The 72,089-nt window shown below is 44.2% G+C and overlaps 2 long non-coding RNA genes across 3 annotated transcripts; both read right to left on the bottom strand.

Annotated features, from left to right (window-relative positions):
- Positions 1 to 21,215: 21,215 nt before the first annotated feature.
- On the bottom strand, positions 21,216 to 31,775 carry LOC147092249 (uncharacterized). Its single transcript, XR_015075035.1, has 2 exons — positions 26,543 to 31,775; positions 21,216 to 22,618 (listed from the first exon to the last, which is right to left on the bottom strand). It is a non-coding gene; the product is annotated as an uncharacterized LOC147092249 (long non-coding RNA).
- A 971-nt stretch (positions 31,776 to 32,746) lies between these two features.
- LOC147092248 (uncharacterized) lies at positions 32,747 to 53,921 on the bottom strand. Of its 2 annotated transcripts, XR_015075034.1 has the most exons (4): positions 49,402 to 53,921; positions 43,686 to 45,475; positions 37,971 to 39,758; positions 32,747 to 34,045 (listed from the first exon to the last, which is right to left on the bottom strand). It is a non-coding gene; the product is annotated as an uncharacterized LOC147092248 (long non-coding RNA). The 2 variants fall into 2 exon arrangements; XR_015075033.1 differs by lacking the exon at positions 32,747 to 34,045 and having other exon boundaries at positions 35,071 to 39,758.
- Positions 53,922 to 72,089: the final 18,168 nt, after the last annotated feature.

Here is a 72,089-nt window from a genome sequence, read left to right as displayed (position 1 = left end):
GGTGGAGCGCTAAAAGAGGCGTTCCACTACTCTCTTTAGGCGCTAAGCCGGCGGTCCAGAGGGATAGCGCCCAGGCGGGGCGCAGCACGGGTGCGGTCATTTTTGCACTGACAGCAGACCCCGTGGTGCCGACCAGCTCTTAAAGGGGGAAGGGACGAATTGGTCTGCTGCCACGCCCTGCACACTGCAGCCTTGCAAAGAGGCCTCAACACTACTGCTCAGCCCCAGGGAGTCATGGCAACGCCAGAGAAGGCCCGTCAGCGTGCCCTGCGCTTCTCAGAGGGTGATCTGGACATAATGGTCACAGCTCTGGAGGTGAGGCGCAAGATCTTGTTTCCAGAGAGTGGGAGGAATCCAACCCACCACGACTACACCAAAGCCTGGAAGCAGATCGCCCAGAGGGTGACGTTCACCGGCGAGGCCCCCAGGACCCACAAACAATGCCGTAAGAAATACAACGATCTGACCAGGATTGTGAGGGTGAGTAGCCTTTCCAGTCTCCTCCTCATTCTTGCATGTACACCTGACATGATGGGCAAAGGGACCTGAAAGTCCTATTGGCCAGCCCTCAGCCAGCAGCATTGGGACAGTCATGAGCATCAAATGGCCATTCGGCACTCTACACTTTGGCCAAGCTATTCCACCATGGGAGGCAGTGGACAGTACATCAGGGCTTCACTCTGTCCAAGCTATTCCACCATGGGAGGCAGTGCACACTACATCAGGGCTTCACTCTGTCCAAGCTATTCCACCATGGGAGGCAGTGCACACTACATCAGGGCTTCACTCTGTCCAAGCTATTCCACCATGGGAGGCAGTGCACACTACATCAGGGCTTCACTCTGTCCAAGCTATTCCACCATGGGAGGCAGTGCGCACTACATCAGGGCTTCACTCTGTCCAAGCTATTCCACCATGGGAGGCAGTGCACACTACATCAGGGCTTCACTGCGCACTTACAGCCCGTCCTTTCTCTTGCAGGCTAAAGTAGCGTTTAATCGCCAGGCCCGTGCCAGGGGTGGCCGCGCCAAGCTGCAGAAGCTCACTCGGCTGGAGGAGCGCGTGTGTGTGCTCATGGGAGCCCGTGTGATTGTCCCCACAGCGTGCGGTGCATCCGACCCTCCACTGCCCGGCAATGGTAAGGACCTCGCCTTTTGGCCCTCTCGCGTCGCACTGGCCCATCCGAGCTACCTCCTTTGCCACTGTCCCACCAATGCGCTGAATCCCACCAGTCCTAACTCCCTCGCTGACGCCGTCTCCTCACTCTGAAGCTACTCTTGTGCATTCCTGCTTTCAGCTGGTGACGACCAGGACCCTGAGGCTGCCAGTGACAGCACCTCCAACCAGGAGGAGGAGGAGGAGCAAGCCGGACCTTCGGGGGAACAGTCACGTCCCGCAGGAGAGGAGGAAATGCTTGACACCTCCTCACTGGACGAGTGCCTGGAGGAACTGTCGCAGGGCAATGCAGCTTCTGGGACCAGTGGCGTCCAGCCACCCAGCAGCCGTGCGCGTGGCCCGCGGCCTTCCCCCCAAAGGGGGGAAGGATCAGAGGGGAGTGCTGCTGCTCGGCACACTCGCCGTCACCAACGCGGCAAGGGTCCCCTAGTTCGGCCCCCTCCTCCCCAGCGGGAGAGTCGCGACTCCAGTCCGGACACCTTCACTTCGGAGGAGGTGCGGAAGCTCGATCAGATGGCCGACGACTCGGACCGGTGCCACACGGAGCTCATGAGCGTGGTGGGGCGCATGCCTGAGGCCATCGAGTCGCTGGCGACCAGTGTGCGCGAGTTCGGGGCAGCAACTGCCGCGACTGGCCGCATGCTAACTGATGCCGTCAAGACCCTGGCGGATGTGATGCGCGTGCACACCAGGACCACAGAGCCACTCACTGCTGCCACACGCGCTGTCTCAGGCAGGCATCGCCAGGGCAGGCGCCGCGCTGGACCATCCCAGCAAGCCGGCCGTCGGCTGATTGCTGCGGATCCTGCAGTGCGGGCCCGGCCGAGTGCCACCGCGCCACAGCACCAGCCAGCGCATCCCAGACGCCAGCTGGCCCACATTGCGCCATCCGTCGCCGCCATTCCCCCTCTGGGGCGTCGACGGCAAGCGGCTGCAGCTGATGGTGGCCAGGCTCAGGTGCGCCACTCAGCAGACGGCCCCTCGAGGCCCAAACGCCGTGTAGGCCGCCCCCCAGCGGCATCTGGCGGAAGGGCATCTGAGCCTCAGGCGCCTTCCCCCAGCCTCGCAGCAGCCACTGGGCAGAGCTTGCGAAGGAGCAGCAGGCAGGGCAGGGGAGGCAAAATGCTGGCCAAGGTCTCGCCCTCGCGGGCCACTCAGTAGAGGGTGTGGCCAGCTTTCCTTTAATATGGCGGTGGCCATCTTTATTTTGCCCATGGTTGTGCTTTTGGAGGGCTTTTTTTTTGCGTTAGGCCGACGTTGAGGCCCGGTTTCAATAAAGGTGGAGTGGCTCCTCCCCAGTTTGTGGGAGTGAGTCGTTTGTTGGGCTTTTTGTGGGGCCCGTTTATTGTTTTTGGGGATTCATGTGGGAAGGGCTTTTCATTTTTGTGTAATAAAAAATTATCTTTATTCATGCAGTCTCCATGGTTGTTCTTCTTAGTGTTTGTTGGCTTCGCCGGCTGAGGGCTTGCGGAGCGGCTGCATTCATCTTCCCTCATGGCCCCTGGCCATTCCCTGACAGGGGGCTTAGAAGTACCGTGTAATAAGGTGGCGTCGTGCGGCCCTTGGCCCTGGTCGCTCCCTCCTGGGAACGTACTCCTGCTCCTCCTCCTCCTCCTCCTCCTCCTCCTCATGCTCCTCCTGCTCCTCCTCCTGAGGTGCTGGTCCAACGTCAGGTGGCAGTGCCTGAGTCCTGCGGATAGCCAGGTTGTGTAGCATGCAGCAAACCACCACAAATTGGGAGACCCGGTCCGGCGAATACTGGAGAGCTCCTCCGGAGCGATCAAGGCAGCGGAACCGCTGCTTGAGGACCCCAATAGTTAGCTCGATGATGTTGCGGGTGGTTTGATGGCTCTCGTTGTAGGCCTCTTCAGCAGCGGTCCTGGGCGCGCGGAGCGGGGTCATGAGCCAGGTGCACAAAGGATAGCCTTTGTCCCCGAGTAGCCATCCTCTTGGGGGAGGCTGTGCCTGGAACATGTCATGCACAGTACTCTGCCGCAGGATAAAGGCATCGTGGCTGCTGCCTGGGAAGCTGGCATTGACTGCCATGATGCGCTGCTTGTGGTCACAGACCAGCTGCACATTCAGAGAATGGTAGCCCTTCCTGTTGCGATACTGCTCGCCATGCTCCAGAGGGGCCCGCAAAGCCACATGCGTACAGTCAATGGCGCCCTGCACCAAGGGGAATTCCCCGAGTCTGGAAAATCCCAATGCGCGCTGATGCTGGCTCTCCAGGGCCATGGGGAAGGAGATGAATTGGCTTCTCCTTCTGAACAGTGCTTCGGTCACCTGGCGGATGCAGCGATGCGCGCCGTACTGGGAGATGTTTGCTATGTCCCCAGCAGCGTATTGGAAGGAGCCGGTGGCATAGAAGTTCAATGCCACTGTCACCTTCACTTCCACCGAAAGAGACGTCCTGCACCTGAGCTTTGGCCGCAGATCTCGGCGAAGCAGGTGGCAGATCTCTGCAATCACCCCCTTTCGGAATCGGAGCCTTTTAACACATCGCGCGGCACTCATGTTTAGGTAGGAGCGCTGCTGGCGGTATAGCCTGACTGGGTAAGGCCTACGTGGCCGACGCCTGTAGCCCCCTCTGCCTCTAGCCAGGGCTGCCCCTCTCACAATGCGTCTGCGAGCCCTACGGACATGGAGCTGCAGCTCCGCGTTGGCACCCCATGCAACCCCCATCAAATCCTGGCAAACACTCTAATTTCCAAATGGCCACTTGCAGCGCTGTTGCCTGAGTCCAAAAATACCTGGCTCTTGCTGCTTGAAACCAGTTAGCTATCCTCCTTGTTGTGTCTCCAGAAATGCGTTGCACAAGACTGTTTTCTGAAAAAAGGATGGCCTTTATACTGGAGAGGACGTTCCCTTTAATTAGCGCCCCCCGGGGCCCGCGCTGGTTGTGTTGCGTTCCTTTTTCCAAACGCTCCGGCCGCCCGCCGCACAATGGGGCGGTCCGACTGAAGTTTGCAATCGGGGCGGCCAAAGGGCGTTGCACGAGGATGTGACGTCATTTTCTGCGCGCGCATCCGGGCGGGCGCTAAACTTTGCGCCGGCGCTAACGGGCAACTTAATTTGGGGCGGAGCGCAAACTGCGCTGCGCCCGGGCGCTACACGCATAGCGCCCGGAAATCACTTCTCTTAAGGCGCTAACTGCTGGCGCAAGCTACTGAAAATCTAGCCCTGTGTCCCTCACACACTCACTCTCCATGTTCTAGTAATTGTACACATCGTGTCCCTCACACTCTCACTGTCCGTGTTCCAGTAATTGTACACACCATGTCCCTCACACTCTCACTCTACATGTTCCAGTAATTGTACACTCCGTGTCCCTCGCACTCTCACTCTCCGTGTTCCAGTAATTGTAATCACCGTGACCCTCACACTCTCACTCTCCGTGTTCCAGTAATTGTACACACCGTGTCCCTCACACTCTCTCTCTCCGTCTTCCAGTAATTGTACACACCGTGTCCCTCGCACTCTCACTCTCCGTGTTCCAGTAATTGTACACACTGTGTCCCTCACACTCTCACTCTCCGTGTTCCAGTAATTGTGCACACCGTGTCCCTCGCACTCTCACTCTCAGTGTTCCAGTAATTGTAATCACCGTGTCCCTCACACTCTCACTCTCCGTGTTCCAGTAATTGTACACACCGTGTCCCTTGCACTCTCACTCTCCGTGTTCCAGTAATTGTACACACCGTGTCCCTCACACTCTCACTCTCCGTGTTCCAGTAATTGTACACAACGTGTCCCTCACACTCTCACTCTCCGTATTCCACTATTTGTACACACCGTGTCCCTCGCAATCTCACTCTCCGTGTTCCAGTAATTGTACACACTGTGCCCCACACACTCTCACTCTCCGTGTTCCAGTAATTGTACACACCGTGTCCCTCGCACTCTCACTCTCCGTGTTCCAGTAATTGTACACACCGTGTCCCTCGTACTCTCACTCTCCGTGTTCCAGTAATTGTACACACCTTGTCCCTCACACTCTCACTCTCCGTGTTCCAGTAATTGTACACACCGTGTACCTCGCACTCTCATTCTCAGTGTTCCAGTAATTGTACACACTGTGTCCCTCACACACCCACTCTCCATGTTCTAGTAATTGTACACACCGTGTCCCTCACACTCTCACTGTCCGTGTTCCAGTAATTGTACACACCATGTCCCTCACACTCTCACTCTACATGTTCCAGTAATTGTACACTCCGTGTCCCTCGCACTCTCACTCTCCGTGTTCCAGTAATTGTACACACCGTGTCCCTCACACTCTCACTCTCCGTGTTCCAGTAATTGTACACAGCGTGTCCCTCACACTCTCGCTCTCCGTGTTCCAGTAATTGTACACACCGTGTCCCTCACAATCTCACTCTCCGTGTTCCAGTAATGGTACACTCCATGTCCCTTGCACTCTCAGTCTCCGTGTTCCAGTAATTGTACACACCGTGTCCCTCACACTCTCACTTTCCGTATTCCAGTAATTGTACACACTGTGTCCCTCACACTCTCGCTCTCCGTGTTCCAGTAATTGTACACAGCGTTTCCCTCACACCCTCACTCTCCGTGTTCCAGTAATTTTACACACCGTGTCTCTCACTCTCTCACTCTCCGTGTTCCTGTAATTGTACACACCGTGTACCTCACACTCTCACTCTCCGTGTTCCAGTAATTGTACACACTGTGTCCCTCACACTCTCACTCTCCGTGTTCCAGTAATTGTACACACCGTGTCCCTCACACTCTCACTCTCCGTGTTCCTGTAATTGTACACACCGTGTCCCTCGCACTCTCACTCTCCGTGTTCCAGTAATTGTACACACCGTGTCCCTCACACTCTCACTCTCCGTGTTCCTGTAATTGTACACACCGTGTCCCTCGCACTCTCACTCTCCGTGTTCCAGTAATTGTAATCACCGTGTCCCTCACACTCTCACTCTCCGTGTTCCTGTAATTGTACACACCATGTCCCTCGCACTCTCACTCTCCATGTTCCAGTAATTGTACACGCCGTGTCCCTCACACTCTCACTCTCCGTGTTCCAGTAATTGTACACACCGTGTCCCTCACACTCTCACTCTCTGTGTTCCAGTAATTGTACACACCGTGTCCCTCGCACTCTCATTCTCCGTGTTCCAGCAATTGTACACACCGTGTCCCACACACTCTCACTCTCCGTGTTCCAGTAATTGTACACACCGTGTCCCTCACACTCTCACTCTCCGTGTTCCAGTAATTGTTCACACCGTGTCCCTCACACTCTCACTCTCCGTGTTCCAGTAATTGTACACACCGTTTCCCTCACACTCTCACTCTCCGTGTTCCAGTAATTGTACACACTGGGCTATAAATTCAGATGGTTGCGCCAGCCGTTAGCGCCTTAGGAGGAGTAGATGTCGAGCGCTGGGCGCTTAGCGCCCGGGCGCGGCGCAATCTGCGCCTCTCCCCAACTTCAGTAGACATTTAGCGCCGGCGCAAAGTCTTTGCGCACACGGCTCATGACGTCATATCCTCGTGCAAAGCCCTTTGTGCGCCCCAAACGGAATCTTCAGTCGCACCGGCCCATTGTGCGCCGGGCGGCCCTAACGACTGTTGAGTGGAACGTTGCTCAGCCGATGCGGGCCACGGGGAGCGCAAATTAAAGGGCACTTCCCTTGCACTAGAAACGGCAGCCGTGTTGCAACACTCCTTTTTGTGAGAGACGGATCTTCTGGTTTGGCTCAACACAGGAGGAGGTGGAGGAGGAAGAGGAGGAGGAGGAGAAGGAGGAGGAGGGGGACCACATAACAAACTAATGTCGGACTCGCAGAAACACAAATGCACCCTACCCCTTTAAGAGCTCACCGGTGCCAGAGTGTCTGCCGTCAATCAGCAGCTCGCCGCACCTGCCCTGCGCCCGACTTCCGGGGTTTCATCCCGGGCCGCCGGCTTAGCGCCTAATGATAGTCGTGCATCACCTGCTTTAGCGCAGCAGCAACCTCTTAGGGCGATGCGACTGAATATCGGCGAAGGGGGCTCGACTTTGCGCCGGGCGCAAACTTTAACGGCCGCCCGACTTTACCGCCCCAAAAGTGGCTATACTGAATTTCTAGGCCACTGTCTCCCTCGCACTCTCAGGGAGCCATTTATTTCCTTCACGTCTGGGCATTAGAGGAGCTCGAGCACCAGCCGCGGCAGCAGCAAAACCAGGAACAACAGCAGCACCAGCAACAGCAGCAGCAGCAGGAGCGCCAGGCTGCTGCTCACCCACCTGAGGCAGCACAGGCCAGAACGGGCCAGCGCCTGGAAGCCCGTCGGCACAGGAGTTACCCCCCAAACAGGGTCTACAGACAGAAGATGAGCTACCTCAACATATCTGAGCAGCATTGCCAAAGGCGGCTCCGACTTTCGCGAGAGGTAGTGACTGACATCTGCGCAATGCTACAGCAAGACCTGCTGCCCAGAGGACCAGCTGGACAACCATTACCAGTGGCCATCAAAGTCACCACTGCACTCAACTTTTTTGCCTCAGGCTCATTCCAGGGATCAGCAGCAGACATCAGCGGCATCTCCCAGGCGGCCGCACACACTTGCATCATGCAGGTAACCGATGCCCTCTTTGCCCTCGCGCACAATCACATCCATTTCACCAAGGATCGAGCAAGTGTCACGGCGCGAGCGGTTGGATTAGCTCATCTGGCAGACTTTCCAAGGGTGCAGGGCATCGTTGACTGCACACATGTGGCCCTTAGGGCACCCCATCACAATCCAGGTATTTTTGTCAACCGCAAGGGCTTCCACTCCCTTAACGTTCAGCTGGTGTGTGACCACAAGAAGGAGATTTTGCATGTTTGTGCCATGTACCCTGGCAGTTGCCATGACTCCTTCATACTGCGCCAGTCTAGTGTGCCTCCGCTATTCTGTCCGCCAGACCAACTTAACGGATGGCTACTTGGAGACAAGGGCTATCCCCTGAGGACTTGGCTGATGACGCCATTGAGGAGGCCAGCCAACGAAGCTGAGGAGCGCTACAACTCCAGCCACATTTCCACCAGATCCATTATCGAACAAACCATCGGTTTGCTGAAGATGTGCTTCAGATGCCTGGATAGATCAGGTGGAGCCCTGCAGTACTCAGCAGCAGGGTCTCCAGAATCGTCGTGGTTTGCTGTGCACTTCACAACATGGCACAGCGTCGTGGCTTGCAGATTCCTGAGGACCAAGTGGCTCCTCACATATCCTCCTCAGGTGAGGAGGAGGAGGAGGAGGAGGAGGAGGAGGAGGAGGGCGAAAATGACCATCCTGCAGAGGCTCATCAACCAGCGGCAGCATTACGCGAGAACATTGCTGCCCGGGATGCAAGGAACACACTCATCCTGGACAGATTTGCTTAGCCTAGCCAATCAAGCACTTTTGCCTCGCAGCTTCTTACCTGAGCATCGACAATGGCCAAGACCCTGCAGATTCCTAGCTATTTGACCAGCATACTGACAATTGCAAGTAATCCTAAGCCCTCAATGTGAAAGTCCCATTCACAAAATGACACATGCCACAAATACAGCAGTAGCCATCAGATTTTTATTAACATTATTAATCTGATGTCTTTTTCTAACAATACATGAAATTTCACCCAAGTGACTACCCTTGTGACTACTTGTGCTTTATCTTCCTCTTACGCGTGCTCCTATGTAATGGTTCCCCTGTGGCTTCAGCAGATGTGGAGGCCCCTTGCTCACTTTCCTGCTGCTCCTGTCTCGACACCTTTGGCGGGTGTCCTCCGGGGTGGCGAGCCTGTGAGGGCTCATCAACAGTCTGCTGCTCCTGCAGCTGTGCAGGGGTTGAGATATCGATCTCACTTGGGTGTGTACTCCGGTGGGGCTCTGACTGAGGGCTCTGCAGTGGCATGGAAGTGTGAGCGCTTGGAGAGGAACCCCCACTTCCTTCAGATCTGCCACCAACCTCCCTCTCATGGGTCAGCTCCCCCTCCGTGCCTGCAAGTGGCTGGAGAGCACCTTGCTACACATCAGGGGGCCATGGGGACCCGTCACTGCAATGGCAGTCCTACTCAGAAGGACTTCCATGAAGGTTTGGTTTCTCTGTTCAATAGATGCCCATCGCTCCTCAAGAGATGTCATTCTATTCTGAACAATGTCCATGTTTTCCATACCCTGGAGACTAAGCTCCTCCATGGCCATAGCCATCCTCTCCTCTACCATAGTGTGGAGATGCCGGAGTTGGACTGGGGTGGATAAATGTAAGAAATCACACAACACCAGGTTATAGTCCAACAGCTTTATTTGAAATCACAAGCTTTCGGAGCGCTGCTCCTTCTTCAGGTGAAGTGGAGAAATGCATAAAGACACAGCTTATATAGTCAGAGAATCATGTCAGATGTTTACAGGTAACCTTTCCAACTGCCATTTATCACACCTCGGCAGAGAGATAATCACAGCAGTCAAAGGTGTGAATGGTGTCCAAACAGGTCAGTCAGGGAAACATTACATCAAAGAACAATGAGGTGGGGTCACAAGGGGTCAAATATTGCAGATGCTGGGGTCTGTATGAAAAACAAAAAAACAGACAAAAAACATTTTTTTTGGCTGGAAATCACAGCAGGTCCGGCCGCATCTGTGTAGAGAGAACAAGCCAATGTCGACTCGAGTCTGGATGACCCTGCATCAGGTGGGGTTACATGTAGCGTGACATGAACCCAAGATCTCGGTTAAGGCCGTCCTCATGGGTGCGGAACTTGGCTATCAGTTTCTGCTCGACGATTTTGCGTTGTCGTGTGTCTCGAAGGCCACCTTGGAGAATGCTTACCCGAAGATCGGAGGCTGAATGTCCTTGACTGCTGAAGTGTTCCCCGACTGGGAGGGAACACTCCTGCCTGGTGATTGTTGCGCGGTGTCCGTTCATCCGTTGTCGCAGTGTCTGCATGGTCTCGCCGATGTACCATGCTCCGGGGCATCCTTTCCTGCAACGTATGAGGTAGACAACGTTGGCCGAGTCACATGAGTATGTACCATGTACCTGGTGGGTGGTGTCCTCACGTGTGATGATGGTATCTGTGTTGATGATCTGGCATGTCTTGCAGAGGTTGCTGTGGCAGGGTTGTGTGGTGTCGTGGTCGCTGTTCTCCTGGAAGCTGGGTAATTTGCTGCGAACGATGGTCTGTTTGAGGTTAGGCGGCTGTTTGAAAGCGAGTAGTGGCGGCGTGGGGATGGCCTTAGCGAGGTGTTCATCATCATCGATGACATGTTGAAGGCTGCGAAGAACATGGCGTAGTTTCTCCGCTCCGGGGAAGTACTGGATGACGAAGGGTACTCTGTTGGTTGTGTCCCGTGTTTGTCTTCTGAGGAGGTCTATGCGATTTTTCGCTGTGGCCCGTCGGAACTGTCGATCGACGAGTCGAGCGTCATATCCCGTTCTTACAAGGGCGTCTTTCAGTGTCTGCAGGTGTCCATCGCGTTCCTCCTTGTCTGAGCAGATCCTATGTATTCGCAGGGCTTGTCCATAGGGGATGGCTTCTTTAACGTGGTTAGGGTGGAAGCTGGAGAAGTGAAGCATCGTGAGGTTGTCCGTGGGCTTGCGGTAGAGTGAAGTACTGAGGTGTCCGTCTTTGATGGAGATTCGTGTGTCCAGGAATGAGACTGATTCTGAGGAGTAGTCCATGGTGAGTTTGATGGTGGGATGGAACTTGTTGATGTTATCGTGTAGTCTTTTCAGTGATTCTTCGCCGTGGGTCCATAGGAAGAAAATGTCGTTGATGTATCTGGTGTATAGCGTTGGTTGGAGATCCTGTGCAGCGAAGAAGTCTTGCTCGAACTTGTGCATGAAGATGTTTGCGTATTGGGGTGCGAATTTGGTCCCCATGGCTGTTCCGTGTGTTTGGGTAAAGAACTGGTTGTCGAAGGTGAAGACATTGTGGTCAAGGATGAAGCAGATGAGTTGTAGGATGGCGTCTGGAGATTGGCTGTTGTTGGTGTTGAGTACTGAGGCTGTCGCAGTGATGCCGTCATCGTGGGGGATACTGGTGTAGAGTGCCGAGACGTCCATCGTGGCGAGGAGTGTTCCTGGTTCAACTGGTCCGTGGGTGCTGAGCTTCTGTAAGAAGTCTGTAGTGTCGCGACAGAAGCTGAGGGTTCCCTGTACGATGGGTTTCAGGATGCCCTCGACATATCCAGAGAGGTTCTCACACAGGGTTCCGTTGCCTGATGCGATAGGACGTCCAGGTGTGTTGGCTTTGTGTATCTTTGGGAGGCAGTAGAAGTCACCCACGCGGGGAGTACGTGGGATGAGAGCATGTAGGATGCTTTGAAGGTCTGGATCGAAGGTTTTGATCAGTCTGTTGAGTTGGCGGGTGTGTTCTTTGGTCGGATCTGCGGGTAACTGTCTGTAGTGTTCCTGGTTGTCCAGTTGTCGGTATACTTCTTTGCAATAGTCCGTTCTGTTCTGTATGACGATGGCACCTCCTTTGTCTGCTGGTTTGATGACGATGTTGCGGTTGGTCTTGAGAGCATGGATGGCGTTGCGTTGTGCTCGGGTGACATTCTGGACTGTCTTGTGAGTGCGGCTGATGAATCTGGCATTGATGCATCTCCTGACAGCTTGAGCATACATGTCAAGCTTAGGGCAGCGACCCTCCGGAGGGGTCCAATTTGACTCTTTCTTCTTCGGTCGCTGCACTGTGGATCCCTCTGTCTGCTGTTCCGGATCATTGATTGTCTCATTGGGTTCGCTGCTGACATCTTGGGATTTGTGGAAGAATTCCCGGAGCCTCATTCTCCTGATGAATTCCTCTGTGTCTGCCGCGAGACCGATGGGGTCCATTTTGGTGGTGGGGCAGAAATTGAGCCCTCGGCTGAGAACTTCAATTTCGTCTGGTTGAAGGGTGTGGTCGGACAGGTTGACGATGGATTTCCCTGTGGTTTCAACCGTGGTACCGGGGGAGGCTTGGTTGCTGCTGCTGGTGATGCCAAGTTTCTCAAGCTTCCTGTTCTTGGTGTGCATGTAGGTAGCGTAGTTCCGTTGCCTTGTTTGTTTGGCGGTGTCTCGTAGCTGGTCTGCTGCGTCCTGAGCACAGGCTGAGAACATGGACTCCATCTCGGTTTCGAGGTTGCGGCGTCTGCTGTAGAGCTGGTGTACGAGATGGTTGAGGAGTGTGCGAGAGGTACGACGGCAGAGTCTCTCAGCGTAGTCTGTGTTGTAGGTCGACTTGAGTGGGTTAGTGATCTGTAGTCCTTTCGGGATCTTGTCTGCTTTCTTGCATCTCTGTAGAAACTTGATGTCTGTGTCGATATGCGCGATCTTCTTGGAGATCCTCTCCACTTTGAGCCGGCAGTTTGTGGTGTCGATAGTAGCCATGGTGTGGCGATGCCGGAGTTGGACTGGGGTGGACAAATGTAAGAAATCACACAACACCAGGTTATAGTCCAACAGCTTTATTTGAAATCACAAGCTTTCGGAGCGCTGCTCCTTCTTCAGGTGAAGTGGAGAAATGCATAAAGACACAGCTTATATAGTCAGAGAATCATGTCAGATGTTTACAGGTAACCTTTCTAACTGCCATTTATTGCACCTCGGCAGAGAGATAATCACAGCAATCAAAGGTGTGAATGGTGTCCAAACAGGTCAGTCAGGGAAACATTACATCAAAGAACAATGAGGTGGGGTCACAAGGGGTCAAATATTGCAGATGCTGGTGTCTGTATGAAAAACAAAAAAACAGACAAAAAACATTTTTTTTGGCTGGAAATCACAGCAGGTCCGGCCGCATCTGTGTTGAGAGAACAAGCCAATGTCGACTCGAGCCTGGATGACCCTGCATCAGGTGGGGTTACATGTAGCGTGACATGAACCCAAGATCTCGGTTAAGGCCATCCTCATGGGTGCGGAACTTGGCTATCAGTTTCTGCTCGACGATTTTGCGTTGTCGTGTGTCTCGAAGGCCACCTTGGAGAATGCTTACCCGAAGATCGGAGGCTGAATGTCCTTGACTGCTGAAGTGTTCCCCGACTGGGAGGGAACACTCCTGCCTGGTGATTGTTGCGCGGTGTCCGTTCATCCGTTGTCGCAGTGTCTGCATGGTCTCGCCGATGTACCATGCTCCGGGGCATCCTTTCCTGCAACGTATGAGGTAGACAACATTGGCCGAGTCCTCTACCATAGCCATCCTCTCCTGTACGGTAGCCAGCCTTAACATGGAGGTAGCAATCATTTCCACGGAGGTAGCCATCCTTTCTGTGTTGATGCGCTCATGCGCCAATGACTCCAACAAAGGCTCTGCTCATGTTCGCTATGGACTCCTCCATTCGCTCCACACTCGCAGTGACCCTAGAGACAACACGTGCCAGAGACTCCTGCATCTGTGCCTGGAGTTCCATCACCGCTGATCTTCGGGATGGACCCAGAGGCAGAGGTTCAACATGCAGCTGAGCAAAGCTGGCAGAGTCCTGCGCCCTCCGACTAGGACTCTCCACTGCTGTCCCTGTCTCCACAATCTGCTGATGCTCACTTGTGAGCTGTGATACACCAGGTGACAACACTAGTCTATGTCCCGAGGGTCCCACCGAGGTGTGAGTGTCTGCGCTGGTGCTGGGTGCACTGAATTCTGCTGACGCTGCGCCCTGAGAAGTTGCAGCTTCCTCTGAGGAGTCTGGCTGCTCAGCCTCTTCTTCCTGGCTGGCGGGGATGGATGCTTGTGATGGTCCTGTGGGGGAGTAAAGGAAAGAGTCAGAGATGTGATGCAAAGGCTACATGCACATAGCCTTTTGCAGATGCTCATAAGTCCATCTGTTGCAGCTTCACAATCATTATCAGCGACTTATGCAATGCCAAAGAGAGGGGAAACGTTTCTGTCACCAGCTTGCTGTGTTGCACCTGTCTGTCCATCCCCCATGCACGAATCATCCTCTATTCCAATAATTTCCAGGACGGCCTCCTCCCAGGGGGTCAGGTGGGCTATTGAGGCTGTCCCTCCTCCTGTCCTGGCTCGCTCTCTCTTGTTGTGAGCTCTGTTTTCCATCAATGAGGGAGACAAGTGGAGGTTGAGTGAGAATGAAGCAGCGAGTGTAGAGAATCCATAGCATAGATACTTAGAAGGAGACAAAGATGGAGTGAGGTTGCAAGACCAAGGGCCCTCAATTAGAAAAAATGGATGAAGTAAGACGTAAACCAATCAAGGAGATGAGACAGGATGTGGAATAGGGTAAACTAATCATTAGGGCGCAGGAATAAAGGAACACATGTGTAACCAAAGAGATGGGACAGATTATAGGATAGTATAAACCAGGAGGGAAATCCCAGATAGAGAGTGACACCCTGAGAGCAACACCCTGAGAGTGACACCCTGAGAGTGACTCCCTGAGAGTGACACCCTGAGAGTGACTCCCTGAGAGTGACACTCTGAGAGTGACACCTCGAGAGTGACACCCTGAGAGTGACACCCTGAGAGTGACACCCTGAGAGCGACACCCTGAGAGTGACACCCTGAGAGTGACACCCTGAGAGTGGCACCCTGAGAGTGACTCCTTGAGAGTGACACCCTGAGAGTGACACCCTGAGAGTGACTCCCTGAGAGCGACAACCTGAGAGTGTCTCCCTGAGAGTGACACCCTGAGAGTGACACCCTGAGAGTGACACCCTGAGAGTGACACCCTGAGAGCGACACCCTGAGAGCGACACCCTGAGAGCGACACCCTGGGAGCGAGAATCTGGCAGCAAGAGACCTGGGAGCAACACTCGACAGCAGGGACTTGGGGACAAACCCTCCGTAGAGGTTTGGGCAGAGATTGATCACCTCGGACCACATCAGGGAAATATCGATATAAGTTGTGTAAAGTCTGTGGGTTGTGCAGTTAATTACGACACAGACTTCAGGAGTAACATACAACAGGACTTTACTATTCGAAGGTCAGGGCGAATCTGCCCTATAAATCATGCCACAGCACTTATATACCGGTGTGGTCACTGTTGGTATTACCGTATACAGAAGCCAAACAAGTAGTGCCACACCTAAAATAGTTCTCTTAAAGGTGAACGGTTACATACAATAGTCTCTTAAAGGTAGACGGTTACATACACTACAATCCTCCCTTTTTAACTTACAACATACTATTTCTCATTAACATACATATATTCAACTTCAGGTAAACAATTTACAGATATAGTCTCTGTGGGAAACAGTTCACAGGTTCAGTCTCTGTGGGAACAGTGTATAGATTCAGTCTCTAGTCTTGACTCGGTCCAAACAACATCGCTGTGGTGTAGCTGGTTCACATTGCTAGCGTGACTCCTCCACTAGTCTTCCCCTTGACGTAACAGCTTGAACTCCCGTCCTGCTGAACCAGCAATGCTGACTTTTACAAACAGCTGTATTGCCTTGGTAATTTTCCTTACTTTCCAACTGATTTATCTCCCTTTGTAGGGCCCACGTGCATGATCTGGTAGGAGTGATAATGATTTTGATGGTTATCATCTTCTGCTTCTTCTTTTTCTTTTCTGCTTCTTGGAGACTCTCGGGGCTCCCTTATCAGCTGCCAGCTGTAGTGCCACCATCTCTCTATGTTCCTTAGACTTTAAGTGCTTCATCCTCATTTCTGCACTTTGGGAGTTTTCATCACAAGCTGGGCAGACCAGATCCTCGTAATATTCAGTGTCACTCAACAGGTCATGGTAATATTCGGTGTCGTCCTGAGCTAGTCTAGCGAGAGGGCCTGCTACTTCTTCCGTACCCAACTGGACGTTAGCCGACTGTTGTTCCCTCCCTAGCCATCTTTCCTGAAGAGACTTCTTCATGCGTTCATATTCATCCTGCTCTTCCTGGGTTTCCTGCAAATCCTTCACTAATGACCTCGTTTGTGATTTCAACACTTCCCCTTCCCTCGGGGATTGATTGATCAGGCTATTCAATCCTTCTACTGGAGCAGCTGTTTCAACATTCTGCTGTTCACATTGACGTGATTCAGCGTACTTTTGGCATCCCTGTAATATCTGTGTTGCAACCTTAGCTATTTCCATAACTTTTGAGAGCTCCGAACTCCTTCCCTTTGAAGATTGAAGCTCGTGTTCAGATTGTTCCCATTGTAGAGTCTTGTCCTTCAGCATATGAAGGAGTTGGCTGACCGTTAACTCTTCCACGGGAACACTGTGGGTCAGAGTCTTCTCCATTTCATCCACCTTTTCCTCCAATGCTTTCACCTTCTTTTCCTCTTGTACTTTGGCTTCCAGCGCTCGGAGAAGTTGCGCCTTGATGCTCTCTAGCTCATGTTCAGAGGCCATTCTTACAGTCTCTGTGTTTCTTACAGTTCCCTTTTCTTCCACTGAACGGATTCCCAGTTGAATCTGTTCTTCAAGTTGTTGAATCTCGGTTATTGCCGCCCCATATTTGTCTTGGGTTTCCTTTAATATTTTTATGAGTTCTTGTACATCTTGTCTTTCAGGTTCTGCCATGTCTTTCACCTCTAATTTCTCATCTATGGATGGAACTTCTACCGATGAGTCTGTCTTGGCCTTGAGCTCATCAAGAATTTCCTGCAGCCTTTGGACTTCTTGCTCATGTTCAACCTTCAGTTGCTCATATGCTTCCACTGAAACTAGCTTTTCGGAGGTTGCCAAGTTAACCCCTTCCAGAATTGTAGCCTGGGCCTGTTCATACTGTTCTTTCAACTTCTCACACTCTGCTTGTAAGGAGTCGTAGAGAAGAACTGGAATAAAATCCTGGCTTCCTGAAGATTCCTCTTCATTTGCTTCTTCCTGCAAATATTCTAACTCCTGAACAGCATAAGGGAGATGTGATCGGTAATTGGTCACGATGGCTCTATGGTCACTCTCTGCTTGAGCTAGCTGCTTCTGTTGTCTTTCCAGATTCTCCCATTCGGTGTCATAGAACTTTTTCATTGTTTTCATCTCTTGTACGAGACGGTAACTCAATTGTTCTAATTGTTGTCGTAATTTGAAATAAGTTTGAGTCCGAGCTCGGTGTTCTTCCGTCATGGATATGTCCGTAACTTGAACAGGCTCAGAATTTTCTGTCGAACTAGGTTGTCGTTGTTCGGTGGAGTTCTGTTCTGAAACTTTGTTCTTCTCTGGAGCATAAGCCTTTATGCATGTCTTCGTTTTTCCAACCTTCGTCGGCAAGTCCATTTCAGCCTTGTCTTTCATATTTGGGTTGGTCTTATCGTCATCCGTTTCAGAATCTGAGCTGATTGTCTGCACCGAGTCCTCACTCGTTATGGCTTTTAGATAGTGCCATTCCATGTCTATTTTCTTGATCCACTCCCATCCTAGAAGTGGTGGTCCTCCCTCATGTAGTACGTATAAGTTCATTCTTGGGTGTTCGTTACCCCTATCTCTCACTTTGACTCTTATCTTTCCCATGGGGTGTACTTTATGCCCCGTGTATGTCTGCAATATGAACTTGGTATCTCTTAAGGGTGTATGTGAGAATAGCCGGTGGTAATCCCTTCGATTTATGACTGATAGAGCTGATCCAGTGTCCAACTCCATTTTCACTTGGATTCCAGCTATTTTTAGTATGACCCAGATAGTTTGTAGGTCAGCTTCCTTACTCACATTGTGAATTCTCAGACTACCCAGCTCCTGGCCGTTTGGGTCTGAGTCTGAATTCTGTTCGTCTGAACTCTTCTCAGCCACCTTGTGTACCTTGTTGTACTTTTCCTGTGATGGCTTCCTTTGGTTGTTGGTCCTTTGGTTGTTGGTCTTCTTCCCTGACTGGCATACCTTAGCTATGTGACCCAGTTTGCCACATTTCCTACATTCCTGGTTCTTAAACCAGCATTGGTTCTGGTCGTGTGTTGTCTTCCCACAACGATAGCATTTTGTTGTTGTCGAGGTAATTTGATCCACACTTAGTGCTGCTGTCTTAAGCTGCATTTCTGCAGTTCCCTTCGCTGCGGCTTCGTGCGATGCTGCAATAAGGACAGCCCTGTCAAGTGTAAGGTCGTTCTCTTCGAGTAGTCGCTTTTGCGTTCCTTCCTTTGCCAACCCGCACACGAACTTGTCTCGCAATGCCTCTGTCAGATTCCCTCCAAACTGGCAGTATTTCGCTAGTCTACGCAGTTCGACCAAGTATTCTGCGTTGCTTTCGTCTTTCCGTTGCGTTCTCGCATAGAATTTGAATCGTTCCGCCAACATCAATGGTGTAGGGTTCAAGTGGTCCTTCAGGACAGCCACAATATCATCGAAAGTCTGATCCGTCGGTTTAGCTGGTGCTAGTAGATGCTTCAAGAGCCCGTATGTCTTTGCGCCCATCGAGTTCAGCAAGGTTATAGCTTTGTCATCTTCTTCTATTTTATTGGCCTCACAATAGATCTCAATGCGTTCCACATACGTGGCCCAGTCTTCTACCTCGGAATTAAAATCGTTGATGTTACCATGCTTAGGCATCTTCCTCTCTTTGGGAACAACACAAGTATTTCTTTAAATTATTATTTCTTTTTTTTTCTAAGATGGCGGTTTTCCCGCGAAAATGGCGGTTTCCCGCTCTTATCTTCTCTCCCAGCCCACTTCAATGGCGGTTTCCCGCTTCTGTCTTCTTCCCCGCCTAATGGCGGCTTCCCGCGTTTCTTCCCTGGCGGGAGGGGTACACTTTCCCCACGGGCGACGGCCGCTGGCTTTCAGGTTCACAGCCTGCGCGTCGGCTTCAAGGCTTTCCCTTTTTTTTAATTTTATGGCAGGGCGACCGGTTCTGGGCACCCCGTTGATGGCGAACAGGTTCAGCCGCTGGGCTGGCTCTCGCACAGTTCCCCTTGCTCGGCTCTGTCTCTCTCCCGCTCGCTCGGCTCTACCGGCGCTGGGTACACCCCGTTGACGGAGGACAGTTCAGCCGCTGGACTGGCTCTCGCGCAGTCTCTCTTGGTCGGCTCTGCCTCTCCCGCTCGCTCGGACCCCAATCGCGCCTCCCAGCCCTCTCGCAGTCCGGTGCTTCTCTCCCCGGCTGCAGCTGAGTTTCTCTCTTCCCGCGCCTACGCTCCCGGTCGCAGCGCTTCGTGGCTTCGGTCACCGCCCGGCTTTGCCCGCCGGCCGCGGTCTCTCACGACGCCGTTGGACCCGACTTTTTGTCCGGCTCCTTTTCCCCCTCGACCGTGGTCGAGTGCCCAGCCCTTATCCTCCGGCTATTCTTTTCACTTTCCCTTACTCACAGTCACCGTGGCAGAAGGGACAGTCAGTGCCTGTTGCTGATGGAAGTTTTTGTCGCTAAAGTCTTCCTCCTTTCTATTGCTGCAGCCTTGAGTTTTCTCCCAGCCGAATGACGAGGGCGGTTGCCTCTTTTCGACTCTCTTTCGTTACTTGAAAATATTGTTGCCGCAGGGTACGATCGGATTCGTCGCCACTGTAAAGTCTGTGGGTTGTGCAGTTAATTACGACACAGACTTCAGGAGTAACATACAACAGGACTTTACTATTCGAAGGTCAGGGCGAATCTGCCCTATAAATCATGCCACAGCACTTATATACCGGTGTGGTCACCGTCGGTATTACCGTATACAGAAGCCAAACAAGTAGTGCCACACCTAAAATAGTTCTCTTAAAGGTGAACGGTTACATACAATAGTCTCTTAAAGGTAGACGGTTACATACACTACAAGTTGTGAGTCTTATATTTTGGAATTGTACTTCTAACTGCGAACGGTGTTTGTTAATCATTTATTAAAGATAAATCTTTGTACGTGAAATCTGTTGCCTGTGTTTGTTCAGACCAAACTTACATTTGAACACTAAAAGGAAAATTGTGACCCTATTTGTTCGATCTTTCGAACATCCAGCGAAATCTGAGAAACAATTGGCGAATCCAGATGGGACTTTAGAACTTTGTTTTGGACATAACACCACAGTGAGGGGCTGAACAAGCAACAGACAATGGCCCAGGAATTGGTGTCAGGGGCTTCCCGCGGGTGCAAGCCCCCAACCTACACTTACCTAGCGCGCCGGCCGTTGAGGCCTGGGCCTGCGTGGATTTCCGGTCTGTGGCCCGGTCCAGATCCCGGCGCGCTGTGCTTGCGTGACCCAGCGGCGTACTTAGTGGAAAAAAAAGGAAGTTCGACGCGCCCGCGCAGACTCCTGCACGCACGCGTTCGACCTCTGAACCCCTTGGTTCAGAGGATCGGGAATGCTGGTTTCCCGCGCATGCGCTGTGCGTGCAGAAAACCGGCAATTCCATCGGTCCCACACGTGAGTACACGGTGCGCACTCGCGCGTTGGGACACTAATTTCTGGGCCAATATCTGTTAGGGTCGGATAAGGAATATCTGTTCAAGTCAGATAAGAAATATCTGTTAGAGTCAGCTAAGAAATATCTGTTAAAGTCGGATAAGAAATATCTGATAGAGTCGGGTAAGAAATACCTGTTAGAGTCGGATAAGAAATATCTGTGAGAGTCAGATAAGGTTTTAAAGCAGTAACTATGGTGGAACATGATGTGTCTAACGGGGACACCTCCCAGGATTGGGAAGAACAGATTAACCAGTTAATAATAGGAAAATATAAGGACTGGGCAGTGACGATCGCTGGTCCAAGTTTCAAAGGAGAACTTCTTTGAGCAAATTAATAAAAAGGGAAAAATGAATCTAAAAAAATTTAAATATTTTCTGATGACAGCCTGTTACTCCGAACTAATGAGCGAGCGAACATTAACACACAGTCAGGTTCAGACCCAAAACCAATTGCAGTCTGATTTAGACCAGCTCCGGAATCAGGTTAAAAATTTGTAAAAGGAAAATGAGGAATTACACAGTGATAAAAGATTGCACACTCTCCATATGACCTCTAGCATGACTGCAGTCGAAGCAAGTAATCAAAAATTACACCGAATGCAGGAACAACTAGACGAGTCCACAAGGGACCACTGTGCCCTAGAGGAAAAGAGTCAGGATTTAAAATCAGCCCTCAAGGTCATACAACAGTCACACCAGCGGGAAAAATACGATAGAGTCACAATTATCCTCACACAGAGGGATAATATGCGCTTTCTCTGATGGAGGCAGAGAGGGTATTGTCGAAGTTTCGACTGTTCAATAAGACTCTGTGAAACAAAGTGATCGTCAAAGGCAGACTTTATTTAACTACTTGCTAGCAAGGGGAGCAATCACGTAGGCAAAGGCTATCGTGACTTCTCCGAATACATGGACAAAAACACCTCTTTTTATACACAAAGATCAAAACCTTTTATCACATGGTATAGTATTGAGAGACACAATTAATAACATTAAAAAGAGATGAGTAAGGAATGTTTAAGGTCAACAAGAAGATGACTAAAGGGTCAGCAGAGCCTCGGTGTCTTAAGATAAGGTTAGCCAATAGATAATCAAAAATCATGATGCAGGAATACCTTTAGATAAAGTTAATTAATTTTATACAATGGAGACGGTTTGTCTCTCACTTTGGTTCTGGACATTCATATGAATGTTTACAGTACATGTCCTTCGGTTATCATGCTTTTTGTTCTGCTAAGCTTATCTTGTTTACTGGAACTGCTTAGCCTGCAAGCTACAAAGGAGTCACACCCTCTTCCTTAAACCGCTTCCTAATATGGGCCTGCCCATTTCCCCTTATGTTATACTGTGTGAAGCCATTTTGGCCTGTTGAAACAGTTCCAGACTCCATTTTAATATAAGAGAGTATGTGTGCTTATTTTATACTAATATGTGTGGATATATATTTCTATGCTGATGCACTTCTACATTCCCCCATTTTGTCCTACCTAGGACAATATAGCCCACATTAATTCTTTCAGTCCCTTTTGTCGGTCCTCGTGCCAAATTTAAATTTTGGCCTAAGGATACCGACTTCATTTCCGTTTTGACCATCCCCGGGATAATACCTGTATGGTTATAATTGGGTTGATACCATCCCTGGAAGGTGGTCAGATTATAACCTGCTGATCTCCACTGAATCATATCCATGGTTCTGTCTGGGTTGCCTGAACTATTTTGCCTTATGATCCATTCTGCTGTTTCGGAAATATTAAAGGGAATAGATCTTAGTGGGATTCCTCCTGTGGTGTGAATGGGTATATGGACACAGACCCAGCAACTAGATCTACCACTATCCTTAGCATGCTCATAAGCCATATACAGAAAAGTGTTAACATGTAATTCTCGTTTCTTTCGGGGTTCTTCAATATATCTCTGACAGTTTACGTATACCATCTCAATGAGCACATACAGCGTGAACAATAATTTCATCGTCTCAAGTCTTTTTTTTTTAAATGTCCCCGTCTGGTGCTTTCTTGCAATGGGATGCGTGTATCCAGGTCGGTCTTTCCTTGATTTTAACAGCTGTGTTCGTTGTCAGGAGTACTTGGTATGGCCCTTCAAAGCGTGGTTGTAGTCCGTTCTTTCTTTTGAAGACCTTTACGTATACGTTATCTCCTGGCTCCAAGTTATGGCACCTTCCTTCCGCTGGTTCCGTTTGCGCCTCTTTTACCTGCTGGTGAAAGCTGGAAATACATCTAGTTAATGCAATACAATAGTTTAACATGTTCTCATCCATTTTATGGATGTCCATTTGCTTAACCGTAAGTGACGCTGAAAATGGCAGTCTTAGGGGTCGTCCCATAACAATCTCATGTGGCGATAGTCGGTTGTCCTGTTAGTTGCTGCTCGCATTATCATCAATGCTAGGGGTAATAGTTCGACCCATTTAAGTCCAGTTTCATTGCAAAGTTTAGAAAGTTTATTCTTCAGCATACCATTATATTTTTCTACCAGTCCCGCTGACTCTGGATGATAGCTGCAGTAGAAGTCCATTGTCACTTGAAAGTTGTGCAGGTATACCAAATCGTGGTACAATTTCTTTTAACAAACATTTTGCAACAGTAACTGCATCATTTTTTTTTTACATGGAAAGGCTTCAATCCATCGTGAAAACACATCTACAATAACTAATACATACTTAAATCCTAAACATACCGGTAATTCAATAAAATCCATCTGTAAATGTACAAAGGGTCTTGTTGGATTTGGGTGGGAGGCAGCCTGTACCTTTTCCGTTTTACCTGGGTTCATTGTTTGGCAGGTAATGCATTGTTCACTAATTTGTTTTGTAATTGTCATAATTCCTGGTGCATACTATGTTTGATTAATACAGTCTGCCATCCCCCCTTTGCCCGCATGCGTGAACATGTTAACGCATCGGGCAATCCATGGACTTAAAGATTTAGGAGCCACCATACGGCCATCCTGGTGAACCCATACCCCTTCGGGTGTTTTAAAACAAGAATCATTCACCCAAGCTAACACTTCGTCCGGACTGGCCTGTAATTGATAGGCCAAAACGTCATCAATTGTGGGTGGGGGATTGTCTGGATCTTGATTTCTAAGAACATATGCAGACACTTGTGACCCTGTATCAGAAAGAGCAGCAGCCTTAGCTGCTCGATCCGCCCTATCATTGCCCAAAGAAGCCTGGTCTTGATTGCCTGTATGTGCTTTGCATTTAATAACAGCAATTTTTTTTTTTTTGGACACTGGAGAGCCTTTAAAAGGTTATCAATTTGTTCAGCATTTTTAACTGTAGATCCTGATGAAGTCAGGAATCCTCTAAGTTTCCAAATTTGACCATAATTATGAGTGACTCCAAATGCATACCGAGAGTCAATATAAATATTCACTGATTTTCCTGTAGCTAAAATACATGCTCTTGTAACGGCAAACAGTTCTGCTTGTTGTGCTGAAAAGAAAGATGGTAGTCAGCATACTTGGATAATTGAATGATCATTGGAAATGGCATATTCACTTTTTTTGCGAGCCCTTTTCGTCTCTGAGGGCTGATCCATCCACACAAAATATAAAATCACTATTGTCCAGAGGAGTTTCTACCATGCCTATACGAGGCTTAGTGATAAGCTGAGTCACTGATTCACAATGCCTCTTGGGTAGGTGATACAGTAAGTAGACGACCTGCTAATTGCATGAGGGTTAACCCATCGGTTAAGACAATGTTCTGTAAATCATGTTTGAGGCACTGCGGAAAGAGAGTTTAGCTTCCTGTATAGCCTTGTGGCAGCCTGGTCCATGTGTATTGGGTTCCTTTGAACGTGAAGGCAAACAGGAACTGGGAATCTTGGTGAATAGGAATGCTGAAGAAGGCTGAGCAGAGATCAATGACCGTATAATACCTTGCATTAGGAGGTATACTGGTCAGGATGGTGGCTGGGTTTGGGACCACCGGGTAGGCAGGGAGAACAGACTCGTTAACTGCTCTTAGGTCTTGAACCAACCCTGACTTATTCTCCACTCCTGTTGAACTGCAGCTTTTGATAGGCGTAGGACCATCTGTCCTAGATCAGAAGGTTTGAATTCATGCGCCACTGCTAGTGTACAGTGTGGCTTAGAGTCTTTTACCCTGAATGATTCCCATGCTGTTTGGGTCAACAAGATCGGTGACGCTATTCCTTCTTGCCCAATTAAAATTCTTCGGATTTTAAGTGAATATTTCTGATGCAGAAAGGGCTTGTAATTAATTGCCACTTCTAGATCTTCTCCCGTTTTGTCATAATAGGCTATACAATGCAATTTATCATGCCAATGTCCAAAATGAAACTGCTTCTGGTATTCTGATACTGATCTTGTGGCATACTGCAATGCTCCCACAGCCATCAGTAATTGTTTACTGAGGTTGTCATCATGATTAGTTCAACAATACAAAATAGGAGAATTGTGGACCTGCAATGGGTACATCCCACATCTGTCAGTTGGAACATATACCTTCAGTCCTTTTTCCATACATGATATCACTGCTTTCATTTTACACAGCAAATCTCTTCCTAATAAGTTGATGGGAACGTCTTCAGATAATAAGAATGCATGCTGTTCATGAAAGTCTTTCATCTGTACATCCAATGGAGTGGGCCATACCATAGTCTGGGTTGTTCCTGAAAGTCCTACACACTTGACACTCTGATTGATACAAGGTGCTCCTACTGCATATTGTTTAGTCAAGACCGAATTAGTTGCTCCAGTGTCTACCAAAAAATGGAACTTGTGTTCCATTCATATTTAAATTTATAAATGGCTCTTCTTTAGAATTTAATGATACTGCAGGCAATTGTACCACAGCCTGTTGTTCCTGGGCAATGTCTGGGGTGGGCTCGAAGTAACGTCATGCTGAACAATTTGGATTTTGTCCAAACTCTTCGTTTGGGCCACTTTGTTTTCCCCAGGGATTGCTAGTTGTCCAATTAGTCTGTGGACGAGTGTGAACCTGGGCTTGGGTATTTCTGTTTCCGCATAAATTTTGTGGACCCTGCCAACCCTGATTTGTTTAACTTTTTGTTGTTTATTCTGTTCCTGATTAATCTCATCCCTCTTTTTATTATGTTTACTAACCTCTATACTTCGTTCGTGTCGCCTCTCTGCTTCCTTTTTCCAATCTGAGAAGGCTGACCAATTAACTTCCTTTTTTTTCTTTTTCTCTGCGGGTCTCTAGTTACGAGGCAATTCTCTAGACATGTTATTCTGTCTAAATTAAAGGTTCCGTCTATAGGGAATGGGTATTTGTCATTCTTGGTCCAATTAGACCATTTAGGTAAATCATTTGTGGATGATCGGCCACAATTTTGAAAAATATGGAAAGCTGGGGTTCCCCTTTCGGGGACCTTTCTTTTGTGCAGCTCCCATCCTAGTTAGTTTTCAATTTCCACTAGCTGCACTTGTTCTGGGTCGCAAGTTTTACCCTCAACCCTCTTACGACCCCTACAGGCTGACCAAAGTGCTGACAGCGATGAACAATAACATACAATAATAACAATCAAGAAAATACTAAGGAATAACTTGAAGGTCCAAACAGGTACACAAAAGAACTCAGACATAAAATAACATAAGTACAGTTATGCAGGCTTTCTACAAAAGCTAAATTACAATCCGACAGTTTTCTCGATCTGCGTGGTACGCTCTACAGATCGAGGCCTTATTTTACAAGCTTTTAACAACTAATGACTGAGTATCACGATCCTAAGTGCCTTTATGCCTCTCCGCCCACTTCAGGGTCCTGACCTTCGCGTGGGGGATTTCCCCTCTTAACAACCGGTCTAAGGCTGCGCGTTTGAGACAGGCACTTCCTTGTCCTAGTCGATCAACTCAGTCACTAACAGTTTTCCTTTAAATCTTTACAAATTTTACATATGCATATAAGCGTTATTTTACAAAACAGTTGTGTTTTATTTCTGAATCCTTATTCTATACTTATCCTTACTCTAACTGCCTATCTGTCCTTCGGGATTACTAGGTAGTCCCTTCACAGATTACGTCACTGTGCACTCTCTGCCTATCCTTCGAGCTAGTCTCTTCACAGGCCCTCTGGTACCCTTATTTCTTTCTTTCTGTGTCTATCCTTCAGGCTAATCCCTTCACAGTACACTCACATATATTCCGGAACTCAACCTGGTCGCGACCTTTCTGTTGTCTCCCTTTGTCCGATAGTTTTGAAACCTGAACCGGCAGTATCCTTCTCCTTTTAATGTCAAGATAAAAGAAGCAAAAGGTTACACAAGTTAACTCAAGTTCCAAACACACATGAGTCTTAACAGATCGCAGTGCTCCCGTCGGAAGTAACAGACTACACCAACTATGTATCTAAAGAGAAATCCTTTTCTGTGAGAAAACCTCACTTATGGCCATTCAGGATTTGTCATTAGCAAAGTATGGTGTCCTCGTCCGTGACTTACCGAAAGGCAGCAAGCGATCTCGGTGGAACCTCCAAGAAACTGTCGAAGTTTCGACTGTTCAATAAGACTCTGTGAAACAAAGTGACCGTCAAAGGCAGACTTTATTTAACTACTTGCTAGCAAGGGGAGCAATCACGTAGGCAAAGGCTATCGTGACTTCTCCGAATACATGGACAAAAACACCTCTTTTTATACACAAAGATCAAAACCTTTTATCACATGGTATAGTATTGAGAGACACAATTAATAACATTAAAAAGAGATGAGTAAGGAATGTTTAAGGTCAACAAGAAGATGACTAAAGGGTCAGCAGAGCCTCGGTGTCTTAAGATAAGGTTAGCCAATAGATAATCAAAAATCATGATGCAGGAATACCTTTAGATAAAGCTAATTAATTTTATACAATGGAGACGGTTTGTCTCTCACTTTGGTTCTGGACATTCATATGAATGTTTACAGTACATGTCCTTCGGTTATCATGCTTTTTGTTCTGCTAAGCTTATCTTGTTTACTGGAACTGCTTAGCCTGCAAGCTACAAAGGAGTCACACCCTCTTCCTTAAACCGCTTCCTAATATGGGCCTGCCCGTTTCCCCTTATGTTATACTGTGTGAAGCCATTTTGGCCTGTTGAAACTGTTCCAGACTCCATTTTAATATAAGAGAGTATGTGTGCTTATTTTATACTAATATGTGTGGATATATATTTCTATGCTGATGCACTTCTACATTCCCCCATTTTGTCCTACCTAGGACAATATAGCCCACATTAATTCTTTCAGTCCCTTTTGTCGGTCCTCGTGCCAAATTTAAATTTTGGCCTAAGGATACCGACTTCATTTCCGTTTTGACCATCCCCGGGATAATACCTGTATGGTTATAATTGGGTTGATACCATCCCTGGAAGGTGGTCAGATTATAACCTGCTGATCTCCACTGAATCATATCCATGGTTCTGTCTGGGTTGCCTGAACTATTTCGCCTTATGATCCATTCTGCTGTTTCGGAAATATTAAAGGGAATAGATCTTAGTGGGATTCCTCCTGTGGTGTGAATGGGTATATGGACACAGACCCAGCAACTAGATCTACCACTATCCTTAGCATGCTCGTAAGCCATATACAGAAAAGTGTTAACATGTAATTCTCGTTTCTTTCGGGGTTCTTCAATATATCTCTGACAGTTTACGTATACCATCTCAATGAGCACATACAGCGTGAACAATAATTTCATCGTCTCAAGTCTTTTTTTTTTAAATGTCCCCGTCTGGTGCTTTCTTGCAATGGGATGCGTGTATCCAGGTCGGTCTTTCCTTGTTTTTAACAGCTGTGTTCGTTGTCAGGAGTACTTGGTATGGCCCTTCAAAGCGTGGTTGTAGTCCGTTCTTTCTTTTGAAGACCTTTACGTATACGTTATCTCCTGGCTCCAAGTTATGGCACCTTCCTTCCGCTGGTTCCGTTTGCGCCTCTTTTACCTGCTGGTGAAAGCTGGAAATACATCTAGTTAATGCAATACAATAGTTTAACATGTTCTCATCCATTTTATGGATGTCCATTTGCTTAACCGTAAGTGACGCTGAAAATGGCAGTCTTAGGGGTCGTCCCATAACAATCTCATGTGGCGATAGTCCGGTTGTCCTGTTAGTTGCTGCTCGCATTATCATCAATGCTAGGGGTAATAGTTCGACCCATTTAAGTCCAGTTTCATTGCAAAGTTTAGAAAGTTTATTCTTCAGCATACCATTATATTTTTCTACCAGTCCCGCTGACTGTGGATGATAGCTGCAGTAGAAGTCCATTGTCACTTGAAAGTTGTGCAGGTATACCAAATCGTGGTACAATTTCTTTTAACAAACATTTTGCAACAGTAACTGCATCATTTTTTTTTTACATGGAAAGGCTTCAATCCATCGTGAAAACACATCTACAATAACTAATACATACTTAAATCCTAAACATACCGGTAATTCAATAAAATCCATCTGTAAATGTACAAAGGGTCTTGTTGGATTTGGGTGGGAGGCAGCCTGTACCTTTTCCGTTTTACCTGGGTTCATTGTTTGGCAGGTAATGCATTGTTCACTAATTTGTTTTGTAATTGTCATAATTCCTGGTGCATACTATGTTTGATTAATACAGTCTGCCATCCCCCCTTTGCCCGCATGCGTGAACATGTTAACGCATCGGGCAATCCATGGACTTAAAGATTTAGGAGCCACCATACGGCCATCCTGGTGAACCCATACCCCTTCGGGTGTTTTAAAACAAGAATCATTCACCCAAGCTAACACTTCGTCCGGACTGGCCTGTAATTGATAGGCCAAAACGTCATCAATTGTGGGTGGGGGATTGTCTGGATCTTGATTTCTAAGAACATATGCAGACACTTGTGACCCTGTATCAGAAAGAGCAGCAGCCTTAGCTGCTCGATCCGCCCTATCATTGCCCAAAGAAGCCTGGTCTTGATTGCCTGTATGTGCTTTGCATTTAATAACAGCAATTTTTTTTTTTTTGGACACTGGAGAGCCTTTAAAAGGTTATCAATTTGTTCAGCATTTTTAACTGTAGATCCTGATGAAGTCAGGAATCCTCTAAGTTTCCAAATTTGACCACAATTATGAGTGACTCCAAATGCATACCGAGAGTCAATATAAATATTCACTGATTTTCCTGTAGCTAAAATACATGCTCTTGTAACGGCAAACAGTTCTGCTTGTTGTGCTGAAAAGAAAGATGGTAGTCAGCATACTTGGATAATTGAATGATCATTGGAAATGGCATATTCACTTTTTTTGCGAGCCCTTTTCGTCTCTGAGGGCTGATCCATCCACACAAAATATAAAATCGCTATTGTCCAGAGGAGTTTCTACAATGTCTATACGAGGCTTAGTGATAAGCTGAGTCACTGATTCACAATGCCTCTTGGGTAGGTGATACAGTAAGTAGACGACCTGCTAATTGCATGAGGGTTAACCCATCGGTTAAGACAATGTTCTGTAAATCATGTTTGAGGCACTGCGGAAAGAGAGTTTAGCTTTCTGTATAGCCTTGTGGCAGCCTGGTCCATGTGTATTGGGTTCCTTTGAACGTGAAGGCAAACAGGAACTGGGAATCTTGGTGAATAGGAATGCTGAAGAAGGCTGAGCAGAGATCAATGACCGTATAATACCTTGCATTAGGAGGTATACTGGTCAGGATGGTGGCTGGGTTTGGGACCACCGGGTAGGCAGGGAGAACAGACTCGTTAACTGCTCTTAGGTCTTGAACCAACCCTGACTTATTCTCCACTCCTGTTGAACTGCAGCTTTTGATAGGCGTAGGACCATCTGTCCTAGATCAGAAGGTTTGAATTCATGCGCCACTGCTAGTGTACAGTGTGGCTTAGAGTCTTTTACCCTGAATGATTCCCATGCTGTTTGGGTCAACAAGATTGGTGACGCTATTCCTTCTTGCCCAATTAAAATTCTTCGGATTTTAAGTGAATATTTCTGATGCAGAAAGGGCTTGTAATTAATTGCCACTTCTAGATCTTCTCCCGTTTTGTCATAATAGGCTATACAATGCAATTTATCATGCCAATGTCCTAAATTAAACTGCTTCTGGTATTCTGATACTGATCTTGTGGCATACTGCAATGCTCCCACAGCCATCAGTAATTGTTTACTGAGGTTGTCATCATGATTAGTTCAACAATACAAAATAGGAGAATTGTGGACCTGCAATGGGTACATCCCACATCTGTCAGTTGGAACATATACCTTCAGTCCTTTTTCCATACATGATATCACTGCTTTCATTTTACACAGCAAATCTCTTCCTAATAAGTTGATGGGAACGTCTTCAGATAATAAGAATGCATGCTGTTCATGAAAGTCTTTCATCTGTACATCCAATGGAGTGGGCCATACCATAGTCTGGGTTGTTCCTGAAAGTCCTACACACTTGACACTCTGATTGATACAAGGTGCTCCTACTGCATATTGTTTAGTCAAGACCGAATTAGTTGCTCCAGTGTCTACCAAAAAATGGAACTTGTGTTCCATTCATATTTAAATTTATAAATGGCTCTTCTTTAGAATTTAATGATACTGCAGGCAATTGTACCACAGCCTGTTGTTCCTGGGCAATGTCTGGGGTGGGCTCGAAGTAACGTCATGCTGAACAATTTGGATTTTGTCCAAACTCTTCGTTTGGGCCACTTTGTTTTCCCCAGGGATTGCTAGTTGTCCAATTAGTCTGTGGACGAGTGTGAACCTGGGCTTGGGTATTTCTGTTTCCGCATAAATTTTGTGGACCCTGCCAACCCTGATTTGTTTAACTTTTTGTTGTTTATTCTGTTCCTGATTAATCTCATCCCTCTTTTTATTATGTTTACTAACTTCTATACTTCGTTCGCGTCGCCTCTCTGCTTCCTTTTTCCAATCTGAGAAGGCTGACCAATTAACTTCCTTTTTTTTTTCTTTTTCTCTGCGGGTCTCTAGTTACGAGGCAATTCTCTAGACATGTTATTCTGTCTAAATTAAAGGTTCCGTCTATAGGGAATGGGTATTTGTCATTCTTGGTCCAATTAGACCATTTAGGTAAATCATTTGTGGATGATCGGCCACAATTTTGAAAAATATGGAAAGCTGGGGTTCCCCTTTCGGGGACCTTTCTTTTGTGCAGCTCCCATCCTAGTTAGTTTTCAATTTCCACTAGCTGCACTTGTTCTGGGTCGCAAGTTTTACCCTCAACCCTCTTACGACCCCTACAGGCTGACCAAAGTGCTGACAGCGATGAACAATAACATACAATAATAACAATCAAGAAAATACTAAGGAATAACTTGAAGGTCCAAACAGGTACACAAAAGAACTCAGACATAAAATAACATAAGTACAGTTATGCAGGCTTTCTACAAAAGCTAAATTACAATCCGACAGTTTTCTCGATCTGCGTGGTACACTCTACAGATCGAGGCCTTATTTTACAAGCTTTTAACAACTAATGACTGAGTATCACGATCCTAAGTGCCTTTATGCCTCTCCGCCCACTTCAGGGTCCTGACCTTCGCGTGGGGGATTTCCCCTCTTAACAACCAGTCTAAGGCTGCGCGTTTGAGACAGGCACTTCCTTGTCCTAGTCGATCAACTCAGTCACTAACAGTTTTCCTTTAAATCTTTACAAATTTTACATATGCATATAAGCGTTATTTTACAAAACAGTTGTGTTTTATTTCTGAATCCTTATTCTATACTTATCCTTACTCTAGCTGCCTATCTGTCCTTCGGGATTACTAGGTAGTCCCTTCACAGATTACGTCACTGTGCACTCTCTGCCTATCCTTCGAGCTAGTCTCTTCACAGGCCCTCTGGTACCCTTATTTCTTTCTTTCTGTGTCTATCCTTCAGGCTAATCCCTTCACAGTACACTCACATATATTCCGGAACTCAACCTGGTCGCGACCTTTCTGTTGTCTCCCTTTGTCCGATAGTTTTGAAACCTGAACCGGCAGTATCCTTCTCCTTTTAATGTCAAGATAAAAGAAGCAAAAGGTTACACAAGTTAACTCAAGTTCCAAACACACATGAGTCTTAACAGATCGCAGTGCTCCCGTCGGAAGTAACAGACTACACCAACTATGTATCTAAAGAGAAATCCTTTTCTGTGAGAAAACCTCACTTATGGCCATTCAGGATTTGTCATTAGCAAAGTATGGTGTCCTCGTCCGTGACTTACCGAAAGGCAGCAAGCGATCTCGGTGGAACCTCCAAGAAACTGTCGAAGTTTCGACTGTTCAATAAGACTCTGTGAAACAAAGTGACCGTCAAAGGCAGACTTTATTTAACTACTTGCTAGCAAGGGGAGCAATCACGTAGGCAAAGGCTATCGTGACTTCTCCGAATACATGGACAAAGACACCTCTTTTTATACACAAAGATCAAAACCTTTTATCACATGGTATAGTATTGAGAGACACAATTAATAACATTAAAAAGAGATGAGTAAGGAATGTTTAAGGTCAACAAGAAGATGACTAAAGGGTCAGCAGAGCCTCGGTGTCTTAAGATAAGGTTAGCCAATAGATAATCAAAAATCATGATGCAGGAATACCTTTAGATAAAGTTAATTAATTTTATACAATGGAGACGGTTTGTCTCTCACTTTGGTTCTGGACATTCATATGAATGTTTACAGTACATGTCCTTCGGTTATCATGCTTTTTGTTCTGCTAAGCTTATCTTGTTTACTGGAACTGCTTAGCCTGCAAGCTACAAAGGAGTCACACCCTCTTCCTTAAACCGCTTCCTAATATGGGCCTGCCCATTTCCCCTTATGTTATACTGTGTGAAGCCATTTTGGCCTGTTGAAACTGTTCCAGACTCCATTTTAATATAAGAGAGTATGTGTGCTTATTTTATACTAATATGTGTGGATATATATTTCTATGCTGATGCACTTCTACATTCCCCCATTTTGTCCTACCTAGGACAATATAGCCCACATTAATTCTTTCAGTCCCTTTTGTCGGTCCTCGTGCCAAATTTAAATTTTGGCCTAAGGATACCGACTTCATTTCCGTTTTGACCATCCCCGGGATAATACCTGTATGGTTATAATTGGGTTGATACCATCCCTGGAAGGTGGTCAGATTATAACCTGCTGATCTCCACTGAATCATATCCATGGTTCTGTCTGGGTTGCCTGAACTATTTCGCCTTATGATCCATTCTGCTGTTTCGGAAATATTAAAGGGAATAGATCTTAGTGGGATTCCTCCTGTGGTGTGAATGGGTATATGGACACAGACCCAGCAACTAGATCTACCACTATCCTTAGCATGCTCGTAAGGCATATACAGAAACGTGTTAACATGTAATTCTCGTTTCTTTCGGGGTTCTTCAATATATCTCTGACAGTTTACGTATACCATCTCAATGAGCACATACAGCGTGAACAATAATTTCATCGTCTCAAGTCTTTTTTTTTTAAATGTCCCCGTCTGGTGCTTTCTTGCAATGGGATGCGTGTATCCAGGTCGGTCTTTCCTTGTTTTTAACAGCTGTGTTCGTTGTCAGGAGTACTTGGTATGGCCCTTCAAAGCGTGGTTGTAGTCCGTTCTTTCTTTTGAAGACCTTTACGTATACGTTATCTCCTGGCTCCAAGTTATGGCACCTTCCTTCCGCTGGTTCCGTTTGCGCCTCTTTTACCTGCTGGTGAAAGCTGGAAATACATCTAGTTAATGCAATACAATAGTTTAACATGTTCTCATCCATTTTATGGATGTCCATTTGCTTAACCGTAAGTGACGCTGAAAATGGCAGTCTTAGGGGTCGTCCCATAACAATCTCTTGTGGCGATAGTCCGGTTGTCCTGTTAGTTGCTGCTCGCATTATCATCAATGCTAGGGGTAATAGTTCGACCCATTTAAGTCCAGTTTCATTGCAAAGTTTAGAAAGTTTATTCTTCAGCATACCATTATATTTTTCTACCAGTCCCGCTGACTCTGGATGATAGCTGCAGTAGAAGTCCATTGTCACTTGAAAGTTGTGCGGGTATACCAAATCGTGGTACAATTTCTTTTAACAAACATTTTGCAACAGTAACTGCATCATTTTTTTTTTACATGGAAAGGCTTCAATCCATCGTGAAAACACATCTACAATAACTAATACATACTTAAATCCTAAACATACCGGTAATTCAATAAAATCCATCTGTAAATGTACAAAGGGTCTTGTTGGATTTGGGTGGGAGGCAGCCTGTACCTTTTCCGTTTTACCTGGGTTCATTGTTTGGCAGGTAATGCATTGTTCACTAATTTGTTTTGTAATTGTCATAATTCCTGGTGCATACTATGTTTGATTAATACAGTCTGCCATCCCCCCTTTGCCCGCATGCGTGAACATGTTAACGCATCGGGCAATCCATGGACTTAAAGATTTAGGAGCCACCATACGGCCATCCTGGTGAACCCATACCCCTTCGGGTGTTTTAAAACAAGAATCATTCACCCAAGCTAACACTTCGTCCGGACTGGCCTGTAATTGATAGGCCAAAACGTCATCAATTGTGGGTGGGGGATTGTCTGGATCTTGATTTCTAAGAACATATGCAGACACTTGTGACCCTGTATCAGAAAGAGCAGCAGCCTTAGCTGCTCGATCCGCCCTATCATTGCCCAAAGAAGCCTGGTCTTGATTGCCTGTATGTGCTTTGCATTTAATAACAGCAATTTTTTTTTTTTTGGACTCTGGAGAGCCTTTAAAAGGTTATCAATTTGTTCAGCATTTTTAACTGTAGATCCTGATGAAGTCAGGAATCCTCTAAGTTTCCAAATTTGACCATAATTATGAGTGACTCCAAATGCATACCGAGAGTCAATATAAATATTCACTGATTTTCCTGTAGCTAAAATACATGCTCTTGTAACGGCAAACAGTTCTGCTTGTTGTGCTGAAAAGAAAGATGGTAGTCAGCATACTTGGATAATTGAATGATCATTGGAAATGGCATATTCACTTTTTTTGCGAGCCCTTTTCGTCTCTGAGGGCTGATCCATCCACACAAAATATAAAATCACTATTGTCCAGAGGAGTTTCTACCATGCCTATACGAGGCTTAGTGATAAGCTGAGTCACTGATTCACAATGCCTCTTGGGTAGGTGATACAGTAAGTAGACGACCTGCTAATTGCATGAGGGTTAACCCATCGGTTAAGACAATGTTCTGTAAATCATGTTTGAGGCACTGCGGAAAGAGAGTTTAGCTTTCTGTGTAGCCTTGTGGCAGCCTGGTCCATGTGTATTGGGTTCCTTTGAACGTGAAGGCAAACAGGAACTGGGAATCTTGGTGAATAGGAATGCTGAAGAAGGCTGAGCAGAGATCAATGACCGTATAATACCTTGCATTAGGAGGTATACTGGTCAGGATGGTGGCTGGGTTTGGGACCACCGGGTAGGCAGGGAGAACAGACTCGTTAACTGCTCTTAGGTCTTGAACCAACCCTGACTTATTCTCCACTCCTGTTGAACTGCAGCTTTTGATAGGCGTAGGACCATCTGTCCTAGATCAGAAGGTTTGAATTCATGCGCCACTGCTAGTGTACAGTGTGGCTTAGAGTCTTTTACCCTGAATGATTCCCATGCTGTTTGGGTCAACAAGATTGGTGACGCTATTCCTTCTTGCCCAATTAAAATTCTTCGGATTTTAAGTGAATATTTCTGATGCAGAAAGGGCTTGTAATTAATTGCCACTTCTAGATCTTCTCCCGTTTTGTCATAATAGGCTATACAATGCAATTTATCATGCCAATGTCCTAAATTAAACTGCTTCTGGTATTCTGATACTGATCTTGTGGCATACTGCAATGCTCCCACAGCCATCAGTAATTGTTTACTGAGGTTGTCATCATGATTAGTTCAACAATACAAAATAGGAGAATTGTGGACCTGCAATGGGTACATCCCACATCTGTCAGTTGGAACATATACCTTCAGTCCTTTTTCCATACATGATATCACTGCTTTCATTTTACACAGCAAATCTCTTCCTAATAAGTTGATGGGAACGTCTTCAGATAATAAGAATGCATGCTGTTCATGAAAGTCTTTCATCTGTACATCCAATGGAGTGGGCCATACCATAGTCTGGGTTGTTCCTGAAAGTCCTACACACTTGACACTCTGATTGATACAAGGTGCTCCTACTGCATATTGTTTAGTCAAGACCGAATTAGTTGCTCCAGTGTCTACCAAAAAATGGAACTTGTGTTCCATTCATATTTAAATTTACAAATGGCTCTTCTTTAGAATTTAATGATACTGCAGGCAATTGTACCACAGCCTGTTGTTCCTGGGCAATGTCTGGGGTGGGCTCTAAGTAACGTCATGCTGAACAATTTGGATTTTGTCCAAACTCTTCGTTTGGGCCACTTTGTTTTCCCCAGGGATTGCTAGTTGTCCAATTAGTCTGTGGACGAGTGTGAACCTGGGCTTGGGTATTTCTGTTTCCGGATAAATTTTGTGGACCCTGCCAACCCTGATTTGTTTAACTTTTTGTTGTTTATTCTGTTCCTGATTAATCTCATCCCTCTTTTTATTATGTTTACTAACCTCTATACTTCGTTCGCGTCGCCTCTCTGCTTCCTTTTTCCAATCTGAGAAGGCTGACCAATTAACTTCCTTTTTTTTCTTTTTCTCTGCGGGTCTCTAGTTACGAGGCAATTCTCTAGACATGTTATTCTGTCTAAATTAAAGGTTCCGTCTATAGGGAATGGGTATTTGTCATTCTTGGTCCAATTAGACCATTTAGGTAAATCATTTGTGGATGATCGGCCACAATTTTGAAAAATATGGAAAGCTGGGGTTCCCCTTTCGGGGACCTTTCTTTTGTGCAGCTCCCATCCTAGTTAGTTTTCAATTTCCACTAGCTGCACTTGTTCTGGGTCGCAAGTTTTACCCTCAACCCTCTTACGACCCCTACAGGCTGACCAAAGTGCTGACAGCGATGAACAATAACATACAATAATAACAATCAAGAAAATACTAAGGAATAACTTGAAGGTCCAAACAGGTACACAAAAGAACTCAGACATAAAATAACATAAGTACAGTTATGCAGGCTTTCTACAAAAGCTAAATTACAATCCGACAGTTTTCTCGATCTGCGTGGTACGCTCTACAGATCGAGGCCTTATTTTACAAGCTTTTAACAACTAATGACTGAGTATCACGATCCTAAGTGCCTTTATGCCTCTCCGCCCACTTCAGGGTCCTGACCTTCGCGTGGGGGATTTCCCCTCTTAACAACCGGTCTAAGGCTGCGCGTTTGAGACAGGCACTTCCTTGTCCTAGTCGATCAACTCAGTCACTAACAGTTTTCCTTTAAATCTTTACAAATTTTACATATGCATATAAGCGTTATTTTACAAAACAGTTGTGTTTTATTTCTGAATCCTTATTCTATACTTATCCTTACTCTAACTGCCTATCTGTCCTTCGGGATTACTAGGTAGTCCCTTCACAGATTACGTCACTGTGCACTCTCTGCCTATCCTTCGAGCTAGTCTCTTCACAGGCCCTCTGGTACCCTTATTTCTTTCTTTCTGTGTCTATCCTTCAGGCTAATCCCTTCACAGTACACTCACATATATTCCGGAACTCAACCTGGTCGCGACCTTTCTGTTGTCTCCCTTTGTCCGATAGTTTTGAAACCTGAACCGGCAGTATCCTTCTCCTTTTAATGTCAAGATAAAAGAAGCAAAAGGTTACACAAGTTAACTCAAGTTCCAAACACACATGAGTCTTAACAGATCGCAGTGCTCCCGTCGGAAGTAACAGACTACACCAACTATGTATCTAAAGAGAAATCCTTTTCTGTGAGAAAACCTCACTTATGGCCATTCAGGATTTGTCATTAGCAAAGTATGGTGTCCTCGTCCGTGACTTACCGAAAGGCAGCAAGCGATCTCGGTGGAACCTCCAAGAAACTGTCGAAGTTTCGACTGTTCAATAAGACTCTGTGAAACAAAGTGACCGTCAAAGGCAGACTTTATTTAACTACTTGCTAGCAAGGGGAGCAATCACGTAGGCAAAGGCTATCGTGACTTCTCCGAATACATGGACAAAAACACCTCTTTTTATACACAAAGATCAAAACCTTTTATCACATGGTATAGTATTGAGAGACACAATTAATAACATTAAAAAGAGATGAGTAAGGAATGTTTAAGGTCAACAAGAAGATGACTAAAGGGTCAGCAGAGCCTCGGTGTCTTAAGATAAGGTTAGCCAATAGATAATCAAAAATCATGATGCAGGAATACCTTTAGATAAAGTTAATTAATTTTATACAATGGAGACGGTTTGTCTCTCACTTTGGTTCTGGACATTCATATGAATGTTTACAGTACATGTCCTTCGGTTATCATGCTTTTTGTTCTGCTAAGCTTATCTTGTTTACTGGAACTGCTTAGCCTGCAAGCTACAAAGGAGTCACACCCTCTTCCTTAAACCGCTTCCTAATATGGGCCTGCCCATTTCCCCTTATGTTATACTGTGTGAAGCCATTTTGGCCTGTTGAAACAGTTCCAGACTCCATTTTAATATAAGAGAGTATGTGTGCTTATTTTATACTAATATGTGTGGATATATATTTCTATGCTGATGCACTTCTACATTCCCCCATTTTGTCCTACCTAGGACAATATAGCCCACATTAATTCTTTCAGTCCCTTTTGTCGGTCCTCGTGCCAAATTTAAATTTTGGCCTAAGGATACCGACTTCATTTCCGTTTTGACCATCCCCGGGATAATACCTGTATGGTTATAATTGGGTTGATACCATCCCTGGAAGGTGGTCAGATTATAACCTGCTGATCTCCACTGAATCATATCCATGGTTCTGTCTGGGTTGCCTGAACTATTTCGCCTTATGATCCATTCTGCTGTTTCGGAAATATTAAAGGGAATAGATCTTAGTGGGATTCCTCCTGTGGTGTGAATGGGTATATGGACACAGACCCAGCAACTAGATCTACCACTATCCTTAGCATGCTCGTAAGGCATATACAGAAACGTGTTAACATGTAATTCTCGTTTCTTTCGGGGTTCTTCAATATATCTCTGACAGTTTACGTATACCATCTCAATGAGCACATACAGCGTGAACAATAATTTCATCGTCTCAAGTCTTTTTTTTTTAAATGTCCCCGTCTGGTGCTTTCTTGCAATTGGATGCGTGTATCCAGGTCGGTCTTTCCTTGTTTTTAACAGCTGTGTTCGTTGTCAGGAGTACTTGGTATGGCCCTTCAAAGCGTGGTTGTAGTCCGTTCTTTCTTTTGAAGACCTTTACGTATACGTTATCTCCTGGCTCCAAGTTATGGCACCTTCCTTCCGCTGGTTCCGTTTGCGCCTCTTTTACCTGCTGGTGAAAGCTGGAAATACATCTAGTTAATGCAATACAATAGTTTAACATGTTCTCATCCATTTTATGGATGTCCATTTGCTTAACCGTAAGTGACGCTGAAAATGGCAGTCTTAGGGGTCGTCCCATAACAATCTCATGTGGCGATAGTCCGGTTGTCCTGTTAGTTGCTGCTCGCATTATCATCAATGCTAGGGGTAATAGTTCGACCCATTTAAGTCCAGTTTCATTGCAAAGTTTAGAAAGTTTATTCTTCAGCATACCATTATATTTTTCTACCAGTCCCGCTGACTCTGGATGATAGCTGCAGTAGAAGTCCATTGTCACTTGAAAGTTGTGCAGGTATACCAAATCGTGGTACAATTTCTTTTAACAAACATTTTGCAACAGTAACTGCATCATTTTTTTTTTACATGGAAAGGCTTCAATCCATCGTGAAAACACATCTACAATAACTAATACATACTTAAATCCTAAACATACCGGTAATTCAATAAAATCCATCTGTAAATGTACAAAGGGTCTTGTTGGATTTGGGTGGGAGGCAGCCTGTACCTTTTCCGTTTTACCTGGGTTCATTGTTTGGCAGGTAATGCATTGTTCACTAATTTGTTTTGTAATTGTCATAATTCCTGGTGCATACCATGTTTGATTAATATAGTCTGCCATCCCCCCTTTGCCCGCATGCGTGAACATGTTAACGCATCGGGCAATCCATGGACTTAAAGATTTAGGAGCCACCATACGGCCATCCTGGTGAACCCATACCCCTTCGGGTGTTTTAAAACAAGAATCATTCACCCAAGCTAACACTTCGTCCGGACTGGCCTGTAATTGATAGGCCAAAACGTCATCAATTGTGGGTGGGGGATTGTCTGGATCTTGATTTCTAAGAACATATGCAGACACTTGTGACCCTGTATCAGAAAGAGCAGCAGCCTTAGCTGCTCGATCCGCCCTATCATTGCCCAAAGAAGCCTGGTCTTGATTGCCTGTATGTGCTTTGCATTTAATAACAGCAATTTTTTTTTTTTTGGACACTGGAGAGCCTTTAAAAGGTTATCAATTTGTTCAGCATTTTTAACTGTAGATCCTGATGAAGTCAGGAATCCTCTAAGTTTCCAAATTTGACCACAATTATGAGTGACTCCAAATGCATACCGAGAGTCAATATAAATATTCACTGATTTTCCTGTAGCTAAAATACATGCTCTTGTAACGGCAAACAGTTCTGCTTGTTGTGCTGAAAAGAAAGATGGTAGTCAGCATACTTGGATAATTGAATGATCATTGGAAATGGCATATTCACTTTTTTTGCGAGCCCTTTTCGTCTCTGAGGGCTGATCCATCCACACAAAATATAAAATCGCTATTGTCCAGAGGAGTTTCTACAATGTCTATACGAGGCTTAGTGATAAGCTGAGTCACTGATTCACAATGCCTCTTGGGTAGGTGATACAGTAAGTAGACGACCTGCTAATTGCATGAGGGTTAACCCATCGGTTAAGACAATGTTCTGTAAATCATGTTTGAGGCACTGCGGAAAGAGAGTTTAGCTTTCTGTATAGCCTTGTGGCAGCCTGGTCCATGTGTATTGGGTTCCTTTGAACGTGAAGGCAAACAGGAACTGGGAATCTTGGTGAATAGGAATGCTGAAGAAGGCTGAGCAGAGATCAATGACCGTATAATACCTTGCATTAGGAGGTATACTGGTCAGGATGGTGGCTGGGTTTGGGACCACCGGGTAGGCAGGGAGAACAGACTCGTTAACTGCTCTTAGGTCTTGAACCAACCCTGACTTATTCTCCACTCCTGTTGAACTGCAGCTTTTGATAGGCGTAGGACCATCTGTCCTAGATCAGAAGGTTTGAATTCATGCGCCACTGCTAGTGTACAGTGTGGCTTAGAGTCTTTTACCCTGAATGATTCCCATGCTGTTTGGGTCAACAAGATTGGTGACGCTATTCCTTCTTGCCCAATTAAAATTCTTCGGATTTTAAGTGAATATTTCTGATGCAGAAAGGGCTTGTAATTAATTGCCACTTCTAGATCTTCTCCCGTTTTGTCATAATAGGCTATACAATGCAATTTATCATGCCAATGTCCAAAATGAAACTGCTTCTGGTATTCTGATACTGATCTTGTGGCATACTGCAATGCTCCCACAGCCATCAGTAATTGTTTACTGAGGTTGTCATCATGATTAGTTCAACAATACAAAATAGGAGAATTGTGGACCTGCAATGGGTACATCCCACATCTGTCAGTTGGAACATATACCTTCAGTCCTTTTTCCATACATGATATCACTGCTTTCATTTTACACAGCAAATCTCTTCCTAATAAGTTGATGGGAACGTCTTCAGATAATAAGAATGCATGCTGTTCATGAAAGTCTTTCATCTGTACATCCAATGGAGTGGGCCATACCATAGTCTGGGTTGTTCCTGAAAGTCCTACACACTTGACACTCTGATTGATACAAGGTGCTCCTACTGCATATTGTTTAGTCAAGACCGAATTAGTTGCTCCAGTGTCTACCAAAAAATGGAACTTGTGTTCCATTCATATTTAAATTTATAAATGGCTCTTCTTTAGAATTTAATGATACTGCAGGCAATTGTACCACAGCCTGTTGTTCCTGGGCAATGTCTGGGGTGGGCTCGAAGTAACGTCATGCTGAACAATTTGGATTTTGTCCAAACTCTTCGTTTGGGCCACTTTGTTTTCCCCAGGGATTGCTAGTTGTCCAATTAGTCTGTGGACGAGTGTTAACCTGGGCTTGGGTATTTCTGTTTCCGCATAAATTTTGTGGACCCTGCCAACCCTGATTTGTTTAACTTTTTGTTGTTTATTCTGTTCCTGATTAATCTCATCCCTCTTTTTATTATGTTTACTAACTTCTATACTTCGTTCGCGTCGCCTCTCTGCTTCCTTTTTCCAATCTGAGAAGGCTGACCAATTAACTTCCTTTTTTTTTTCTTTTTCTCTGCGGGTCTCTAGTTACGAGGCAATTCTCTAGACATGTTATTCTGTCTAAATTAAAGGTTCCGTCTATAGGGAATGGGTATTTGTCATTCTTGGTCCAATTAGACCATTTAGGTAAATCATTTGTGGATGATCGGCCACAATTTTGAAAAATATGGAAAGCTGGGGTTCCCCTTTCGGGGACCTTTCTTTTGTGCAGCTCCCATCCTAGTTAGTTTTCAATTTCCACTAGCTGCACTTGTTCTGGGTCGCAAGTTTTACCCTCAACCCTCTTACGACCCCTACAGGCTGACCAAAGTGCTGACAGCGATGAACAATAACATACAATAATAACAATCAAAAAAATACTAAGGAATAACTTGAAGGTCCAAACAGGTACACAAAAGAACTCAGACATAAAATAACATAAGTACAGTTATGCAGGCTTTCTACAAAAGCTAAATTACAATCCGACAGTTTTCTCGATCTGCGTGGTACGCTCTACAGATCGAGGCCTTATTTTACAAGCTTTTAACAACTAATGACTGAGTATCACGATCCTAAGTGCCTTTATGCCTCTCCGCCCACTTCAGGGTCCTGACCTTCGCGTGGGGGATTTCCCCTCTTAACAACCGGTCTAAGGCTGCGCGTTTGAGACAGGCACTTCCTTGTCCTAGTCGATCAACTCAGTCACTAACAGTTTTCCTTTAAATCTTTACAAATTTTACATATGCATATAAGCGTTATTTTACAAAACAGTTGTGTTTTATTTCTGAATCCTTATTCTATACTTATCCTTACTCTAACTGCCTATCTGTCCTTCGGGATTACTAGGTAGTCCCTTCACAGATTACGTCACTGTGCACTCTCTGCCTATCCTTCGAGCTAGTCTCTTCACAGGCCCTCTGGTACCCTTATTTCTTTCTTTCTGTGTCTATCCTTCAGGCTAATCCCTTCACAGTACACTCACATATATTCCGGAACTCAACCTGGTCGCGACCTTTCTGTTGTCTCCCTTTGTCCGATAGTTTTGAAACCTGAACCGGCAGTATCCTTCTCCTTTTAATGTCAAGATAAAAGAAGCAAAAGGTTACACAAGTTAACTCAAGTTCCAAACACACATGAGTCTTAACAGATCGCAGTGCTCCCGTCGGAAGTAACAGACTACACCAACTATGTATCTAAAGAGAAATCCTTTTCTGTGAGAAAACCTCACTTATGGCCATTCAGGATTTGTCATTAGCAAAGTATGGTGTCCTCGTCCGTGACTTACCGAAAGGCAGCAAGCGATCTCGGTGGAACCTCCAAGAAACTGTCGAAGTTTCGACTGTTCAATAAGACTCTGTGAAACAAAGTGACCGTCAAAGGCAGACTTTATTTAACTACTTGCTAGCAAGGGGAGCAATCACGTAGGCAAAGGCTATCGTGACTTCTCCGAATACATGGACAAAAACACCTCTTTTTATACACAAAGATCAAAACCTTTTATCACATGGTATAGTATTGAGAGACACAATTAATAACATTAAAAAGAGATGAGTAAGGAATGTTTAAGGTCAACAAGAAGATGACTAAAGGGTCAGCAGAGCCTCGGTGTCTTAAGATAAGGTTAGCCAATAGATAATCAAAAATCATGATGCAGGAATACCTTTAGATAAAGTTAATTAATTTTATACAATGGAGACGGTTTGTCTCTCACTTTGGTTCTGGACATTCATATGAATGTTTACAGTACATGTCCTTCGGTTATCATGCTTTTTGTTCTGCTAAGCTTATCTTGTTTACTGGAACTGCTTAGCCTGCAAGCTACAAAGGAGTCACACCCTCTTCCTTAAACCGCTTCCTAATATGGGCCTGCCCATTTCCCCTTATGTTATACTGTGTGAAGCCATTTTGGCCTGTTGAAACAGTTCCAGACTCCATTTTAATATAAGAGAGTATGTGTGCTTATTTTATACTAATATGTGTGGATATATATTTCTATGCTGATGCACTTCTACATTCCCCCATTTTGTCCTACCTAGGACAATATAGCCCACATTAATTCTTTCAGTCCCTTTTGTCGGTCCTCGTGCCAAATTTAAATTTTGGCCTAAGGATACCGACTTCATTTCCGTTTTGACCATCCCCGGGATAATACCTGTATGGTTATAATTGGGTTGATACCATCCCTGGAAGGTGGTCAGATTATAACCTGCTGATCTCCACTGAATCATATCCATGGTTCTGTCTGGGTTGCCTGAACTATTTCGCCTTATGATCCATTCTGCTGTTTCGGAAATATTAAAGGGAATAGATCTTAGTGGGATTCCTCCTGTGGTGTGAATGGGTATATGGACACAGACCCAGCAACTAGATCTACCACTATCCTTAGCATGCTCGTAAGGCATATACAGAAACGTGTTAACATGTAATTCTCGTTTCTTTCGGGGTTCTTCAATATATCTCTGACAGTTTACGTATACCATCTCAATGAGCACATACAGCGTGAACAATAATTTCATCGTCTCAAGTCTTTTTTTTTTTTAAATGTCCCCGTCTGGTGCTTTCTTGCAATGGGATGCGTGTATCCAGGTCGGTCTTTCCTTGTTTTTAACAGCTGTGTTCGTTGTCAGGAGTACTTGGTATGGCCCTTCAAAGCGTGGTTGTAGTCCGTTCTTTCTTTTGAAGACCTTTACGTATACGTTATCTCCTGGCTCCAAGTTATGGCACCTTCCTTCCGCTGGTTCCGTTTGCGCCTCTTTTACCTGCTGGTGAAAGCTGGAAATACATCTAGTTAATGCAATACAATAGTTTAACATGTTCTCATCCATTTTATGGATGTCCATTTGCTTAACCGTAAGTGACGCTGAAAATGGCAGTCTTAGGGGTCGTCCCATAACAATCTCATGTGGCGATAGTCGGTTGTCCTGTTAGTTGCTGCTCGCATTATCATCAATGCTAGGGGTAATAGTTCGACCCATTTAAGTCCAGTTTCATTGCAAAGTTTAGAAAGTTTATTCTTCAGCATACCATTATATTTTTCTACCAGTCCCGCTGACTCTGGATGATAGCTGCAGTAGAAGTCCATTGTCACTTGAAAGTTGTGCAGGTATACCAAATCGTGGTACAATTTCTTTTAACAAACATTTTGCAACAGTAACTGCATCATTTTTTTTTTACATGGAAAGGCTTCAATCCATCGTGAAAACACATCTACAATAACTAATACATACTTAAATCCTAAACATACCGGTAATTCAATAAAATCCATCTGTAAATGTACAAAGGGTCTTGTTGGATTTGGGTGGGAGGCAGCCTGTACCTTTTCCGTTTTACCTGGGTTCATTGTTTGGCAGGTAATGCATTGTTCACTAATTTGTTTTGTAATTGTCATAATTCCTGGTGCATACCATGTTTGATTAATATAGTCTGCCATCCCCCCTTTGCCCGCATGCGTGAACATGTTAACGCATCGGGCAATCCATGGACTTAAAGATTTAGGAGCCACCATACGGCCATCCTGGTGAACCCATACCCCTTCGGGTGTTTTAAAACAAGAATCATTCACCCAAGCTAACACTTCGTCCGGACTGGCCTGTAATTGATAGGCCAAAACGTCATCAATTGTGGGTGGGGGATTGTCTGGATCTTGATTTCTAAGAACATATGCAGACACTTGTGACCCTGTATCAGAAAGAGCAGCAGCCTTAGCTGCTCGATCCGCCCTATCATTGCCCAAAGAAGCCTGGTCTTGATTGCCTGTATGTGCTTTGCATTTAATAACAGCAATTTTTTTTTTTTTGGACACTGGAGAGCCTTTAAAAGGTTATCAATTTGTTCAGCATTTTTAACTGTAGATCCTGATGAAGTCAGGAATCCTCTTAGTTTCCAAATTTGACCACAATTATGAGTGACTCCAAATGCATACCGAGAGTCAATATAAATATTCACTGATTTTCCTGTAGCTAAAATACATGCTCTTGTAACGGCAAACAGTTCTGCTTGTTGTGCTGAAAAGAAAGATGGTAGTCAGCATACTTGGATAATTGAATGATCATTGGAAATGGCATATTCACTTTTTTTGCGAGCCCTTTTCATCTCTGAGGGCTGATCCATCCACACAAAATATAAAATCGCTATTGTCCAGAGGAGTTTCTACAATGTCTATACGAGGCTTAGTGATAAGCTGAGTCACTGATTCACAATGCCTCTTGGGTAGGTGATACAGTAAGTAGACGACCTGCTAATTGCATGAGGGTTAACCCATCGGTTAAGACAATGTTCTGTAAATCATGTTTGAGGCTCTGCGGAAAGAGAGTTTAGCTTTCTGTGTAGCCTTGTGGCAGCCTGGTCCATGTGTATTGGGTTCCTTTGAACGTGAAGGCAAACAGGAACTGGGAATCTTGGTGAATAGGAATGCTGAAGAAGGCTGAGCAGAGATCAATGACCGTATAATACCTTGCATTAGGAGGTATACTGGTCAGGATGGTGGCTGGGTTTGGGACCACCGGGTAGGCAGGGAGAACAGACTCGTTAACTGCTCTTAGGTCTTGAACCAACCCTGACTTATTCTCCACTCCTGTTGAACTGCAGCTTTTGATAGGCGTAGGACCATCTGTCCTAGATCAGAAGGTTTGAATTCATGCGCCACTGCTAGTGTACAGTGTGGCTTAGAGTCTTTTACCCTGAATGATTCCCATGCTGTTTGGGTCAACAAGATTGGTGACGCTATTCCTTCTTGCCCAATTAAAATTCTTCGGATTTTAAGTGAATATTTCTGATGCAGAAAGGGCTTGTAATTAATTGCCACTTCTAGATCTTCTCCCGTTTTGTCATAATAGGCTATACAATGCAATTTATCATGCCAATGTCCTAAATTAAACTGCTTCTGGTATTCTGATACTGATCTTGTGGCATACTGCAATGCTCCCACAGCCATCAGTAATTGTTTACTGAGGTTGTCATCATGATTAGTTCAACAATACAAAATAGGAGAATTGTGGACCTGCAATGGGTACATCCCACATCTGTCAGTTGGAACATATACCTTCAGTCCTTTTTCCATACATGATATCACTGCTTTCATTTTACACAGCAAATCTCTTCCTAATAAGTTGATGGGAACGTCTTCAGATAATAAGAATGCATGCTGTTCATGAAAGTCTTTCATCTGTACATCCAATGGAGTGGGCCATACCATAGTCTGGGTTGTTCCTGAAAGTCCTACACACTTGACACTCTGATTGATACAAGGTGCTCCTACTGCATATTGTTTAGTCAAGACCGAATTAGTTGCTCCAGTGTCTACCAAAAAATGGAACTTGTGTTCCATTCATATTTAAATTTATAAATGGCTCTTCTTTAGAATTTAATGATACTGCAGGCAATTGTACCACAGCCTGTTGTTCCTGGGCAATGTCTGGGGTGGGCTCGAAGTAACGTCATGCTGAACAATTTGGATTTTGTCCAAACTCTTCGTTTGGGCCACTTTGTTTTCCCCAGGGATTGCTAGTTGTCCAATTAGTCTGTGGACGAGTGTGAACCTGGGCTTGGGTATTTCTGTTTCCGGATAAATTTTGTGGACCCCGCCAACCCTGATTTGTTTAACTTTTTGTTGTTTATTCTGTTCCTGATTAATCTCATCCCTCTTTTTATTATGTTTACTAACTTCTATACTTCGTTCGCGTCGCCTCTCTGCTTCCTTTTTCCAATCTGAGAAGGCTGACCAATTAACTTCCTTTTTTTTTTCTTTTTCTCTGCGGGCCTCTAGTTACGAGGCAATTCTCTAGAGATGTTATTCTGTCTAAATTAAAGGTTCCGTCTATAGGGAATGGGTATTTGTCATTCTTGGTCCAATTAGACCATTTAGGTAAATCATTTGTGGATGATCGGCCACAATTTTGAAAAATATGGAAAGCTGGGGTTCCCCTTTCGGGGACCTTTCTTTTGTGCAGCTCCCATCCTAGTTAGTTTTCAATTTCCACTAGCTGCACTTGTTCTGGGTCGCAAGTTTTACCCTCAACCCTCTTACGACCCCTACAGGCTGACCAAAGTGCTGACAGCGATGAACAATAACATACAATAATAACAATCAAGAAAATACTAAGGAATAACTTGAAGGTCCAAACAGGTACACAAAAGAACTCAGACATAAAATAACATAAGTACAGTTATGCAGGCTTTCTACAAAAGCTAAATTACAATCCGACAGTTTTCTCGATCTGCGTGGTACGCTCTACAGATCGAGGCCTTATTTTACAAGCTTTTAACAACTAATGACTGAGTATCACGATCCTAAGTGCCTTTATGCCTCTCCGCCCACTTCAGGGTCCTGACCTTCGCGTGGGGGATTTCCCCTCTTAACAACCGGTCTAAGGCTGCGCGTTTGAGACAGGCACTTCCTTGTCCTAGTCGATCAACTCAGTCACTAACAGTTTTCCTTTAAATCTTTACAAATTTTACATATGCATATAAGCGTTATTTTACAAAACAGTTGTGTTTTATTTCTGAATCCTTATTCTATACTTATCCTTACTCTAGCTGCCTATCTGTCCTTCGGGATTACTAGGTAGTCCCTTCACAGATTACGCCACTGTGCACTCTCTGCCTATCCTTCGAGCTAGTCTCTTCACAGGCCCTCTGGTACCCTTATTTCTTTCTTTCTGTGTCTATCCTTCAGGCTAATCCCTTCACAGTACACTCACATATATTCCGGAACTCAACCTGGTCGCGACCTTTCTGTTGTCTCCCTTTGTCCGATAGTTTTGAAACCTGAACCGGCAGTATCCTTCTCCTTTTAATGTCAAGATAAAAGAAGCAAAAGGTTACACAAGTTAACTCAAGTTCCAAACACACATGAGTCTTAACAGATCGCAGTGCTCCCGTCGGAAGTAACAGACTACACCAACTATGTATCTAAAGAGAAATCCTTTTCTGTGAGAAAACCTCACTTATGGCCATTCAGGATTTGTCATTAGCAAAGTATGGTGTCCTCGTCCGTGACTTACCGAAAGGCAGCAAGCGATCTCGGTGGAACCTCCAAGAAACTGTCGAAGTTTCGACTGTTCAATAAGACTCTGTGAAACAAAGTGACCGTCAAAGGCAGACTTTATTTAACTACTTGCTAGCAAGGGGAGCAATCACGTAGGCAAAGGCTATCGTGACTTCTCCGAATACATGGACAAAAACACCTCTTTTTATACACAAAGATCAAAACCTTTTATCACATGGTATAGTATTGAGAGACACAATTAATAACATTAAAAAGAGATGAGTAAGGAATGTTTAAGGTCAACAAGAAGATGACTAAAGGGTCAGCAGAGCCTCGGTGTCTTAAGATAAGGTTAGCCAATAGATAATCAAAAATCATGATGCAGGAATACCTTTAGATAAAGTTAATTAATTTTATACAATGGAGACTGTTTGTCTCTCACTTTGGTTCTGGACATTCATATGAATGTTTACAGTACATGTCCTTCGGTTATCATGCTTTTTGTTCTGCTAAGCTTATCTTGTTTACTGGAACTGCTTAGCCTGCAAGCTACAAAGGAGTCACACCCTCTTCCTTAAACCGCTTCCTAATATGGGCCTGCCCATTTCCCCTTATGTTATACTGTGTGAAGCCATTTTGGCCTGTTGAAACTGTTCCAGACTCCATTTTAATATAAGAGAGTATGTGTGCTTATTTTATACTAATATGTGTGGATATATATTTCTATGCTGATGCACTTCTACATTCCCCCATTTTGTCCTACCTAGGACAATATAGCCCACATTAATTCTTTCAGTCCCTTTTGTCGGTCCTCGTGCCAAATTTAAATTTTGGCCTAAGGATACCGACTTCATTTCCGTTTTGACCATCCCCGGGATAATACCTGTATGGTTATAATTGGGTTGATACCATCCCTGGAAGGTGGTCAGATTATAACCTGCTGATCTCCACTGAATCATATCCATGGTTCTGTCTGGGTTGCCTGAACTATTTCGCCTTATGATCCATTCTGCTGTTTCGGAAATATTAAAGGGAATAGATCTTAGTGGGATTCCTCCTGTGGTGTGAATGGGTATATGGGCACAGACCCAGCAACTAGATCTACCACTATCCTTAGCATGCTCGTAAGCCATATACAGAAAAGTGTTAACATGTAATTCTCGTTTCTTTCGGGGTTCTTCAATATATCTCTGACAGTTTACGTATACCATCTCAATGAGCACATACAGCGTGAACAATAATTTCATCGTCTCAAGTCTTTTTTTTTTAAATGTCCCCATCTGGTGCTTTCTTGCAATGGGATGCGTGTATCCAGGTCGGTCTTTCCTTATTTTTAACAGCTGTGTTCGTTGTCAGGAGTACTTGGTATGGCCCTTCAAAGCGTGGTTGTAGTCCGTTCTTTCTTTTGAAGACCTTTACGTATACGTTATCTCCTGGCTCCAAGTTATGGCACCTTCCTTCCGCTGGTTCCGTTTGCGCCTCTTTTACCTGCTGGTGAAAGCTGGAAATACATCTAGTTAATGCAATACAATAGTTTAACATGTTCTCATCCATTTTATGGATGTCCATTTGCTTAACCGTAAGTGACGCTGAAAATGGCAGTCTTAGGGGTCGTCCCATAACAATCTCATGTGGCGATAGTCGGTTGTCCTGTTAGTTGCTGCTCGCATTATCATCAATGCTAGGGGTAATAGTTCGACCCATTTAAGTCCAGTTTCATTGCAAAGTTTAGAAAGTTTATTCTTCAGCATACCATTATATTTTTCTACCAGTCCCGCTGACTCTGGATGATAGCTGCAGTAGAAGTCCATTGTCACTTGAAAGTTGTGCAGGTATACCAAATCGTGGTACAATTTCTTTTAACAAACATTTTGCAACAGTAACTGCATCATTTTTTTTTTACATGGAAAGGCTTCAATCCATCGTGAAAACACATCTACAATAACTAATACATACTTAAATCCTAAACATACCGGTAATTCAATAAAATCCATCTGTAAATGTACAAAGGGTCTTGTTGGATTTGGGTGGGAGGCAGCCTGTACCTTTTCCGTTTTACCTGGGTTCATTGTTTGGCAGGTAATGCATTGTTCACTAATTTGTTTTGTAATTGTCATAATTCCTGGTGCATACCATGTTTGATTAATATAGTCTGCCATCCCCCCTTTGCCCGCATGCGTGAACATGTTAACGCATCGGGCAATCCATGGACTTAAAGATTTAGGAGCCACCATACGGCCATCCTGGTGAACCCATACCCCTTCGGGTGTTTTAAAACAAGAATCATTCACCCAAGCTAACACTTCGTCCGGACTGGCCTGTAATTGATAGGCCAAAACGTCATCAATTGTGGGTGGGGGATTGTCTGGATCTTGATTTCTAAGAACATATGCAGACACTTGTGACCCTGTATCAGAAAGAGCAGCAGCCTTAGCTGCTCGATCCACCCTATCATTGCCCAAAGAAGCCTGGTCTTGATTGCCTGTATGTGCTTTGCATTTAATAACAGCAATTTTTTTTTTTTTGGACACTGGAGAGCCTTTAAAAGGTTATCAATTTGTTCAGCATTTTTAACTGTAGATCCTGATGAAGTCAGGAATCCTCTAAGTTTCCAAATTTGACCACAATTATGAGTGACTCCAAATGCATACCGAGAGTCAATATAAATATTCACTGATTTTCCTGTAGCTAAAATACATGCTCTTGTAACGGCAAACAGTTCTGCTTGTTGTGCTGAAAAGAAAGATGGTAGTCAGCATACTTGGATAATTGAATGATCATTGGAAATGGCATATTCACTTTTTTTGCGAGCCCTTTTCGTCTCTGAGGGCTGATCCATCCACACAAAATATAAAATCGCTATTGTCCAGAGGAGTTTCTACAATGTCTATACGAGGCTTAGTGATAAGCTGAGTCACTGATTCACAATGCCTCTTGGGTAGGTGATACAGTAAGTAGACGACCTGCTAATTGCATGAGGGTTAACCCATCGGTTAAGACAATGTTCTGTAAATCATGTTTGAGGCACTGCGGAAAGAGAGTTTAGCTTTCTGTATAGCCTTGTGGCAGCCTGGTCCATGTGTATTGGGTTCCTTTGAACGTGAAGGCAAACAGGAACTGGGAATCTTGGTGAATAGGAATGCTGAAGAAGGCTGAGCAGAGATCAATGACCGTATAATACCTTGCATTAGGAGGTATACTGGTCAGGATGGTGGCTGGGTTTGGGACCACCGGGTAGGCAGGGAGAACAGACTCGTTAACTGCTCTTAGGTCTTGAACCAACCCTGACTTATTCTCCACTCCTGTTGAACTGCAGCTTTTGATAGGCGTAGGACCATCTGTCCTAGATCAGAAGGTTTGAATTCATGCGCCACTGCTAGTGTACAGTGTGGCTTAGAGTCTTTTACCCTGAATGATTCCCATGCTGTTTGGGTCAACAAGATTGGTGACGCTATTCCTTCTTGCCCAATTAAAATTCTTCGGATTTTAAGTGAATATTTCTGATGCAGAAAGGGCTTGTAATTAATTGCCACTTCTAGATCTTCTCCCGTTTTGTCATAATAGGCTATACAATGCAATTTATCATGCCAATGTCCTAAATTAAACTGCTTCTGGTATTCTGATACTGATCTTGTGGCATACTGCAATGCTCCCACAGCCATCAGTAATTGTTTACTGAGGTTGTCATCATGATTAGTTCAACAATACAAAATAGGAGAATTGTGGACCTGCAATGGGTACATCCCACATCTGTCAGTTGGAACATATACCTTCAGTCCTTTTTCCATACATGATATCACTGCTTTCATTTTACACAGCAAATCTCTTCCTAATAAGTTGATGGGAACGTCTTCAGATAATAAGAATGCATGCTGTTCATGAAAGTCTTTCATCTGTACATCCAATGGAGTGGGCCATACCATAGTCTGGGTTGTTCCTGAAAGTCCTACACACTTGACACTCTGATTGATACAAGGTGCTCCTACTGCATATTGTTTAGTCAAGACCGAATTAGTTGCTCCAGTGTCTACCAAAAAATGGAACTTGTGTTCCATTCATATTTAAATTTATAAATGGCTCTTCTTTAGAATTTAATGATACTGCAGGCAATTGTACCACAGCCTGTTGTTCCTGGGCAATGTCTGGGGTGGGCTCGAAGTAACGTCATGCTGAACAATTTGGATTTTGTCCAAACTCTTCGTTTGGGCCACTTTGTTTTCCCCAGAGATTGCTAGTTGTCCAATTAGTCTGTGGACGAGTGTAAACCTGGGCTTGGGTATTTCTGTTTCCGGATAAATTTTGTGGACCCTGCCAACCCTGATTTGTTTAACTTTTTGTTGTTTATTCTGTTCCTGATTAATCTCATCCCTCTTTTTATTATGTTTACTAACCTCTATACTTCGTTCGTGTCGCCTCTCTGCTTCCTTTTTCCAATCTGAGAAGGCTGACCAATTAACTTCCTTTTTTTTCTTTTTCTCTGCGGGTCTCTAGTTACGAGGCAATTCTCTAGACATGTTATTCTGTCTAAATTAAAGGTTCCGTCTATAGGGAATGGGTATTTGTCATTCTTGGTCCAATTAGACCATTTAGGTAAATCATTTGTGGATGATTGGCCACAATTTTGAAAAATATGGAAAGCTGGGGTTCCCCTTTCGGGGACCTTTCTTTTGTGCAGCTCCCTTCCTAGTTAGTTTTCAATTTCCACTAGCTGCACTTGTTCTGGGTCGCAAGTTTTACCCTCAACCCTCTTACGACCCCTACAGGCTGACCAAAGTGCTGACAGCGATGAACAATAACATACAATAATAACAATCAAGAAAATACTAAGGAATAACTTGAAGGTCCAAACAGGTACACAAAAGAACTCAGACATAAAATAACATAAGTACAGTTATGCAGGCTTTCTACAAAAGCTAAATTACAATCCGACAGTTTTCTCGATCTGCGTGGTACGCTCTACAGATCGAGGCCTTATTTTACAAGCTTTTAACAACTAATGACTGAGTATCACGATCCTAAGTGCCTTTATGCCTCTCCGCCCACTTCAGGGTCCTGACCTTCGCGTGGGGGATTTCCCCTCTTAACAACCGGTCTAAGGCTGCGCGTTTGAGACAGGCACTTCCTTGTCCTAGTCGATCAACTCAGTCACTAACAGTTTTCCTTTAAATCTTTACAAATTTTACATATGCATATAAGCGTTATTTTACAAAACAGTTGTGTTTTATTTCTGAATCCTTATTCTATACTTATCCTTACTCTAGCTGCCTATCTGTCCTTCGGGATTACTAGGTAGTCCCTTCACAGATTACGTCACTGTGCACTCTCTGCCTATCCTTCGAGCTAGTCTCTTCACAGGCCCTCTGGTACCCTTATTTCTTTCTTTCTGTGTCTATCCTTCAGGCTAATCCCTTCACAGTACACTCACATATATTCCGGAACTCAACCTGGTCGCGACCTTTCTGTTGTCTCCCTTTGTCCGATAGTTTTGAAACCTGAACCGGCAGTATCCTTCTCCTTTTAATGTCAAGATAAAAGAAGCAAAAGGTTACACAAGTTAACTCAAGTTCCAAACACACATGAGTCTTAACAGATCGCAGTGCTCCCGTCGGAAGTAACAGACTACACCAACTATGTATCTAAAGAGAAATCCTTTTCTGTGAGAAAACCTCACTTATGGCCATTCAGGATTTGTCATTAGCAAAGTATGGTGTCCTCGTCCGTGACTTACCGAAAGGCAGCAAGCGATCTCGGTGGAACCTCCAAGAAACTGTCGAAGTTTCGACTGTTCAATAAGACTCTGTGAAACAAAGTGATCGTCAAAGGCAGACTTTATTTAACTACTTGCTAGCAAGGGGAGCAATCACGTAGGCAAAGGCTATCGTGACTTCTCCGAATACATGGACAAAAACACCTCTTTTTATACACAAAGATCAAAACCTTTTATCACATGGTATAGTATTGAGAGACACAATTAATAACATTAAAAAGAGATGAGTAAGGAAAGTTTAAGGTCAACAAGAAGATGACTAAAGGGTCAGCTGAGCCTCGGTGTCTTAAGATAAGGTTAGCCAATAGATAATCAAAAATCATGATGCAGGAATACCTTTAGATAAAGTTAATTAATTTTATACAATGGAGACGGTTTGTCTCTCACTTTGGTTCTGGACATTCATATGAATGTTTACAGTACATGTCCTTCGGTTATCATGCTTTTTGTTCTGCTAAGCTTATCTTGTTTACTGGAACTGCTTAGCCTGCAAGCTACAAAGGAGTCACACCCTCTTCCTTAAACCGCTTCCTAATATGGGCCTGCCCATTTCCCCTTATGTTATACTGTGTGAAGCCATTTTGGCCAGTTGAAACAGTTCCAGACTCCATTTTAATATAAGAGAGTATGTGTGCTTATTTTATACTAATATGTGTGGATATATATTTCTATGCTGATGCACTTCTACATTCCCCCATTTTGTCCTACCTAGGACAATATAGCCCACATTAATTCTTTCAGTCCCTTTTGTCGGTCCTCGTGCCAAATTTAAATTTTGGCCTAAGGATACCGACTTCATTTCCGTTTTGACCATCCCCGGGATAATACCTGTATGGTTATAATTGGGTTGATACCATCCCTGGAAGGTGGTCAGATTATAACCTGCTGATCTCCACTGAATCATATCCATGGTTCTGTCTGGGTTGCCTGAACTATTTCGCCTTATGATCCATTCTGCTGTTTCGGAAATATTAAAGGGAATAGATCTTAGTGGGATTCCTCCTGTGGTGTGAATGGGTATATGGACACAGACCCAGCAACTAGATCTACCACTATCCTTAGCATGCTCGTAAGCCATATACAGAAAAGTGTTAACATGTAATTCTCGTTTCTTTCGGGGTTCTTCAATATATCTCTGACAGTTTACGTATACCATCTCAATGAGCACATACAGCGTAAACAATAATTTCATCGTCTCAAGTCTTTTTTTTTTAAATGTCCCCGTCTGGTGCTTTCTTGCAATGGGATGCGTGTATCCAGGTCGGTCTTTCCTTGTTTTTAACAGCTGTGTTTGTTGTCAGGAGTACTTGGTATGGCCCTTCAAAGCGTGGCTGTAGTCCGTTCTTTCTTTTGAAGACCTTTACGTATACGTTATCTCCTGGCTCCAAGTTATGGCACCTTCCTTCCGCTGGTTCCGTTTGCGCCTCTTTTACCTGCTGGTGAAAGCTGGAAATACATCTAGTTAATGCAATACAATAGTTTAACATGTTCTCATCCATTTTATGGATGTCCATTTGCTTAACCGTAAGTGACGCTGAAAATGGCAGTCTTAGGGGTCGTCCCATAACAATCTCATGTGGCGATAGTCGGTTGTCCTGTTAGTTGCTGCTCGCATTATCATCAATGCTAGGGGTAATAGTTCGACCCATTTAAGTCCAGTTTCATTGCAAAGTTTAGAAAGTTTATTCTTCAGCATACCATTATATTTTTCTACCAGTCCCGCTGAGTCTGGATGATAGCTGCAGTAGAAGTCCATTGTCACTTGAAAGTTGTGCGGGTATACCAAATCGTGGTACAATTTCTTTTAACAAACATTTTGCAACAGTAACTGCATCATTTTTTTTTTACATGGAAAGGCTTCAATCCATCGTGAAAACACATCTACAATAACTAATACATACTTAAATCCTAAACATACCGGTAATTCAATAAAATCCATCTGTAAATGTACAAAGGGTCTTGTTGGATTTGGGTGGGAGGCAGCCTGTACCTTTTCCGTTTTACCTGGGTTCATTGTTTGGCAGGTAATGCATTGTTCACTAATTTGTTTTGTAATTGTCATAATTCCTGGTGCATACCATGTTTGATTAATATAGTCTGCCATCCCCCCTTTGCCCGCATGCGTGAACATGTTAACGCATCGGGCAATCCATGGACTTAAAGATTTAGGAGCCACCATACGGCCATCCTGGTGAACCCATACCCCTTCGGGTGTTTTAAAACAAGAATCATTCACCCAAGCTAACACTTCGTCCGGACTGGCCTGTAATTGATAGGCCAAAACGTCATCAATTGTGGGTGGGGGATTGTCTGGATCTTGATTTCTAAGAACATATGCAGACACTTGTGACCCTGTATCAGAAAGAGCAGCAGCCTTAGCTGCTCGATCCGCCCTATCATTGCCCAAAAAAGCCTGGTCTTGATTGCCTGTATGTGCTTTGCATTTAATAACAGCAATTTTTTTTTTTTTGGACACTGGAGAGCCTTTAAAAGGTTATCAATTTGTTCAGCATTTTTAACTGTAGATCCTGATGAAGTCAGGAATCCTCTAAGTTTCCAAATTTGACCATAATTATGAGTGACTCCAAATGCATACCGAGAGTCAATATAAATATTCACTGATTTTCCTGTAGCTAAAATACATGCTCTTGTAACGGCAAACAGTTCTGCTTGTTGTGCTGAAAAGAAAGATGGTAGTCAGCATACTTGGATAATTGAATGATCATTGGAAATGGCATATTCACTTTTTTTGCGAGCCCTTTTCGTCTCTGAGGGCTGATCCATCCACACAAAATATAAAATCACTATTGTCCAGAGGAGTTTCTACAATGTCTATACGAGGCTTAGTGATAAGCTGAGTCACTGATTCACAATGCCTCTTGGGTAGGTGATACAGTAAGTAGACGACCTGCTAATTGCATGAGGGTTAACCCATCGGTTAAGACAATGTTCTGTAAATCATGTTTGAGGCACTGCGGAAAGAGAGTTTAGCTTCCTGTATAGCCTTGTGGCAGCCTGGTCCATGTGTATTGGGTTCCTTTGAACGTGAAGGCAAACAGGAACTGGGAATCTTGGTGAATAGGAATGCTGAAGAAGGCTGAGCAGAGATCAATGACCGTATAATACCTTGCATTAGGAGGTATACTGGTCAGGATGGTGGCTGGGTTTGGGACCACCGGGTAGGCAGGGAGAACAGACTCGTTAACTGCTCTTAGGTCTTGAACCAACCCTGACTTATTCTCCACTCCTGTTGAACTGCAGCTTTTGATAGGCGTAGGACCATCTGTCCTAGATCAGAAGGTTTGAATTCATGCGCCACTGCTAGTGTACAGTGTGGCTTAGAGTCTTTTACCCTGAATGATTCCCATGCTGTTTGGGTCAACAAGATTGGTGACGCTATTCCTTCTTGCCCAATTAAAATTCTTCGGATTTTAAGTGAATATTTCTGATGCAGAAAGGGCTTGTAATTAATTGCCACTTCTAGATCTTCTCCCGTTTTGACATAATAGGCTATACAATGCAATTTATCATGCCAATGTCCTAAATTAAACTGCTTCTGGTATTCTGATACTGATCTTGTGGCATACTGCAATGCTCCCACAGCCATCAGTAATTGTTTACTGAGGTTGTCATCATGATTAGTTCAACAATACAAAATAGGAGAATTGTGGACCTGCAATGGGTACATCCCACATCTGTCAGTTGGAACATATACCTTCAGTCCTTTTTCCATACATGATATCACTGCTTTCATTTTACACAGCAAATCTCTTCCTAATAAGTTGATGGGAACGTCTTCAGATAATAAGAATGCATGCTGTTCATGAAAGTCTTTCATCTGTACATCCAATGGAGTGGGCCATACCATAGTCTGGGTTGTTCCTGAAAGTCCTACACACTTGACACTCTGATTGATACAAGGTGCTCCTACTGCATATTGTTTAGTCAAGACCGAATTAGTTGCTCCAGTGTCTACCAAAAAATGGAACTTGTGTTCCATTCATATTTAAATTTATAAATGGCTCTTCTTTAGAATTTAATGATACTGCAGGCAATTGTACCACAGCCTGTTGTTCCTGGGCAATGTCTGGGGTGGGCTCGAAGTAACGTCATGCTGAACAATTTGGATTTTGTCCAAACTCTTCGTTTGGGCCACTTTGTTTTCCCCAGGGATTGCTAGTTGTCCAATTAGTCTGTGGACGAGTGTGAACCTGGGCTTGGGTATTTCTGTTTCCGCATAAATTTTGTGGACCCTGCCAACCCTGATTTGTTTAACTTTTTGTTGTTTATTCTGTTCCTGATTAATCTCATCCCTCTTTTTATTATGTTTACTAACTTCTATACTTCGTTCGCGTCGCCTCTCTGCTTCCTTTTTCCAATCTGAGAAGGCTGACCAATTAACTTCCTTTTTTTTTTCTTTTTCTCTGCGGGTCTCTAGTTACGAGGCAATTCTCTAGACATGTTATTCTGTCTAAATTAAAGGTTCCGTCTATAGGGAATGGGTATTTGTCATTCTTGGTCCAATTAGACCATTTAGGTAAATCATTTGTGGATGATCGGCCACAATTTTGAAAAATATGGAAAGCTGGGGTTCCCCTTTCGGGGACCTTTCTTTTGTGCAGCTCCCATCCTAGTTAGTTTTCAATTTCCACTAGCTGCACTTGTTCTGGGTCGCAAGTTTTACCCTCAACCCTCTTACGACCCCTACAGGCTGACCAAAGTGCTGACAGCGATGAACAATAACATACAATAATAACAATCAAGAAAATACTAAGGAATAACTTGAAGGTCCAAACAGGTACACAAAAGAACTCAGACATAAAATAACATAAGTACAGTTATGCAGGCTTTCTACAAAAGCTAAATTACAATCCGACAGTTTTCTCGATCTGCGTGGTACGCTCTACAGATCGAGGCCTTATTTTACAAGCTTTTAACAACTAATGACTGAGTATCACGATCCTAAGTGCCTTTATGCCTCTCCGCCCACTTCAGGGTCCTGACCTTCGCGTGGGGGATTTCCCCTCTTAACAACCAGTCTAAGGCTGCGCGTTTGAGACAGGCACTTCCTTGTCCTAGTCGATCAACTCAGTCACTAACAGTTTTCCTTTAAATCTTTACAAATTTTACATATGCATATAAGCGTTATTTTACAAAACAGTTGTGTTTTATTTCTGAATCCTTATTCTATACTTATCCTTATTCTAGCTGCCTATCTGTCCTTCGGGATTACTAGGTAGTCCCTTCACAGATTACGTCACTGTGCACTCTCTGCCTATCCTTCGAGCTAGTCTCTTCACAGGCCCTCTGGTACCCTTATTTCTTTCTTTCTGTGTCTATCCTTCAGGCTAATCCCTTCACAGTACACTCACATATATTCCGGAACTCAACCTGGTCGCGACCTTTCTGTTGTCTCCCTTTGTCCGATAGTTTTGAAACCTGAACCGGCAGTATCCTTCTCCTTTTAATGTCAAGATAAAAGAAGCAAAAGGTTACACAAGTTAACTCAAGTTCCAAACACACATGAGTCTTAACAGATCGCAGTGCTCCCGTCGGAAGTAACAGACTACACCAACTATGTATCTAAAGAGAAATCCTTTTCTGTGAGAAAACCTCACTTATGGCCATTCAGGATTTGTCATTAGCAAAGTATGGTGTCCTCGTCCGTGACTTACCGAAAGGCAGCAAGCGATCTCGGTGGAACCTCCAAGAAACTGTCAAAGTTTCGACTGTTCAATAAGACTCTGTGAAACAAAGTGACCGTCAAAGGCAGACTTTATTTAACTACTTGCTAGCAAGGGGAGCAATCACGTAGGCAAAGGCTATCGTGACTTCTCCGAATACATGGACAAAAACACCTCTTTTTATACACAAAGATCAAAACCTTTTATCACATGGTATAGTATTGAGAGACACAATTAATAACATTAAAAAGAGATGAGTAAGGAATGTTTAAGGTCAACAAGAAGATGACTAAAGGGTCAGCAGAGCCTCGGTGTCTTAAGATAAGGTTAGCCAATAGATAATCAAAAATCATGATGCAGGAATACCTTTAGATAAAGTTAATTAATTTTATACAATGGAGACGGTTTGTCTCTCACTTTGGTTCTGGACATTCATATGAATGTTTACAGTACATGTCCTTCGGTTATCATGCTTTTTGTTCTGCTAAGCTTATCTTGTTTACTGGAACTGCTTAGCCTGCAAGCTACAAAGGAGTCACACCCTCTTCCTTAAACCGCTTCCTAATATGGGCCTGCCCATTTCCCCTTATGTTATACTGTGTGAAGCCATTTTGGCCTGTTGAAACTGTTCCAGACTCCATTTTAATATAAGAGAGTATGTGTGCTTATTTTATACTAATATGTGTGGATATATATTTCTATGCTGATGCACTTCTACATTCCCCCATTTTGTCCTACCTAGGACAATATAGCCCACATTAATTCTTTCAGTCCCTTTTGTCGGTCCTCGTGCCAAATTTAAATTTTGGCCTAAGGATACCGACTTCATTTCGTTTTGACCATCCCCGGGATAATACCTGTATGGTTATAATTGGGTTGATACCATCCCTGGAAGGTGGTCAGATTATAACCTGCTGATCTCCACTGAATCATATCCATGGTTCTGTCTGGGTTGCCTGAACTATTTCGCCTTATGATCCATTCTGCTGTTTCGGAAATATTAAAGGGAATAGATCTTAGTGGGATTCCTCCTGTGGTGTGAATGGGTATATGGACACAGACCCAGCAACTAGATCTACCACTATCCTTAGCATGCTCGTAAGCCATATACAGAAAAGTGTTAACATGTAATTCTCGTTTCTTTCGGGGTTCTTCAATATATCTCTGACAGTTTACGTATACCATCTCAATGAGCACATACAGCGTGAACAATAATTTCATCGTCTCAAGTCTTTTTTTTTTAAATGTCCCCGTCTGGTGCTTTCTTGCAATGGGATGCGTGTATCCAGGTCGGTCTTTCCTTGTTTTTAACAGCTGTGTTCGTTGTCAGGAGTACTTGGTATGGCCCTTCAAAGCGTGGTTGTAGTCCGTTCTTTCTTTTGAAGACCTTTACGTATACGTTATCTCCTGGCTCCAAGTTATGGCACCTTCCTTCCGCTGGTTCCGTTTGCGCCTCTTTTACCTGCTGGTGAAAGCTGGAAATACATCTAGTTAATGCAATACAATAGTTTAACATGTTCTCATCCATTTTATGGATGTCCATTTGCTTAACCGTAAGTGACGCTGAAAATGGCAGTCTTAGGGGTCGTCCCATAACAATCTCATGTGGCGATAGTCGGTTGTCCTGTTAGTTGCTGCTCGCATTATCATCAATGCTAGGGGTAATAGTTCGACCCATTTAAGTCCAGTTTCATTGCAAAGTTTAGAAAGTTTATTCTTCAGCATACCATTATATTTTTCTACCAGTCCCGCTGACTCTGGATGATAGCTGCAGTAGAAGTCCATTGTCACTTGAAAGTTGTGCAGGTATACCAAATCGTGGTACAATTTCTTTTAACAAACATTTTGCAACAGTAACTGCATCATTTTTTTTTTACATGGAAAGGCTTCAATCCATCGTGAAAACACATCTACAATAACTAATACATACTTAAATCCTAAACATACCGGTAATTCAATAAAATCCATCTGTAAATGTACAAAGGGTCTTGTTGGATTTGGGTGGGAGGCAGCCTGTACCTTTTCCGTTTTACCTGGGTTCATTGTTTGGCAGGTAATGCATTGTTCACTAATTTGTTTTGTAATTGTCATAATTCCTGGTGCATACCATGTTTGATTAATATAGTCTGCCATCCCCCCTTTGCCCGCATGCGTGAACATGTTAACGCATCGGGCAATCCATGGACTTAAAGATTTAGGAGCCACCATACGGCCATCCTGGTGAACCCATACCCCTTCGGGTGTTTTAAAACAAGAATCATTCACCCAAGCTAACACTTCGTCCGGACTGGCCTGTAACTGATAGGCCAAAACGTCATCAATTGTGGGTGGGGGATTGTCTGGATCTTGATTTCTAAGAACATATGCAGACACTTGTGACCCTGTATCAGAAAGAGCAGCAGCCTTAGCTGCTCGATCCGCCCTATCATTGCCCAAAGAAGCCTGGTCTTGATTGCCTGTATGTGCTTTGCATTTAATAACAGCAATTTTTTTTTTTTTGGACACTGGAGAGCCTTTAAAAGGTTATCAATTTGTTCAGCATTTTTAACTGTAGATCCTGATGAAGTCAGGAATCCTCTTAGTTTCCAAATTTGACCATAATTATGAGTGACTCCAAATGCATACCGAGAGTCAATATAAATATTCACTGATTTTCCTGTAGCTAAAATACATGCTCTTGTAACGGCAAACAGTTCTGCTTGTTGTGCTGAAAAGAAAGATGGTAGTCAGCATACTTGGATAATTGAATGATCATTGGAAATGGCATATTCACTTTTTTTGCGAGCCCTTTTCGTCTCTGAGGGCTGATCCATCCACACAAAATATAAAATCACTATTGTCCAGAGGAGTTTCTACAATGCCTATACGAGGCTTAGTGATAAGCTGAGTCACTGATTCACAATGCCTCTTGGGTAGGTGATACAGTAAGTAGACGACCTGCTAATTGCATGAGGGTTAACCCATCGGTTAAGACAATGTTCTGTAAATCATGTTTGAGGCACTGCGGAAAGAGAGTTTAGCTTCCTGTATAGCCTTGTGGCAGCCTGGTCCATGTGTATTGGGTTCCTTTGAACGTGAAGGCAAACAGGAACTGGGAATCTTGGTGAATAGGAATGCTGAAGAAGGCTGAGCAGAGATCAATGACCGTATAATACCTTGCATTAGGAGGTATACTGGTCAGGATGGTGGCTGGGTTTGGGACCACCGGGTAGGCAGGGAGAACAGACTCGTTAACTGCTCTTAGGTCTTGAACCAACCCTGACTTATTCTCCACTCCTGTTGAACTGCAGCTTTTGATAGGCGTAGGACCATCTGTCCTAGATCAGAAGGTTTGAATTCATGCGCCACTGCTAGTGTACAGTGTGGCTTAGAGTCTTTTACCCTGAATGATTCCCATGCTGTTTGGGTCAACAAGATTGGTGACGCTATTCCTTCTTGCCCAATTAAAATTCTTCGGATTTTAAGTGAATATTTCTGATGCAGAAAGGGCTTGTAATTAATTGCCACTTCTAGATCTTCTCCCGTTTTGTCATAATAGGCTATACAATGCAATTTATCATGCCAATGTCCTAAATTAAACTGCTTCTGGTATTCTGATACTGATCTTGTGGCATACTGCAATGCTCCCACAGCCATCAGTAATTGTTTACTGAGGTTGTCATCATGATTAGTTCAACAATACAAAATAGGAGAATTGTGGACCTGCAATGGGTACATCCCACATCTGTCAGTTGGAACATATACCTTCAGTCCTTTTTCCATACATGATATCACTGCTTTCATTTTACACAGCAAATCTCTTCCTAATAAGTTGATGGGAACGTCTTCAGATAATAAGAATGCATGCTGTTCATGAAAGTCTTTCATCTGTACATCCAATGGAGTGGGCCATACCATAGTCTGGGTTGTTCCTGAAAGTCCTACACACTTGACACTCTGATTGATACAAGGTGCTCCTACTGCATATTGTTTAGTCAAGACCGAATTAGTTGCTCCAGTGTCTACCAAAAAATGGAACTTGTTTTCCATTCATATTTAAATTTATAAATGGCTCTTCTTTAGAATTTAATGATACTGCAGGCAATTGTACCACAGCCTGTTGTTCCTGGGCAATGTCTGGGGTGGGCTCGAAGTAACGTCATGCTGAACAATTTGGATTTTGTCCAAACTCTTCGTTTGGGCCACTTTGTTTTCCCCAGGGATTGCTAGTTGTCCAATTAGTCTGTGGACGAGTGTGAACCTGGGCTTGGGTATTTCTGTTTCCGGATAAATTTTGTGGACCCCGCCAACCCTGATTTGTTTAACTTTTTGTTGTTTATTCTGTTCCTGATTAATCTCATCCCTCTTTTTATTATGTTTACTAACCTCTATACTTCGTTCGTGTCGCCTCTCTGCTTCCTTTTTCCAATCTGAGAAGGCTGACCAATTAACTTCCTTTTTTTTCTTTTTCTCTGCGGGTCTCTAGTTACGAGGCAATTCTCTAGACATGTTATTCTGTCTAAATTAAAGGTTCCGTCTATAGGGAATGGGTATTTGTCATTCTTGGTCCAATTAGACCATTTAGGTAAATCATTTGTGGATGATCGGCCACAATTTTGAAAAATATGGAAAGCTGGGGTTCCCCTTTCGGGGACCTTTCTTTTGTGCAGCTCCCATCCTAGTTAGTTTTCAATTTCCACTAGCTGCACTTGTTCTGGGTCGCAAGTTTTACCCTCAACCCTCTTACGACCCCTACAGGCTGACCAAAGTGCTGACAGCGATGAACAATAACATACAATAATAACAATCAAGAAAATACTAAGGAATAACTTGAAGGTCCAAACAGGTACACAAAAGAACTCAGACATAAAATAACATAAGTACAGTTATGCAGGCTTTCTACAAAAGCTAAATTACAATCCGACAGTTTTCTCGATCTGCGTGGTACGCTCTACAGATCGAGGCCTTATTTTACAAGCTTTTAACAACTAATGACTGAGTATCACGATCCTAAGTGCCTTTATGCCTCTCCGCCCACTTCAGGGTCCTGACCTTCGCGTGGGGGATTTCCCCTCTTAACAACCGGTCTAAGGCTGCGCGTTTGAGACAGGCACTTCCTTGTCCTAGTCGATCAACTCAGTCACTAACAGTTTTCCTTTAAATCTTTACAAATTTTACATATGCATATAAGCGTTATTTTACAAAACAGTTGTGTTTTATTTCTGAATCCTTATTCTATACTTATCCTTACTCTAACTGCCTATCTGTCCTTCGGGATTACTAGGTAGTCCCTTCACAGATTACGTCACTGTGCACTCTCTGCCTATCCTTCGAGCTAGTCTCTTCACAGGCCCTCTGGTACCCTTATTTCTTTCTTTCTGTGTCTATCCTTCAGGCTAATCCCTTCACAGTACACTCACATATATTCCGGAACTCAACCTGGTTGCGACCTTTCTGTTGTCTCCCTTTGTCCGATAGTTTTGAAACCTGAACCGGCAGTATCCTTCTCCTTTTAATGTCAAGATAAAAGAAGCAAAAGGTTACACAAGTTAACTCAAGTTCCAAACACACATGAGTCTTAACAGATCGCAGTGCTCCCGTCGGAAGTAACAGACTACACCAACTATGTATCTAAAGAGAAATCCTTTTCTGTGAGAAAACCTCACTTATGGCCATTCAGGATTTGTCATTAGCAAAGTACGGTGTCCTCGTCCGTGACTTACCGAAAGGCAGCAAGCGATCTCGGTGGAACCTCCAAGAAACTGTCGAAGTTTCGACTGTTCAATAAGACTCTGTGAAACAAAGTGATCGTCAAAGGCAGACTTTATTTAACTACTTGCTAGCAAGGGGAGCAATCACGTAGGCAAAGGCTATCGTGACTTCTCCGAATACATGGACAAAAACACCTCTTTTTATACACAAAGATCAAAAGCTTTTATCACATGGTATAGTATTGAGAGACACAATTAATAACATTAAAAAGAGATGAGTAAGGAATGTTTAAGGTCAACAAGAAGATGACTAAAGGGTCAGCAGAGCCTCGGTGTCTTAAGATAAGGTTAGCCAATAGATAATCAAAAATCATGATGCAGGAATACCTTTAGATAAAGTTAATTAATTTTATACAATGGAGACGGTTTGTCTCTCACTTTGGTTCTGGACATTCATATGAATGTTTACAGTACATGTCCTTCGGTTATCATGCTTTTTGTTCTGCTAAGCTTATCTTGTTTACTGGAACTGCTTAGCCTGCAAGCTACAAAGGAGTCACACCCTCTTCCTTAAACCGCTTCCTAATATGGGCCTGCCCATTTCCCCTTATGTTATACTGTGTGAAGCCATTTTGGCCGGTTGAAACTGTTCCAGACTCCATTTTAATATAAGAGAGTATGTGTGCTTATTTTATACTAATATGTGTGGATATATATTTCTATGCTGATGCACTTCTACATTCCCCCATTTTGTCCTACCTAGGACAATATAGCCCACATTAATTCTTTCAGTCCCTTTTGTCGGTCCTCGTGCCAAATTTAAATTTTGGCCTAAGGATACCGACTTCATTTCCGTTTTGACCATCCCCGGGATAATACCTGTATGGTTATAATTGGGTTGATACCATCCCTGGAAGGTGGTCAGATTATAACCTGCTGATCTCCACTGAATCATATCCATGGTTCTGTCTGGGTTGCCTGAACTATTTCGCCTTATGATCCATTCTGCTGTTTCGGAAATATTAAAGGGAATAGATCTTAGTGGGATTCCTCCTGTGGTGTGAATGGGTATATGGACACAGACCCAGCAACTAGATCTACCACTATCCTTAGCATGCTCGTAAGCCATATACAGAAAAGTGTTAACATGTAATTCTCGTTTCTTTCGGGGTTCTTCAATATATCTCTGACAGTTTACGTATACCATCTCAATGAGCACATACAGCGTGAACAATAATTTCATTGTCTCAAGTCTTTTTTTTTTAAATGTCCCCGTCTGGTGCTTTCTTGCAATGGGATGCGTGTATCCAGGTCGGTCTTTCCTTGTTTTTAACAGCTGTGTTCGTTGTCAGGAGTACTTGGTATGGCCCTTCAAAGCGTGGTTGTAGTCCGTTCTTTCTTTTGAAGACCTTTACGTATACGTTATCTCCTGGCTCCAAGTTATGGCACCTTCCTTCCGCTGGTTCCGTTTGCGCCTCTTTTACCTGCTGGTGAAAGCTGGAAATACATCTAGTTAATGCAATACAATAGTTTAACATGTTCTCATCCATTTTATGGATGTCCATTTGCTTAACCGTAAGTGACGCTGAAAATGGCAGTCTTAGGGGTCGTCCCATAACAATCTCATGTGGCGATAGTCGGTTGTCCTGTTAGTTGCTGCTCGCATTATCATCAATGCTAGGGGTAATAGTTCGACCCATTTAAGTCCAGTTTCATTGCAAAGTTTAGAAAGTTTATTCTTCAGCATACCATTATATTTTTCTACCAGTCCCGCTGACTCTGGATGATAGCTGCAGTAGAAGTCCATTGTCACTTGAAAGTTGTGCAGGTATACCAAATCGTGGTACAATTTCTTTTAACAAACATTTTGCAACAGTAACTGCATCATTTTTTTTTTACATGGAAAGGCTTCAATCCATCGTGAAAACACATCTACAATAACTAATACATACTTAAATCCTAAACATACCGGTAATTCAATAAAATCCATCTGTAAATGTACAAAGGGTCTTGTTGGATTTGGGTGGGAGGCAGCCTGTACCTTTTCCGTTTTACCTGGGTTCATTGTTTGGCAGGTAATGCATTGTTCACTAATTTGTTTTGTAATTGTCATAATTCCTGGTGCATACCATGTTTGATTAATATAGTCTGCCATCCCCCCTTTGCCCGCATGCGTGAACATGTTAACGCATCGGGCAATCCATGGACTTAAAGATTTAGGAGCCACCATACGGCCATCCTGGTGAACCCATACCCCTTCGGGTGTTTTAAAACAAGAATCATTCACCCAAGCTAACACTTCGTCCGGACTGGCCTGTAATTGATAGGCCAAAACGTCATCAATTGTGGGTGGGGGATTGTCTGGATCTTGATTTCTAAGAACATATGCAGACACTTGTGACCCTGTATCAGAAAGAGCAGCAGCCTTAGCTGCTCGATCCGCCCTATCATTGCCCAAAGAAGCCTGGTCTTGATTGCCTGTATGTGCTTTGCATTTAATAACAGCAATTTTTTTTTTTTTGGACACTGGAGAGCCTTTAAAAGGTTATCAATTTGTTCAGCATTTTTAACTGTAGATCCTGATGAAGTCAGGAATCCTCTTAGTTTCCAAATTTGACCATAATTATGAGTGACTCCAAATGCATACCGAGAGTCAATATAAATATTCACTGATTTTCCTGTAGCTAAAATACATGCTCTTGTAACGGCAAACAGTTCTGCTTGTTGTGCTGAAAAGAAAGATGGTAGTCAGCATACTTGGATAATTGAATGATCATTGGAAATGGCATATTCACTTTTTTTGCGAGCCCTTTTCGTCTCTGAGGGCTGATCCATCCACACAAAATATAAAATCGCTATTGTCCAGAGGAGTTTCTACAATGTCTATACGAGGCTTAGTGATAAGCTGAGTCACTGATTCACAATGCCTCTTGGGTAGGTGATACAGTAAGTAGACGACCTGCTAATTGCATGAGGGTTAACCCATCGGTTAAGACAATGTTCTGTAAATCATGTTTGAGGCACTGCGGAAAGAGAGTTTAGCTTCCTGTATAGCCTTGTGGCAGCCTGGTCCATGTGTATTGGGTTCCTTTGAACGTGAAGGCAAACAGGAACTGGGAATCTTGGTGAATAGGAATGCTGAAGAAGGCTGAGCAGAGATCAATGACCGTATAATACCTTGCATTAGGAGGTATACTGGTCAGGATGGTGGCTGGGTTTGGGACCACCGGGTAGGCAGGGAGAACAGACTCGTTAACTGCTCTTAGGTCTTGAACCAACCCTGACTTATTCTCCACTCCTGTTGAACTGCAGCTTTTGATAGGCGTAGGACCATCTGTCCTAGATCAGAAGGTTTGAATTCATGCGCCACTGCTAGTGTACAGTGTGGCTTAGAGTCTTTTTCCCTGAATGATTCCCATGCTGTTTGGGTCAAGAAGATTGGTGACGCTATTCCTTCTTGCCCAATTAAAATTCTTCGGATTTTAAGTGAATATTTCTGATGCAGAAAGGGCTTGTAATTAATTGCCACTTCTAGATCTTCTCCCGTTTTGTCATAATAGGCTATACAATGCAATTTATCATGCCAATGTCCTAAATTAAACTGCTTCTGGTATTCTGATACTGATCTTGTGGCATACTGCAATGCTCCCACAGCCATCAGTAATTGTTTACTGAGGTTGTCATCATGATTAGTTCAACAATACAAAATAGGAGAATTGTGGACCTGCAATGGGTACATCCCACATCTGTCAGTTGGAACATATACCTTCAGTCCTTTTTCCATACATGATATCACTGCTTTCATTTTACACAGCAAATCTCTTCCTAATAAGTTGATGGGAACGTCTTCAGATAATAAGAATGCATGCTGTTCATGAAAGTCTTTCATCTGTACATCCAATGGAGTGGGCCATACCATAGTCTGGGTTGTTCCTGAAAGTCCTACACACTTGACACTCTGATTGATACAAGGTGCTCCTACTGCATATTGTTTAGTCAAGACCGAATTAGTTGCTCCAGTGTCTACCAAAAAATGGAACTTGTGTTCCATTCATATTTAAATTTACAAATGGCTCTTCTTTAGAATTTAATGATACTGCAGGCAATTGTACCACAGCCTGTTGTTCCTGGGCAATGTCTGGGGTGGGCTCGAAGTAACGTCATGCTGAACAATTTGGATTTTGTCCAAACTCTTCGTTTGGGCCACTTTGTTTTCCCCAGGGATTGCTAGTTGTCCAATTAGTCTGTGGACGAGTGTTAACCTGGGCTTGGGTATTTCTGTTTCCGCATAAATTTTGTGGACCCTGCCAACCCTGATTTGTTTAACTTTTTGTTGTTTATTCTGTTCCTGATTAATCTCATCCCTCTTTTTATTATGTTTACTAACTTCTATACTTCGTTCGCGTCGCCTCTCTGCTTCCTTTTTCCAATCTGAGAAGGCTGACCAATTAACTTCCTTTTTTTTTTCTTTTTCTCTGCGGGTCTCTAGTTACGAGGCAATTCTCTAGACATGTTATTCTGTCTAAATTAAAGGTTCCGTCTATAGGGAATGGGTATTTGTCATTCTTGGTCCAATTAGACCATTTAGGTAAATCATTTGTGGATGATCGGCCACAATTTTGAAAAATATGGAAAGCTGGGGTTCCCCTTTCGGGGACCTTTCTTTTGTGCAGCTCCCATCCTAGTTAGTTTTCAATTTCCACTAGCTGCACTTGTTCTGGGTCGCAAGTTTTACCCTCAACCCTCTTACGACCCCTACAGGCTGACCAAAGTGCTGACAGCGATGAACAATAACATACAATAATAACATTCAAGAAAATACTAAGGAATAACTTGAAGGTCCAAACAGGTACACAAAAGAACTCAGACATAAAATAACATAAGTACAGTTATGCAGGCTTTCTACAAAAGCTAAATTACAATCCGACAGTTTTCTCGATCTGCGTGGTACGCTCTACAGATCGAGGCCTTATTTTACAAGCTTTTAACAACTAATGACTGAGTATCACGATCCTAAGTGCCTTTATGCCTCTCCGCCCACTTCAGGGTCCTGACCTTCGCGTGGGGGATTTCCCCTCTTAACAACCGGTCTAAGGCTGCGCGTTTGAGACAGGCACTTCCTTGTCCTAGTCGATCAACTCAGTCACTAACAGTTTTCCTTTAAATCTTTACAAATTTTACATATGCATATAAGCGTTATTTTACAAAACAGTTGTGTTTTATTTCTGAATCCTTATTCTATACTTATCCTTACTCTAAC

This window comes from Somniosus microcephalus, unplaced genomic scaffold (assembly GCF_052327205.1).
Source record: "Somniosus microcephalus isolate GS21.2 unplaced genomic scaffold, FLI_Smic_1.0 unresolved_chr2, whole genome shotgun sequence".
Taxonomy (NCBI): domain Eukaryota; kingdom Metazoa; phylum Chordata; class Chondrichthyes; order Squaliformes; family Somniosidae; genus Somniosus; species Somniosus microcephalus.
The sequence above is the reverse complement of the archived record's forward strand: the minus strand, read 5'-3'. Positions and strand labels throughout refer to the sequence as shown.